A 72,089-nucleotide genomic window follows, 5' to 3' on the forward strand; every position below is an offset into this window, starting at 1 on the left:
CTGCAGATTGAGCTCATCCTCTCCATTGAAGTCCCTGGTTCTTCAGCATATGCATAACAGTCTCTTGGGTGGTCACTCTGGTTACTTGAAGACCTTATATAGAGTGAAGCAAGATTTCTTTTGGCAAGGCATGAAATCTGGTGTCAAGAATCATGTGAAGCAATGTGAGGTATGCCAAAGGATTAAAGTAGAAACTACCAGACCAGGGGGATTGTTGCAACCCTTGCCAATTTCTTACAAGCCTTGGACTGATATCAGTTTAGATTTTGTGGACAATCTTCCTAAGTCTCATGGCTTTAAGGTCGTTCTAGTGGTGGTGGTGGATAGACTAACTAAATATGTCCACTTCCTACCTCTCTCTCATCCATACACAGCTGCTAAGGTGGTTGCTGTGTTCATGAAGGATATATTTAGGCTCTATGGTATGCCTCAATCCATTGTTAGTGACAGAGATGCTGTTTCCACTTCTAAGTTTTGGGAAAAACTCTTTAGAATTCAAGACAGTGACTTGGCCATGTCTTCAACCTATCATCCTCAAACTGATGGCCAAATTGAGGTGGTCAACAGGAGTTTAGAGTAGTACCTTCGAGCTTTTGTCAATGACAAGCCTCACACTTAGGTAGATTGGTTGCATTTGGCAGAGTTTTGGTTCAATACCAATTACCATACTCCTACCAAGCTAACTCCTTATGAAGCCTTGTATGGTTTTCCTCCACCTAGGTTATTGGATTTGTTCCTGGCACCACTAAGGTTGAAGCAGTGGATCAACTTCTCAAGACAAGGTCTAAAGTTTTGTCATTACTTAAGCACAATCTGTTTGCTACTCAAGCAAGAATGAAACTCTAGGCTGATCAACATAGGATTGATAGAAGCTTTGAAGTTGGGGAGTGGGTTTATTTGAGGCTCCAGCCCTATAGGCAACTTACTCTAAGGTCCAAGGGATTCAACAAGCTCTCACCTAGATACTATGGACCTTTTCAAGTTTTGCAGAAGCTAGGTCCTGTTGCTTATAAGTTAGCCCTACCCTTGAATTGCCTTATCCACCCAGTCTTCCATGTTTCTTGCCTTAAGAAGACGTTGGGTGCTCAAATCACCCCTATTCCCACTCTCCCACCCATTGATTCTGATGGTTCTTTGCACCCAGAACCTATTGCCATATTGCAACGCAAAACTAAACAACTCAGAACCAGGTTGATCACTGAGGTCTTAGTCCAATGGCAAAGTCAAGCTCAGGAACATGCTACCTGGGAGTCTCTCTATGCCTTACAACACCAATTCCCTCACCTTGTGGGCAAGGTGCTTTGATTAGGGGGGGGGGGGGAGGGGTATTGATAGGCATTGTTGCTGCTGAGTGGCATTGTTGCTGCTAATTGTTGTTACTAAGTGGCATTGTTGTTGCTGATTGATAGGCATTGTTAAATAGATAGTAGGTTTAAGAACTAGGTCTTAGTGAGGATTACAACAACTAGACATGGTTATGAATGGATTGAATAACAAGGATATGGACTAAAGTATGAAATTCTGTCCTCGGGCACTTCATCCGAGGAAGAAAGGGGATATATAATGTGAGAAATCCCCCAGGAAAGAGGGCGAAAAAAAGAAAGGAGAATACGGTAGCAATTTGCATGATCTTGGAAACCTTTGTGACCTAGCACTGAAGAAAGAAGAAAGAATACGGTAGCAATTTGCATGATCTTCCTCCTCGGTGTGGGCCTTGGGCTTAATATGAGATGGGCCGGGGTTTTCAAAATCTTTGACCCCACAATTTGAAATTAAGGTCGAAGGAGGCTGTGTTCCGTGCGCTTGTCTCCATCGGCTTCAGAAAACAACACCAGTTTATTTGCGATATTAGAATTATTAAAACAATATTTTTTTTGTTTACCTTTCTACCTTTGGGAACTATTCGATGTAATGCAACAAGAAATTCTGTGTCCTTGTTTACGTTATTATGAGAAGAGAAAAAAATGCTAGTTTTAAAACATATCATATGGGACAATTATTCTGAAGCGTAAAGATTCAGATCTATCAGATCTATATTTCTTTCAAGCGAAAATCATCAAGAGTGGTTTCTTAAAAATAAATAAATAAATAAATAAATAAAAAAGCATTAATGCAATTTTGCTCACAGTACATAATTGCCCTTTACAATTGACAAAAAAAAAAAAACGCTCCCTAATATTCATGGTAAAACCAAACACAAAGAGGGCTAAAACCCAAAAAAATCAAGACAATAAAAAGAGAGGATATGAAGGTTGATGCTTCTCTAAACAGTTAGTACTTAGAACATAACAGGGATGCTATAATCATCCCTTCTTTTTAGTCAAGCTTCACCGTTCAGCCTCTCCCTCTGCAACCAGAACACAGAACTCTGAACCAAGCATCTCATGTATATCAAGATTCAGAGAGCTACTCAGGTGCATGGTATCCATGATCACTTCGATGGTTATATTGAAGCCTTAAAGTAGATAATACCCGGACATCATTTGCAATCCTACATATGCTCTGCCTTGTCTCTATCAGAGTGTATGTTTGTTCTTGCTCTTCAAGACTAATGGAAATTTTATTAGACTTAATATTCTGTTGCTCAAGTTTGCTTGCTTGATCCTCTACCATATCATCTTTGGCTTCAACATGTTCACCAACCCAAATGAATCCATTACATCCGAGTATTAAGTCAACTCCGCACTGTTCTAGATGGTGGAAATGCTGCTTGCGTCTCCTCACTAGATAAGGAGGAACTGTGAGCAATTGACCCCTCTCAAGCTGTCATGAAAAAATTACAATCATTAATAGATAAAAGGCTATGAAACTGACCAACCACAGACACAACAATGAAAAAGATGCTAGAAGGAGTTATTTAGCTTGAAAAAATTAAAAAAAAAATACTGCTAGAGAACCTTTAGCTGCTTCAATTCATTATGTGAGTAAATTGATGCGTTGCACACCTAGAGTTGCTCTAGAAGTAAAAACTCTAGCTCCAGAAATAAGAGTGAGGGATGGAATGCCGAATGCACTTGCTTTTTAAAATTTAGGAAAATGTATCTTATAAAACAAAATCTTTATTTCCTTGTACTACAAATTTCAACTATTAAGATATTTAATAGAAGGAACCTATCCGGAACTTTTTTGTGAGTTCCAACTGATCTTGCTTCTTCTATGTAAAACGAGCTAGTCAACAATTATTTCCTTCTTCACGTTCTACGTCTGAATGTAGAAGTTTATAAATTATGAAGAAGACAAACCTTGCCATACTTCTGACTTCTTGCTTGGAGGTGTAAGCCATCCTGCTGGATTCCACAGACTTCAGCTTGGGAAAAGAAGTAAAATTTGTCAAAAAAGATTGATCATTAATTCATGCTTGTTGGAATAGGTCAATGATGAGAAGTGTGTGTAAGACATATATAAGCAGTTATAGAATAATTGAAATTCAAGATGGATTTAGAACATCCTCTAAGTTGTTCTTTGAAGAACACATTACCCTTCTGAATTACATCATTAGATAGCATCTTCTAATGCCATTAGAAAACATCAAACATAGGATTGCTTACCTGGCGAGCATCGTTAATAGGGATATGAAATGTGCTATTAGAATATATTTTAAACTCTTGAGGCTTTCCAGGGTACTTCTCATGTGAAGCCGATGCAAGATACAAAGTGCCACTTAAAGATTCAGAAAATCAAGCTTTATATCAGCATAAACCTTTCACATATCTCTGAACTAATTGAGATAGAACTCTAAAATCTGCAATTGGAGAGCTCGTCAATTTATCAAGCTGTTCTAATTCATCATTCACATCAAATCCCAAAGATCCAAAATCTTCAGATGATATCATCAAGGCCAATCATAACAGGATTCTCTAAACTAAGTTTGGCAAGATGATTGCTTTTTCATTTAAGGTAGCAGATAATAGCAAATTCTGTTAGTAAGGCTCAGGATTACATGAAACAGCACTCTCTTTGCCAGCAAACTCATTTGGTACAATCAAATTTTTTAAGGTTTAAACCTACCACTTAAGAATCCAATCAAAACCCATGAAAATACTACAAAAAAGAAACAAAATCCATACTAAATCAACAAAACCCATACCAATATGAACAGATTGATATCCAAAAAATAACTCAAACCCATCAAAATTTCGAAACCCAAAGTTTGGGGAAATAACTAATCAAACAATAAACATAAATTAGAACAAACCTTGAGGTTAGGTGCGGTGGCGCCAGCTCTAGAACGACGAGTGCGGCGACGCCAGCGGCGGGGTGAAGCTCCGGTACGGTGGTAAGAGCAAAGGAGAGTAGATGCAATAGGGCTAGGCGTGTTTGATAGAGTCTGCTCTCAATACGTGTGTGAGGAATATAATTGTGTGTGAGAGGGTGTATGGGTTTTTTATTAAATGTATGACGTGGCAAACACTGATTGGTGGAGTAAAACCCTAGGAATTGAAAGTGCATGAAAAAGAATGGTTTTCCTAATGAGAACGGGTTTCGTAAGCCGACACGGACTTCTTCCTCTCTCTATAATATAAAGAGAAATGATGAAAACAACTACAACGTAGCTCAAACTCCAAAGACAGCTATGGGTTTCTTCAAGGCCTCTCTCTGCTTCTTTGCTCTCCTTATTTTTTTGCCATTCCTTTCAGCTTCATCCACAGTTAAGCAAACTTACATCGTCCACATGAAACACCAAGACAAGCCTCTTTTCCCTTACGCCACTCACCACGACTGGTACTTCGCTCAGCTCCGATCCCTCTTTGACTCCGATTTCTCTCTCCTTTACACTTACACCGACGCATTCTATGTCTTTGCTGCCAAACTTGACCCGGACCAAGCCGAAGCACTCCGCCGATCCGACTTAGTCCTCGGTGTTTACGAAAACACCCTCTATCCCCTCCACACCACTTGCACCCCCGAGTTCCTCAGCCAGAACACTCAGCTCCTCGAACAAGCCTCTCACGACATTATTATCGGTGTCCTAGACACAGGTATCTGGCCCGAGTCTAAAAGCTTCGACAATTCGGATCTACCAGAGATTCCGACCCGTTGGCAAGGCGAGTGCGAACCCGGACCCGATTTCAGACCCACCGGTGGACGACTCTTGAAGAAGGCCATGTCACCTCGCGACCAAGATGGTCATGGGACTCACTTTTGTTTTTTTTAGGGAGTATAGGCGGTTTACAGTTGGTATTATATTTTGTAATTGCGACACACCATGCTTTTTGTATTGTTTCTAAGACAATTTGGATAAAGGAAGTCTCACCAATTCCAAGTGATACTTTGTAATTGTTTTTACCCAATTATGCAATAAAATTCTATCTTCGCTATTAAAACAAAAGTAAAAAAGTTATTCTTTTTTTACTTTAACTTTTAATTTCATGAATGCATTCTATTTGAAATCGTCTATTTAATTTTTAGTATAGTTTTTTCATTTTTAATAAAATTTTATAATATATTTAAAGGTATTTTTATCCTTTTTAAGGAATTTCTATGCAATTGATTTAATTTCTCTTTATTGTATGTGATTTTGCCTTATATTTGTTTTACTAATATTCTATTAGTTTTTCTTCAAAAAAAAAAAAAATGCTCTATGTTTAATTTTAATGATATTCTATGTTATATTTAGGCCAACAATTTAAGTAAACTAACAAGTAATAACACCCACAGTGACACCAAGGAATTGTAAAAAGTAATAAAAATTTAAAAGCAACTTACAATAAATAAAATTAATCCTATTTTATTGTGAAGATATTTTTTTGTGAAAATTTGTTATATAGAGTTTGTTAATAACTGCCCTCCTGTTTTATTGTGTGACATATCTAATGTGCACCTCAAATTATTTATTATTATTATTTTTTTTTTTAAGGAAAAGTGTGTGCCTCAAATAAAAATCTATAATTGACTTAAATGGATTACTATGATTGACCTTAATGAAAATATCAGCTACTCCATAAAAGTGTGTATTGAAACTATAAATGAGCCCGCAATTAATTTCCCTTATAGTAGCAACTAGTCGCTAACCCGTGCGATGCACGGGAAAACTATTAGAAAATAATAAAGCATGCATATATTAAAAGATAATTTAAGTTCATGTGTACTTGCAAGGGATACATACCTAAATAGTTCTTGCGGTAGAAATAAAAGCCTTAAAAAAAAAAAAAACATAAAACTGATGTCACGGGAAATTCAGCCACATAGTAGTAATATATAAATCTCTTAAAACCTAAACCTAAACGTAAGGACTAAATATTTATGGGCCTTCTCTTGCTTTCCTGATGTATTTGGTTAAAAACATAAAACTGATGTCACGGGAAATTTAGCCACATAGTAGTAATATATAAATCTCTTAAAACCTAAACCTAAATATATAAACAAACTAACCCTACAAAAGCTGAACTTTATAAGCTAAAATCTATACTGTGAGTTGTAGATCTTGAATGCTATACCATGCGTTTAGGGCTTCCTACATCTGGAGAGAGAGAGAGAGTTTGCAGAAACCAAAGAAAATTTCTCTATAACTTAAGAAACACAATATAATAAAATCAAAGAAATAAAATTTTCAGAGGACAAAATATTATAGATAATTTAAAAGAATTTTGGTTTAATTCGTGAAGCGCAGTTAGAATTTTGGTTTAATTCTTGAACACTGAATTGGAAATTGATTATATGAGTATTCAATGGTGAACAAAGTACTATGTATTAATTAATATATAAACAAAACTAACCTTACAAAACCTGAAAATGCTTTAGGGTTTCCTACATTTGGAGAGAGAGAGTTTGCAGAAACCGTGACTTTATATTTCTTAACTTGAGATAGGGGTAAGGTTGCTAGGGTTTTGTAGATCTTGAATGCTTTAGGGCTTCCTACGTCTGGAGAGAGAGAGAGTTTGCAGAAACCGTAGCTTTATATTTCTTAACTTGAGAGAGGGGTAAGGTTGTTAGGGTTTTGAGGAGTTATAATTTTTATTTATTTTTTATTTTTTAAATATTGTGCTGACGTGGAAAATTGTAATGCCAGCAAAGGCTTCGATTATATATATATATATATAGATTAATAAAATTACATTCTGCAATAACATAACCTAAATCACCACCGTGATTCAATTTATCAGTAGAGTTCTATGATCCTTCTTTAGTGGATTGAAAAGGGACCTAACATAAAATGAATTTAACTAAACTTTGTAATGTTTATTTTGGCATCATTTAACTAAACTGATAATCATTTATCAGTTCCGCATATTTGGTAAAAAAAATTCCCTTAAGAAATAATTTAAGTTTAGTGAAATCACAAAAGATGGATACGATAAAGACATTTAGAAGGAATCTAAATAAATATGGTTCTGAAATAAAAATATTCATAATTGCATCCGAAATTTTTATCAACCCAGATATTCAATGAACTTTTCTTCATCTACTAGTCAATGAACCTAGAGTTTCATTTGATGATTACTAGCATTTGAGACATGTTAAAGATGAGAATATATCAAATTGTTTCATTTTTTTTTTTTTTTACGTTTTATTAATAGGTCGGAAATCTAAATATACCTTTTTTTTTTTTCTTCTTCAGGATTTTAATGCATTGTTTCTGTAGTGCAATTTTGCTAAGAGAACAGGCTGTGGCTGTGCTACTGCTACCAAATCAATATAGCAGTGAATACTGAATTGTGTATTATGGTACTCCCATCAGTCTTATTTCCTTCTGCCAATCACATTGCCCATTGCCTTCTTCTCAAATAATATATATAGCTCCAATCAGGAAATTTACTTTAATTCAAGCCCAAACTAAATAATACATTTAGTTTTTTTCCCCTAAAGAATCGAACTTTTATCAGTTATTGTGACATACATCTAATATATTTTTTTCTTGCACATTTATAACACCTACAAACAATCTCAAGAACATATCCTTTTTTAAGTATCTACTTCCAATGTTATAGAGGATAGACGAAACAGTTAAATTCACACATGATTAATGATTTATAAGAGAAAACTTCCATCTTTAATGGCATTGTCATGTATGAATTTTTTTAATTTTCTTTTACTCGCTATTTTTTTTGTTGGGAAAAATTATATATAAGTAGAAATAAATTTTAGCAAGCACAACTATACAAAAATATAAAAATTTACGTGGAAGACTCATTTGCCCTGAATAGAAAAATCATGAAAAAAATTCTAAAAAAATTTTACTATATCAAATAAAGGTTATAACACTTAAGGATACCAAAAAAAAAAAAAAGTTTTAAGGGGTGTGTTATGTTTTTGTTTTCATTTCAAAAGTTCAAATGGGAAAAAATAACAAAAAAGAAAGGGTTTAGTGATTAAAAATTCATTTAAAAAAGTTTTGGTGAAAAAGTTTACATGTAGTTTGGCTTGCAATAATTTTTACACAATTAATAGGTAACGATATGTAAAACTATTTATGTATATTATTTAAGCAAGTCATATGTAACATTAAAAATGTTACATGATTATAAATACACGTGAATGTTTTTTTGGTTAAATTTATCTTATTAGAATAAGAATTTTATAGTAAGCACAAGTTCTATATTTAATTTATTGTTATTTTTTTAAAACTTTAAATTTTATTCCATTCAAAGTTGAAGCCTCTCTCACTCTCTCTCTCTCTCTCTAATATTTTGTTGTTGGAAAATGTTAGAGTTACAAACTATTTTACAACATTTTTACAAACAGCTAATTTGGTGAGTAAGTGGTGGTCAATAAAAAAGTGAAATTAGTGATGGGTCCAAATGTGAACCATTGAGAATTCGTCACATCAACAATTTGTAAAATTATTGTAAAATAGTTTGTGGTTGTAGCATTACTTTTTGTTGTTAACCAAATAAGTTTTAAATGTCCCAAATGTACAAATCGTTTAACAATGTAGATATTTTTTGTTAGTTAAATTATGGTAGATGCCAATCAGTTCCACATAAAAATAAATGATGCCAAAACATGTAGTAATGTTTATTTTGTAACTAAACTTTTTGTCATTTTTTTTATATCTATCTTACTATTTAATGGGCTTTCCCTGTTTAGAATCCTCAATTTTGATGATCAAAATACCCTCAAATTTACCAATTTGTAAAACTTAAATAATAGGGTTAGGTATCTATACTACTATTTAAGGGGCTTCCTTCATTTGGAATCCTCAATTTTGATGTTCGAAATACTCTCAAATTTACCGATTTGTAAAACTTATATAATATGGTTAAATATGTATAATTACTGATTTAAAAACTCCTAAATTTTAGCTAAATTATTAAAATAAAATAAAATAAAAAACAGTTTCTTATATGATTCTATACATGTTTCACACCTCCGACCAGTTTCCTATCATTATTTAGCAATTACAATATTATACGAACTCTATCCATCTCAATCCTCACATCCCATCATTTATACAAGGCAAAAAAAAAAAAAAAAAAAAAAAAAAAAACTGATCCTCTAACTTTCAATCTTTATCATTTTAGTCATCTAAACTACAATTGTTGTCAATTCAGTATTCCATTAGACATCAGTTAGTAGTCTCCATTAAGTGAGAGCCAAAATGACGTCGCTTTAGTTCCTTTTTTAAAAATAAATTTTGTAATTAAAATAAAAATAAGAAATTGTTATTAAAAAAGAAAAAGAAACAATTAGGGGAACGACGTCATTCCCCTTAGCTGAAATCAAAACACACAAAGAAGAAATCATTCCCCTTACCTGAGAACAGTGGCAGCTCCAGAATTGTTTTTCAAGGGTGTCATTAAGAAATTTAAATTAATAATAATTTAGTAAAAAGAGAATTTGAATTTATCAAATTATAGACAAAAAAAAAAAAAAAAAAAAGAAGCAAATACATGAATTTTTTTTTTAGAAGAAATATACGAAGTTTTACAATTTCTTTTTAAGAGTTTTCATATTCTGAAATAGTTACATGATAGTTCATTATTAATTGTCATTATCTATTATCAATGTGGATAGATGTGACCATTTTATTTTCTTAAGTTTGTATAACATTTTTATTTTTATTCAATTGTTATTTCCTATTTGTCATTGTTTTTATAAAAAAATATTTCATTGTTTTTATAAAAAAATATTTTAAACAAAATGACAAAACTAAACCCATTGGCATTATATTAATTATTGACCCATATAACCACATTCATTTATACATAAATAATATACTAAGTGTCTACTTAACTAATCAAATACTTGAAACATCATTTACTTTTTTAACAATATATACGCATGTAACAAACACTCCGTATTTTCTAATTCTTAAATTATATAAAGTTATATTATATTTATAATATACATGCATACATTCACACACATCACAATTTACACAAATAATATTATGATAAAATAAATAAAGAATACAAACAATCAGTATCACACACATACATAATATAAATCTATAATAAAGAGATACTGATTTAGATAGTTAAATTTATTTTATTTTTTTAAAAAGATGAAATGAGATTGATGAGAATGAGAATGAGAATAGAAATCAAATCAAAGAGAGAAAGTGAGAGTATTCTGTGTTGTTTTTGGTTTTGAGATGGGCTGATCTGTGTTGTTATTTGATTTTGGATTGGGCTGTGATTAGGGGTGCAAAAATACTTTTAAGTGTAAATCAAAGTAATAAAACAAATATCTTTTATATAAATATATATATATATATATATATATATATATTGAAAATATGAGCTTTGAGCTGTGTAACAATGGTGGATTGAAAGTAGAGAGAAAGTTCTAGAAGAGAAAATCTAAGGGAAATATTGTATTGAAGCTCATAAAGAAACGTTTTACAAAGTAGCACCTTATATAGTGCTGTAAACTTAACATTTATCACGTGGGATAAAACCCAATCTAACTAACTCTCCTTTAACAGAATCTAATCACTCTCCTCCATAATTACAGGTGCTAATCATGGAAAATACAAATGTACAATAACCAACTCTAATGGTCCATTTGGATTGAGAGAGAAGGAGGGGGAATAGAGTAGAGTAGAGTAAATTTAGCACAAAATTAGCTTATTTTTAGCTAACTCTACTCTACTCCCTTCACTCCCCCTCCATCCAAACATGCCATAAGTCTGTGAACAGAGATTCTGACCTTTCTCTTTCATAACGTACAACCACTCCTGCCTGAGAAGCCCTAACTATGAAATTTGGGGGAAGAAGGGAGAAGTCTGGGTCTAGGTCAGCAGCAGCGAGTCCGAGATTGAGAGACTGAGTTTGAGAGAAGTAAGACTAAGATTGAGTGAGAGAAACCAAGATTGAGATATTTCACGGCGGCCTAGGGTCCACATAGTGAAATATCTCAATCTTGGTTTCTCTCTCTCTCTCTTAGTCTCAATTTCTCTCTCCATCTTGGTTTCTCTCACTCAATCTCGGTCTCGCTTCTCTCAAACCCGGTCTCTTAGTCTTGGACTCACAACTGCCGACCCAGAGTCAGACCTAGACTTCTCCCTTCTTCCCCCAAATTTCTTAGTTAGGGCTTCTCTTAAATAATAAATGTTTTACATGTCACCAATTTTATTAGATTTACAATATGAAAGGGGGATTTTGATATTAGATGGTAATAGAAGTCACATCAAATTGATTTGTGTGTGTGTTTTTTTCCCCATTTTTCCCATAAGTTACAAGATAATTATACTTTTATCCTTATGACAACTGGGTGGTTTAAATTTCCAAATGTAAAAACAAATCTTATCATGTTAATTTTTTCCAGATGTAAAACAAACCTTATAATGGATGTTTGGTGTGGAAATTTAACCTTATCACGCTAATTACATGATTCTATTATCCATTTAAGTAAATATCAAACCAAAGTACTTTAAAATAAAAATATTGGCCCAGAGATTAAGTAATACCATGAAATATCATCTGTTAATCACCGAAACTTTGATAATCATTTCAAGAATTGCCAAAAGCATATGATGATTATAGAATATTAGCCTCTGAGCACGCACTCAGGCATGATAGGTACTGTACGGGGCTGGGCCCCCGGCCTCGGGCCTAAGCCTCACTACATGTTACATGACCTTATCCCCATTCTTGGGCCTTTAGTCTCGACCTGGGCACCTTAGGGCCCAATTTGAGCCCAAGAGCTGGAATGAGACCGCGCTAGCTTGAATACCTCAAACAAACCTCCCCGATCACTTCTAACCTGGTCGGGAGCGTTATTGCTCAGAGACACCCTACACTCGGCTTCCCGGTAGTGCCTTCGAGAACATCACTGCTGAGCGGGCTTTTGAAGTGGGAATCAGTTCCAATGCCACTTCCACCTTCCCCGACGGAGCATCCACTTTGAGATGATGGAATTGGACTCCTATTCGCACTAGCAAGGGGAAGCAATCATGGCACCTCCACTCATCCTAGCCTATAAATAGGGGAAGAAAATGAGGGAATAGGGGTTGGCAATTTTGGAGAGAACATTGAGAGAAAAGAGTAATCATTCTAAGAAAGAGGGTGAGCAACTCTATGAGGCAAAGAGAAGAGTTCAAGGAAACAGGAGTGTATTTAGTTCGCTGAGTATAGGACCACCCATAGTAGGAAACTCAAAGCCCACAATACAAATAGATTGTGAGCCCAAGTAAGGGTTGATCCCAACAACTACATTTTGGGTACGCATAGGTACTGTAGTGTGACAGTGGTTGTATGATATTGTGGATATTTGTAGATATTTGTAAATAGGCATTGTGACAATTGTAAGCTATTGTTGATATTTGTAGATATTTGTAATAGGTGTGACAGTGTAGTGTGTAAGGGTGTGCAAGGGAATGTGCGTGTGTGTGTACAAGGTGGTGCGTCTATACCTGTAGGGGTGTGCGTGTGTAGGTGTGACAGCTGTAGTGTGTGTAGGGGAGTGTGCGTGTGGGTGTGCAGGGTGGTGCAGATATTCCTACAAGGCTGTGCGTGTGTGCTTGCATGTGGGTGCGTGGGACTAGTGCAAATACACAGTACTACAGATAAATTGTACTGCTATTGTGGGCTGTTAGTTGGTTGTGCCAGGGTGTCAAGTAGGTAGTTAGTTGGTTACGGGGTGTAGTGCTTATAGGGAGAGGGTAAGGATTGTAAAGCCCATGTAGATAAGAATTTCATTGTTTACTTCCTTATTCTTTCTCTTTACCTTGTTCCTTGTTCCAATTCTTAATTCCTTCTTCTCTTTCTTCCACTGAACTATTAGAACCTTATCAGGCATGTGCTTAAAGAGTCTTCTATTTTTTCTAAAAGCTAATAATTTTCATTCATAATAATTCGGAGTTACTACATTTTCTAATTACAAAATTATCTAAGGGTGTGATGAGATTTATACGAAAAAAAATTATTTCACCCTCAAACGCATAATACTCATTACACCCCTAGGTAATTTTTTTTGTGATTAGAAAATGTAGAAACACCAAATTATTATGAATGAAAATTATTTACCTTTAGAAAAAATAGAAGACCTTTTAAGTGCGTGTGCTTAGAGGATAATTGTGTAACTCAAAGGATTTGGTGAAAAGTGGGTTATAGTCATTTCCCTATGAAAAGTGAAATTAGTTTTCAGTCAGCTTCATATAAAGAGTGAGGCTGCCATTTCGCTCCTCCAATTTTGCTAAAATTTCACATTAGACAAGAGCCTCCATCAGCCATAAGGGTGAGAGAAACACCAAACATGCTTAGAAGAGGGGCACACTTTAAATATACAATGGCAAGTGGTAGTGGATTTTAATCCTCACTTTTTATTTAGTTAATGGGTGATATGGTAGTCTCTCATCATCAGTTATAACAATATAATATGGACAGAATTTAGCTACAAAATTAGTTGTAGTTTAATGCTGCAACCTTACTCAATAAAATAAATATTACTATATATTTTGAAAATCTAACTGTTGAACTATATACTCTTTACGCTCTTAATACACATGATAAATTTTGTGTCAATTAGATATTATTTAGTATATAATCTTTAAGCTTGTATTTTATGCATAATTTTAAACTACAAAAACTTGCAATTTAAACAATTTATTGATGACATAGCTATTGATTCTTAATTTTCTAAAAAATATGCAAGCACGGAAAATATAAGAAGAAAATGTAATACTTCTTTTTTAGAGAGCCAGAAAATGTAATACTTAAGAATATTGAGTAAAGTTGTAGTTTAAGGCTACAACCAATTTTGTAGCTTAAGGCTACAACCAATTTTGTAGCTAAAAGTTGTCCATATAATAAAACTTAAGATTTATTTTAGGAAACATCTTACTCATACAATTATATTTAATTATTTTAATATTTGTTATGTGTATATGGAAAATTTGTTTATTTAGAAATATATTAATTTTAGAATAACTATTTATAAGGAATAAGTAATAACTATTCCCTTTAATAAAGCCATAATCAAACTAAAAAAATACCTAAACCATAAGAATAATCATTACATTACAGTGTCTATTACAGTGTATCAAACATGCCCTTAGTTTTTGGTTTTGTTGTGAGAAAAACAATAAATAGTTTACAATATACCAAACATGCCCTTAATATTTGGTTTTGCAGTGAGGAAGACAATTATGAGTTTAGAGTGTCAATTTGTCATGAAATTTGGTGTGTTTTTTATTTTATTCTGATAAAAAAAAAAGTGTGTTAGTCAGTTAATTTAGTCACAAGGTGAAGTTTTATAGTTAGTGTACTGAAACGATTATTATTTTTTTGGGATAAAGTTTAGATTTAAAATTGGTTGTAGTCTAAGACTACAATTTTACTCGATATTTTTTTATTGGAGATGAATTTTGACAAATCTATCATTGGATTATATCTTCATCTTATATCCTCTATGCTTATAAAATTTTTAGAAAATTAAAAATTAATAGCTATCTCATTAATAAATTATTTAAATTGCAAGTTTTTGTAGTTTCAAATTATGCATAAAATATAAACTTATAGATTATATAGTAAATAATATCCAATTGATACAATATTTGACATGTGTATTAAGAATGCAAATAATATATAATTTAACGGTTAGATTTTCAAAATATGTAATAATATTTATTTTATTAGGTAAGATTGTAGCCTTGGACTATAACTAATTTTGTAGCTAAATTTTGTCTTTTTTTTTTTTTTTTTTTTTTTTTTTTTTTGGTTTGATAAACTGTAGGAAACATGTACAAAGTAGAGAGATTTGGGCAAAGCCCAGCCATATGAGAAAAGAAAAAAGAAAAAACCGTAACAGGTAAAAAGAGCCATAACTTTCCAAGCTAATGGTTTTCTGTGAGCAGCCATAAGCTTTTGGTACTCTTTACAAAAATCCAAGGGCGCCATCCAAGATGCATTTTATATGCACATGAGAGAGAGAGAGAGAGAGAGAGAGAGAGAGATGCATCTTGGACCCAAATTGTTTTGGGCCTGAAGAAACCAGATAGAGTTTTAATAAGGCCCTTTAGGAATGTCTTGGACCCAAATTGTTTTAAACACAGCATGCTTAAACTTAAGGCTCGAATATTAATAAGCCCTTTGCTATAGCAAGAAAAAGAGGCCCTTGTGTCCAAATTTTGACTGAGCCTGCTAGACATTGTCTACAAATATATCCACTTGATAACATTTGAACCCATGAGTCCATGACTTTAACTTCAACCCCTGTACAAACTTTTTGCTATACTATATAGTATAAACGCTCCTCTGACTCCATAATGTATCAATCTGCAGCTGCCAATCATACGAATTTATGGCTTTTCATTGGAAGCACAAGCACTTCCTCTTCCTTGTCCATGCCATCAAATGTACCATGTGGCATTCTATGGTGGTTTTGCATCAGAATTTTTAAATTTACTTGTGAATTGCATGTCATTTGTATATATTATATGCACATTTTGATACATGCACATGAGAGAGAGAGAGAGAGAGAGATGGGACATTTTATTGTAGAAGAAATATGTTAGAGAACATCAAGAAGTGAAAAATTGTCCTAGTAGGAAAGTTTATAATTCTGAAACATACATATTTAGCCCCATCTATAATCTTGGCAAGTCTAAGCCCTTCCAATTTGTATTCTTGTCTCCTAAGCTACTAAATCAAGTAATTCAATGCATGTTACAAGGAACCCACCTATATGTATATATATTCACACTAGCATTAACAAGATCCCTCATTTCCAAGTCTCATCATCACATGGAGAACAACCCTCTTGTGCAATATCAGTGAATTGAACCCGAGTCATATGTCACCCCTGACTTCCAATCAGCAGGAAGGACATGTTGTCACGCCCCAAACCCCAAAGGGTCCAAAACATGAGAGAGACGTCTCAAGTACCTGTAAATTTTTCCTTTTTGACAATTCAATCCACATAATTATTATCAAGTGCCAACAACAAGAATTATCATAATCATCCCATAGAATATACTTTCAGAGTAAGTCAGAGCTCTAAGCATTAATTACAAGGACCATAGGCCACAAAAGAATAGAGGTCTGAAAACAACAATTACATAACAACAGCTTATCCCAACAGTGGAAATACAGTCATAACCACTATAATATACAAAAGAATGAGTCAAGCCTAAACTAAGATGTACACCATCTAATATATCCATTACACAAAAATTCAGCCTCCATCAGTAGTTAGTCTAACTACTATTAGCCACCAAAAAGCTGTCTCAAAAGATTGTTGCCTACTCTGAAAAGTTATAAAAATAATGGAATAAGACAAAACCCAGTAAGTAGCATAATTAAAGGGGGTGGGGGAAATGCAAGTTTCATGATGGTAACAATTTACAAATCATGCTTTTAATTCGGGAGTTTCCAAATAGTTTCTACAAAACCATTTCCCAAAAATAATATGACAAGAATGAATAAATTGACACAGCACAAAACTTCTCAAAATGTTCTCATGAGATTACATACTATATATTCCTCAAAATATCTCAACATGAAACTACTTACTATACTGTGAGCAATAACAACACCGTTCCAAACTAGAAAATCTAACCCAAGGCCACATGATAATCGCCGACACAAAGCCGGAATTCATTGCCGACACAAAGCCGGAACTAAACTGCCGACACAAAGCCGGAATTCATCGCCGACACAAAGCCGGAACTAATAACCATCACAAAGACGGGTGCTAAGATACTAATGTCACACAGACTATAGTATCTAGCTAGGTAATCACCGAGTAATCACATGTCACAGCACAAGGGTAGAACATAAAGAGCTCACATAACTTTAATTCAAAATACATAATTTCACTTCTAAGTAGTTTCATAAAACATTTGAATGCCCAAGATCTTCACAAGGTTCTCAATGCCTTCAACTTATTTCTTGCCAAAGAGATTTTGTATTAACTTCCCAAATAACATAGGCCAAGATAAAGCATCTTTATATTTTTGCAAATAATGCAATAAATCCATAATACGCATTTTTTAGAATTTAATCAAAGATGCTAGTCTTTTCTTTGCTAACAAATCATGCAAATCCCCCATATGCAATAAGAATATGCATTTTCATATATAATCATATATATAGTAGGGTCATAACACAACACCTTTTAGAAAAACATAGTTCCACCATTAATTTTCCAAAATGTGTTTGACCCAAAAACAATATTTATAAGATATGGTTATTTTTCAAAAATACCCATTAAAAAGCTACTTACCTAGCAACCGCAAAATCCTAATTCTCCAAGCTCCAAGGGGAGATTAGCTAGAACCTAAACAATGTCAAGCAAATCTATCACAATGAGCACAAAGCTTGAAATTGTATCTAGCTACATATTAGGAATTGCCAAATAAGCACTAAATTAGGCAAGCCTAGATTTAGCCTCACAAATAATATTTTCCATCTCCAAAGTTTCTCAACCAATTACTTTACAAGACATAGACTCCCATTATACTTATGAATCATACAAGGTATTATTTCTAACATCAAAACCTCAATAATTTATAAATAGTTTCCACATGGTTTTCACAACATCATCAAGAGACCCATGACACCAAAATCACAATATCCTTTCAAACAAACAATTTAGATCTTAAACTAGCTCCAAATAAACCATAAAATTATATTCACAATTTATTTCACAAAATATACCTCAAAACCCCTAAATTTTCACCATAACAAGCCTTAGATACCCAACATTGGAAAAATCATGAACACACTCATCAAATACATCCACCAAGACCAAAACCCATATGTATAACACATGAATATCATTTCCAAAGCTCTTAAATCACATGAAAATCAATATTAAATCTTGGGTAAAATAACCTCAAATAAGAACATAATACTCATCAAAAGAGATTAAAAATTCTACCTCAATTAACTTGTGTGAAGATGTGATGTTCTTGAGGATTTTCTAGTGATTTTGCTGGAAAAATGGTAGGGGTGATGATGAGGAATGTACCGGTGGGAGGGTGAGGGAGAGGAGTGTGTGTATGTGTGTTGTGTTGACTGAAAAAGAAAAAGAAAAGGAGAACAAGAGTGGGAGTGACCGGCCAAAGAGAGAAAAGAGGGAGTGGATTGTGTAATGGGTAGTGGGGTTAGGTGGGGGCACATTTGGTCCACAAAAATTCTGACTTACCTTTTTTTTTTCTTTTTTTTCTTTTTTTTTAAAACTCATGGGATGTTACACATGTTGTGCCCAAATATACTTCCCATCATACCCTGCTGTGATCATAAACCGGAATTGCAATGCCCCTGATGGCACTCTACTTGTGTCCCAAACTGCCCCATAGTTGTGGCTCATGAAGACCCAGTTTGAAGAACCGACCTATGAAGATTGCAATAACAATATTACATCAGCATAGCTAAGCTCAAATCTCTCAATATTTGCTTACAATCCCATGTTTCAAAATGTCTTGGCCCTTACACTTCTGAGCCATGGCCATGAATTCCAATGTGTCATTTGTATTTATGTTGTGTTAGGTTGTATAATGGTGGCTAATTTCATGATAAATTTATGTTGTAATTTTGGGTTATGAATAATATTGCAATTGCGCTAAAGGGTGTTATTTGGATAGAAAATTAAAGTTGATATTTACTGTGCAAGATTGAATATTGTGTTGGGTCCCAAATAATATTATTACCAAAACTATAAATTCAAAATAGTAATCACACAAAAACAAAAATATTTATGTAGAAAACCCTTTATCCTTGAAAGGAAAAACCATGGGACAAATTCTGAGTAATTTTACTATTATCAAATCAATTACAATAATTCTTATGTATATCTCACGGTTAAAGAAAAATTTCTCTTATTTTGTTTTTTTTTTGTTCTCACATACATTCTTTTTGTGTCTCACGACTAAAGAAAAACCTCCTTGTTTCTCTTTGCTCTCACACACACACACATTAATTATCTCTCTGAAAGGTGGCAACACTTTACTTCCTCCATTTTATTATTTTTTTATTCCACGCACAACTCTCTCTTGGCTGTCTTCTTTTTCTCTAAATGGCTCCCTCTTGGCTACTCTCTTAATTCTCTTGTGCAGCTTCCTTTTTCTCTATTTTCTATTCAATATGCGGCACCTTTTTCTTCTTATGCGACACACCCTTGTTGCTACTATCTACCTTCTATAGCACACTAATCCTTGCTTTTATAAGCAAGTCTGCCGCCCCACATGAATCCTAGGAAAACATGGATTCCTAACACTACTTTAACTAGAATTCTTGTCATGCATGTGGCTAGTTGTTGGTTAACTTTGGACAGGCCCATTAAGAAGCTCTACTCTTATGTGGGCTAGACCATGATGCTTGATGCACCCAACAATCTCCCCCTTCAGCCCACCGATAAGGGGAGATTTTCAATCCAACTCTCCAATTCGAATCCATGCCAGTCAAGCCAACACCAGACTTGACCTTCTTTATTATCTTCACCAATACAAGAACACTTAATCAATATCAATACATTTCATTCTCAAAAACGTAATCTCATCTTGGATTTCTTTAATCCAATCCCTTGGCTCCCCCTCATCAGAAACCCAATCATTCTTGAAACTAACAATTCGATGTTCTCCAATAGTTCTCTTCCCACAAGGTTCAACAATATCTAATAAATGATATTGCTCCCCCTGCTCAAGACCTCCAAGGTCTTTCACTTGATCATCATCCTATGTAACTTTAGCATCTTCATATTCTTTATCACCTATCACTTCCTCTTCTGAACACTATTAGGCAATGAGAATTTCACCCTCTTGATATCATCACCTTCAATCCCAACTCTCTTCTTTGGAGTCTTCTCAAAATCTTTAATCTCATTGAACTTCTTCTTTCAAGTCTTCACATGAGTCTTATACATACTATAACAAGCATGCCTTTTTGCAACAATCAATGAACCCTTAGTAAGTTTCCATCTTCCACTACCAAAGTAGTTACAATAACCTACTCGATCCATAGTCAATGTAGAAGACACATTCATCCTTAAATCTAGAACATGTCGCACATCATTTAACATCACAATGCTACCAACATTGGTTTCGATGCACATATTACCAATTCCCACAATTTTTGGGTAACTCAAATGATCCATCTTTACTGTACCAAAATCTCTTGCTTCGTACATGATAAACAACCCCTTCGTAGGGATAACATGGTGGGAGTAGGGGTGTCCACGGGTCGGGCTGGGTCGGTTTTGGGCCCAAACTGTACTCGACCTGATTGAATCGGTTTTTTAAATTTGGGATCCATATTCGACCGAATATCGGGTCAGATCCGACATTTCGGGTAATCGGGTTATCCGGGTCGAAGTCATCGGTTTCACGAGTCTGGGCCTCAGATTGGGCCGGACTTTTTGCCATTGTTAAAATCACAGAAAATTCACTTTTTTGGGCCTTTTTACTTAATTAATTTTGAAATTTTGAAATAGAACTTCCAGTAGAACAAAACTAGACCTATTGGGCCATCAATCAGGACAAATCAAAAAGGCCCAAATAAGGCTTATTCATTTTATCACCTGTGATCAACACAACACACCAAAAAGTCTTTCTTATTTTTTAGTCACTTGTGATCTGAAACAAGAAGCACCTATCAATCCCAATACATAATCTTTCCCACATTAAGAACAAAAAATAAACACACAAAATAATATGTAATCTGTAAAACACCACAAAAGGCACCTAGGCAGTAAACTGCTTAACACCCATAAAACCTGCAAACCACAACAAATAATATTTCCAATTTTCCAGCAATAAAATAAATCACAACAGAATACTATACTGCAATATTCCAACAGATATATATACTTAGTAACATAAAGGCAGTCACTGCAAGTTTTTTGGGCAGTAACCCATAAGGCAAAAAGCTTGCTAGTTATACAATGTTCCAAGCTATATAATTAATTACAACAATCAAATACCATAGGTATTTCCAAAAAATAGCTTTTCCAAAGCATTGAATGACTACTCTATAGTTTATAAGTCTATAACTAATAGAAAAGAAAACCTATGAACTAAGATTTCTTTTCTATAAGTATTGACAGTTGAGTATTGTTACAAGTTAGAAAAGCAATATGTCCAAAAAAGCTTCCAAAATATTCCCAAAATGCTGCCTTCTTTACAAAATAATTTACCATCCTCCTACAATAGACAAAAAAATATTCAACAAACAATACATTAGTACCAACCAACTAGTAAGGAAACCAAGTTTATAATAGTAAGGGGCTATAAAGGCAGAATCATACCAAGTCAGTAATTAATCATCAATGCTAATCAAGGGTCGTTTGCCTGAAGTGGAACCCTTGCTTGAGCTGGTATTTGCTGTTGGTTGTTGATTTAAAACTAGAAAAGAATAGGAAATAAACACAATAAACACAAATAGATTAAATTTTGCTTGAATACATGAGACATTCAATAAAATTAATACACTAAGTTTCAGAATTTAAGCATATTACCTAAGTCAAGTAACTCCTTCTCCAATGCCTCAACATCATCCCTTGATTGGCGATGAGAAATTGGAACTGTGGCTTGAAGCCAATTTTGTGAACATACAAGGTTTTGAACCATGAGAGGAGATAGTGCACTTCGAAATGGATCAACAATTCGACCTCCAGTGCTAAATGCTGACTCAGATGCAACAGTGGAAACTGGCACAGCCAGCACATCCTTAACTACTTTAGACAACACTTGGTACCTATTACAATTGTCCCTCCACCACTCCAATATCTCAAAATTTGCATCCTTTCTACCATCACAGTTTTCAGCCAAATACCTCTCAAGCTCATTATTACAACCTACAGATTGCTCAACTTGCAAAAAACGTTCATATCGCGAGTGAACCATCACATATGGATCATTAGCATCAGTTTCTAATTCTGTCCTCTCACTCCCACTTTGATCTTGCACATTTGGTGAATGAATAGAAGTGTAAAAATTATACAACTTAAACAAAAGATCTTTCACCTTATCAACCATCACTTCTGCAACTGCATTCCCATAAATTTCAGAAAATGAAAACTTCAAAAACCTCAATTTTTTTCGTGGATCAAAGACCACAGCCACATACAAAAGAGGATTAATTTTCTCCCCTTCCCCCCAATACTTCTCAAACTTAGTTTGCATGTTTGTGGCTGTGCTTTTCAAGAGAGTGTTTTGGGATTTAACTAAATTGGAAATACTCTCCTGAATAACAAATATCTCATCATAGAAGGCATTTGAAGTAACATACAATGAACCAGAAAATTTCTTTGTTGCATTATAAAACAACCTTAAGAAAGTCACAAATGCCCTACAATTTTGGAAATCAGTCATACATGGAGACCCTAAACCACCACTATCTTCCTTGGTCCTAAAATACAACGAATAACCATCATCTTCAAAATCCATTCAGAGGAACACTTTCTCAAATTTTTCAGCAATTTCTAACATGATATAGGTCGAGTTCCACCTAGTAGGTACATCTAGACTGAGAAGACTCTTGGACTCCATACCTAACCTCTCCATAAAACTCCTAAAAGTTTGACTTCTATTGGGTGAGGACTTCACATACCTCACAGCTTCACGCACCTTAGCAACATATGCATCTATCTCTTTTAAACCCTCCCCCACAATGAGATTTAGGATATGGGCACAACACCTCATGTGCATGTACTCATTTCCTAAAACTGCCCCATTCCAATCTTTAGTCACCCTTTGCAAAAATTTAATTGTTGTTAAATTTGAACTAGCATTATCCACCGTCAAGGTGAATATCCCATCAATACCCCACTCACGCAATGACATCTCAATCTTTCTACCTATAGTCTCCCCCTTGTGGTCTTCAACTTGACAAAAATTTAGAATTCTCTTATGCAATTCCAAGCATCATCAATAAAGTGACAAGTCAGACACATATAATTTAAATTTTGAATAGAAGTCCATGTGTCCGTAGTGAGACACACCCTACAGCCCTTCAAGGATTTCCTTAGCTTCTCTCTCTCACTATTATAAATGCCAATCACATCCCTATCCACAGTTTGACGAGATGGGATATCCTTTAATCTAAGCTTAGGTTGTAAGGTACTTACAAATTTCTTAAACCCATACCCCTCGACATACCTAAAAGGCAACTCATCAATTATAACCATTTCGGCCAATGCCTTTCTAGAAGCCTCAACAGAAAAGGATGTTGACACAAGGTGGAATCCGTCTTCTCCATCCTTTTTGGGTACAAAAGCTAATGTTTTCTACCCTCTAACTACATCTTCTCTATTAGGGTTCTTGGGACATATTAGCACATGAGCTAACAAATTACTAGTACCACAACTCTTACTATCAGCATTATAAGATTTTTGACAATAATTACAGATAGCCTTAGTTTTACTAGTATCACCCTCACCTATCTTTACTTTTTCAAAGTGGCCCCAAACAACAGACTTTTTCCTACCACTACAACCACCACTAACAAGAGCTATCATACTCACTTGGCATGGTGGAACTGGGGTAACTCAGAAGCAGCAGCTGCTTCAGCTTGGGTAGCAGCAGAATCTTCAACTTGGGTGGGAATAGCACCATCATCTTCTGTAGCAGCTGGTGTTTGGACAGAGGGTTCATTAGTGTTGGTTTCCATGACCTAAAAAAACAAAGATACATATTAGCAAACTAGAGTAACAAGTATAATTAATAGCTTTAATAATAATAATAATAATAAATAATAACCACACACACCAAAAAGGAAAACCAGTATCCTGGAACCACACATTTTAATAAACATAATCAAAAGAGATTATTAGAAAGAAAGATCACATATCTCTTCTTAGCAAGATCACAGATAACTCAATGAAGTAAATTAATTAGGGACATGCAAGATCACAGATCTCTTCTTAGCAGTGACAAATTGCATGATCATACTAATCACATCATAACAATCTTCTCATACAAGGCAAGGTAAATATTCTAAAACTTTAAAAACAAAGCAAGGTAAACTAAAACTTCCATAAGATGCTATAACCAAAATGTTAAATAAACCTTGTCTAATTTGGGCAGTATAGAACATACAAAGCTACAAACTAATAAAAGCAAAATCAAAAGCATCTGCAAGCCACATTAATGCAACTCTCATGAATTAAATTCAAAAGTTTCCCTTTCAACATTCTATTAATCACATCATAACAATCTTCTCATACAAAGCAAGGTAAATGTTCTAAAACTTTAAAAACAACTCTCATGAATTACATTCAATAGTTTCCCTTTCAACATTCTATTTATCATTTAAATTACTCTGCCCCTTTTGTAAAAAGAAATATCAAACAACCACCACAATCAACTAATCACATCATAACAATCTTCTCATACAAAGCAAGGTAAATGTTCTAAAACTTTAAAAACAACCCTCATGAATTACATTCAATAGTTTCCCTTTCAACATTCTATTTATCATTTAAATTACTCTGCCCCTTTTGTAAAAAGAAATATCAAACAACCACCACAATCAACTAATCACATCATAACAATCTTCTCATACAAAGCAAGGTAAATGTTCTAAAACTTTAAAAACAACCCTCATGAATTACATTCAATAGTTTCCCTTTCAACATTCTATTTATCATTTAAATTACTTTGCCCCTTTTGTAAAAAGAAATATCAAACAACCACCACAATCAACTAATCACATCATAACAATCTTCTCATACAAAGCAAGGTAAATGTTCTAAAACTTTAAAAACAACCCTCATGAATTACATTCAATAGTTTCCCTTTCAACATTCTATTTATCATTTAAATTACTCTGCCCCTTTTGTAAAAAGAAATATCAAACAACCACCACAATCAACTAAATCACATCATAACAATCTTCTCATACAAAGCAAGGTAAATGTTCTAAAACTTTAAAAACAACCCTCATGAATTACATTCAATAGTTTCCCTTTCAACATTCTATTTATCATTTAAATTACTCTGCCCCTTTTGTAAAAAGAAATATCAAACAACCACCACAATCAACTAAATCACATCGTAACAATCTTCTCATACAAAGCAAGGTAAATGTTCTAAAACTTTAAAAACAACCCTCATGAATTACATTCAATAGTTTCCCTTTCAACATTCTATTTATCATTTAAATTACTTTGCCCCTTTTGTAAAAAGAAATATCAAACAACCACCACAATCACTACATTTTTTTTTTTTTTACTAAATACAAAGGAAAGCAGAAACCATACCTTGAAGAAAACCGTGGGTGTATGGGTTTCAAACTTGAGGGCAGATAATGATACTTGGATTCAACTTTCAATCTTGAATAAAATTAAAACAAGATCAAAATTGATTAAAGAAAAGAAAAAAGAACAAAAGTAAAATAGTTAGGATCTCTAAGTTTTAAATACAAAGGAAAGCAAAAACTACCTTGAAGAAAACCGTGGGTGTATGGGTTTCAAACTTCAGAGCAGATAATGATACTTGGAGACTGGAGTCAGCTTTCAATCCTGTATAAAACTAAAACAAGATCAAAATTGATTTAAGAAAAGAACAAAAGTAAAATAGTTAGGGTTTCTAAGTTATTTTTAGTTAGGGTTTCATAGTATGAATCTGATTTTAACATTTGATTATTTGATTTTAACATAGGGTTTCATAGGATTATTTGATTTTAACATTTGATTTCCATCACAAATGAAACCAACGAGACTAACAAAAAAGAAAGATAAGAAACAAAGAAAAATTACCTTACTGACTTCGTGAAGAGTACATGGGGTGAGGACTCCGGCGGTAGCTATGGAGAGAGGAGTGGACAGCGGCGGTGGCACTAGGCGTTGGAGGCGGAGAGGGGACTGGGTAAAGGCATTGGAGGCGGCTAGGGTTTGTTCTTTAGAATTTGGATTTGGAGAAGCAGTAGTTTGGATTTGGGGAAACGGTTTAGACTTTATAGAGTGTGAGATTGTGAAAGTTTGAGAGAGTTTGAGAAAGCAGGTAAAGAACTGAGAGTGTGAGACTGAAGAAGTGAAGACTGAAGAGGTGAGGAAGAGTGAAAAGGGAAGGAGAAGGCGTGAATGGGAAGCCATGTCCATGACCTGACCTCTGCCTTTGAAGTGAAAACTGAAGAAGAGTGAAGACTGAAGAGTAGTGGCTTGAATCCATTTGAGTCTTTGAGATATCAGATCTTTCCCCTTTATTTCTCACCATTAGATTGGCTCTCCATCTTGGATTCTAACCGTTGATTAAAAATGGGTTATTATGCCACTGTAACCGGTCATTTCATGCTCAGTTGAGTCAGTTTTACTCTCATCAACACCCTTCATTTTAAATTTTAATTTGAGATGAACTGCTGATACTTATGTTGGGAACGTGTGAGGGAAATCTGGGGTTGGCATTGCTGATTTGCTGGGCATGGGCTATCTGGCCACATGTCAAATCTACTTTTTTTTTATTATAAATAATTCGGTCGGTTCAGATTTTCTGGGTGAAATATTTTGAAACCCGGGTCCGATCCGAACTATTCGGATTTTTTAAATGCCAATCCGTGACCGACCGTGGAGTAGATTCGGAGCCACCCGTGGACCTTCAGTTCGGGCGGGCAGGTCGGTTGATGCGGGTCCTTGGACACCCCTAGGTGGGAGGCTGCAAAATCAATATCCCACTCAACATTATTATTAGCAACATGCTTACACTTTTGCTGTTCAACAAAAAGCACCACAACACCCTCTACAATCACAACAACTATAGTATTTTTCTCACTATCATTCTTTCCATCTTTTCCTTTAGTTTTTTCTTTATTCCAATACCAACAATCTCTTCTTATATGGTCCTTTTTTCCCACAATAGAAGCATTCTCTAGTTTCCTTAAACTGAGATCGATCTCTTGATTGTGACCTACTATTGAATTTTTGATTATTAGGTCTTCTGCTTCTACCTTTGCTCTTGTTCTCCATGACAAAAGCTTGATCTTGTGCATTGTCTATATTCACATCTCTCCTGTTAACCTCTTCACATAAAATCAAATCTTGAATCATCATATTTGAGTTTGTTTTTTCCTACAGAATTACTCACTATCATTATCATGGCTTCCCAACTGTTTGGTAAAGAAGCTAAAAGAATCAATGCACGAACCTCACCATCAAATACAATTTCTATCGAGGATAATTGTATTGAACTCATTCAGATGCTGCACTATAGGAGTGCCTTTTGCCTTCTTTAGATTAATCAGCTTCTTCATCAGATGCACATTGTTGTTAACCAACGACTTTTCATACATGCCAGACAAAGCTGTCATTAAATCCACTATGGTATTTTCCTTCACAACATTGTGCGCAATTAATCTTTATAAAGTTAATCGAATTACTCCCAATACCTGTCTATCAAGAAGGTTCCAGCCTTCATCCTTCATAGTTTCAAGTTTCTTCCCCAAAAGAGGAAAATGCAACTTCTTCCCATAGAGATAATGTTCTATCTACATCCTCCAATACCCAAAGTCTATTCTATCAAATTTCTCTATTCCTGAAACCTTGCCTTCTTCTCCAGACATCGCTTCCACTCAAACCTTAGCTTTGATACTACTTGATGGGTCCCGAATAATATTATTACCAAAACTATCAATTCAAAATAATAATCACACACAAAAACACAAACATTTACATGAAAAACCCTTTACCCTCAAAATGAAAAACCACGGGACAAATTCTGAATAATTTCATTATTATCAAATCAATTACAATAATTCTCGTGTATGTCTCACGGTTAAAGAAAAATCTCTCTTATTTTTTATTTTTTATTTATTTTTGTTCTCACATATACTCTTTTTGTGTCTCACGGCTAAAGAAAAACCTCATTATTTTTCTTTGCTCTCACACACACACTAATTATCTCTCTGAAAGGTGACAACACTTTACTCTCTCATTTTAATTTTCTTCTCCACCTATAGTTCTCTCTTGGTTGTCTTCTTTTTCTCTAAGTGGCTCCCTTTTGGCTTCTCTCTCAATTCTCTTGTGCGGCTTCCTCTTTCACTATTTTCTATTCAATATGCGGCCCCTTTTTCTTATGCGACACACCCTTGTTGTTGTTATCTACCTTATGCAACAAACTAATCCTTGCTTTTATAAGCAAGTCTGCCACCCCACATGAATCCTAAGAACACATGGATTCCTAACACTACTTTAACTAGAATTCTTGTCATGCACATTTTCATGCACGTGGCTAGTTGTTGGCTAACTTTGGACAAGCCCATTAAGAAGTTCTACTCTTATGTAGGCTAAACCATGGTGCTTGATGCACCCAAAAATTTTTCAAGGAAGAATTATGAATTTATCAAGCGAAATCGGAGTTTGACAAAAAGTCTCATTAGACCTTTAGTATTAATGGAGGAAAATAGGTAAAATGCTATATTTAACAACTATATATAACAAAAATGGAACAAAAGGCTACTGCATCAGTGGAGCAAAAACCATATTTTTTTGCCGTTGAGCTACAGTGCACATCCAAGACTGTAGCTATGATGGTAAAAAAAAAAAAAAAAAAAACAATATTTTATTAAAAGATATATTATTTTATTATGTTAGTGGTGGTGGTTGTTGTTTATTGTAGTAGATATATTATTTTATTGTGTCGAATGTTAAAATAAAACCACTGATGGTGAGTGTTTTGTAAAGCAAAATTGACGCAAAATAGTAAAATAGATAAAGTAGTTTTTTATAGTGCCAAATTGCTAAATTTTTTGGCAACTTTGGCACCACCAATGTTGATTCTCTTAGAGACTCAGTCAAGTGAACCATATTATGGAAAGCACTGACCTTACTTTCCACGGCTATTTTTGTAGCTACATCAAGCTCAAATCGTATTGGTATGTGTGAACCTTATTTTAACCCTAATTACTATAGATAAAGACAACTACAAAAATAAAGAGAAAACCTAGAGAGATCGAGAATCTATTGTCTTCCAAGAACTCTCCATTGAATACCCTTGGGAGTACTATTGTTTTAACATCTTAATCACTACTGTGTTGTTCGACCTTGATCACGGAAGCACAAAGACAAACCCAAATCTTCAAGATCTTGGAATGATCAATAGATCAATCTGCAATCGGCGCGATTGTTTGTGAAGCGGATCAAGTAAAAGGTGTTAAGGCATGAGTTTATAGTAACTATAGCAGGACAAGAAGATTTACAGTGTCGAATTACATGTACAAGGATGTTGTATGACTAAAGTCTATACTGCAACAACCTTTTATTAGTTGCTTTGTCTTTTGGATTTTGATCTAACCATGTTTTTACTTTGTTTAATTACAGGGTTTTCACGTCATGAAGAATTATGTCTCTCAAGTGATTGTGATTGTGTATTTAGTTTACATTATTTTTTTAATTGAAACTTGGGCTAATTAACTACGTTGAAATATTCTAGTTGAGTTAATTTGTTAAAAATTGGGAATTTAGCCATATAGGGTCCTAATTTTTTTTTTTTTTTAAATGAATAAGTCAAAAGCCTCTTTTGAGCTACTATATAATATTAACGTATGGTTGTTTATTTATGTGTTAAAAAAAATATATTAAAGAGTTTTTATTTTTTATTTTTTTTATTTATATGAATATATTGAAGAGTTGAATGTTAATGCTCGAATTAAGATATTATTTATAATATATTAAAGTTTGGGGGTATAAATACATTTATAATTTTGGGTAGATAAGTGTAATTAATCCAATAGTCAGTACTACCTCTTACTTGAAATCAATCATTATAAATAAATTAATTAATAAAATCTAAACTTTTTCTAGCATCGCATGAATGGGGTTACAATTCATCTCGTAGTTTGGGATGAAGTGAGACATGCATGTTCTAGACGCATGGTCCCTGGTACGTATGGCAGTATCAGGGAGTATCAGTATCTGCAAGTATCACAGTAGTATATATTTTCATTCACTCACTCAGCCTCAAGTCCAAGAACTAAACATGTGGGGGGAGTGTTGTGCGGTGAAAAAGGCAGAGAATGGCATGGCCATTAATTCAACATGGTCGGAGAGGCCACAATCAAGTGACGATACAAAACAGTGAAGTCTGTAAATATATATGCAACCCCTGGGAGTGAAAAGAGGTTAAAGAGATGGGCAATTTGGCTGAAAAGCGGTGCGGCACAATGATTTTCCTGCGCCGCCTATCATTTATATCTAAGACTATCATTGTGCCATCCCTGTTGAAATTTAATGACTTGTTCTATTCTCTGTTCGACTTTTTTGGAAAATGTTATCCTGCCTGTTCATGAGCTCCACTTGTTTTTGTGAACCATTTTCTCACTATGGACCACGAAAAAGAAATTAACGATTTTATAGAATATGACTGGTAAAGAACATGTCATTCCATAACTTGTTGCATCGATGGATATTACATTCCAAAAGAAATCTAGGACTTCTTCAATACAAGGCACAAGCAGTCTCCATCAATAAATTGAGCATGCCTAACAACAGCATGCATGTACTGCCTTAATTATTTTCCATTCCTACCTATGTGGGACACTTCCCCATCTTCTAAACTCCTTCAATCTTCTTCTTCTTCTTCCTTCTTGTTTCCTCAATAATGTGTCCAAATTCTTAGATGAATTTGGTTCATTCGACCTCAGCACTTGTACAATGCCAAGGGAGTCACCTTCAGACACAACTTTTCCCCTACAACATCTCTTTCAAATGTTTAACCACTATTTAGGTTTGTAATAGGAACGTTAAAACGATTTATCCATCATATTATTCACAAACTTTTTTATGCATTATACGTGCTATTGACTAGTTTATACAAATAACTGGGTGCAAAAGTTTGGGTTTAGAAAAAATTATGCCATCTTACAAGAGTATTACACAATTTACACTATCTTACAAATTAAAATGTATCATCTAGTTTCTTATTCTTCTTAATTATTTAGAAGAAAAAAGTGTCTCATTTCTATTTGGCATTTAGGTTCACAACCTTTGTCTTTAAGTATCTCAGCTCATTAGTCTTTAAAAATAGTTGCCTGCAAGGCTGCAATGGGAAACAAGAGAAGCCCACATGAGTAGAATCACAGCATAGAGCAAGAAATATTTGGAATATCCCATTCCCATGTTGGCCTGAAGCTCTTGCGAATTGGCTAGCTAGATGCAAAACTTTTCTCTAAATCAGTCTAGAGGGAATCTTCTCCAACCCTATGTATCCAACAAATTATATGATGATTTATAAAAGAGAAATGCTATATCTATAATATTTTTACAACACTTCTATAACAAATCTTAAGTGACAGGTTGTTATTGGTTATTAGTGGTTAAAAAAGTAATTTCGGTGGTGAATTTAAATTAAAACTAATAACAACTTATTACTTATGATTTATTGTGAATATAATATTTCTCTTTATAAAAACATCCAGCGGAATTGGGTTTGCCTTAACCAACCAGCGGACTCACTTCATCAGATTCCTAACATCTCCAAGTCTTGGTTAGTTGAGTACCATGCTCGCCAAGTGCCTACTGCTACTCCAGTGCAGCGGACTCATCGTCCCAGAAATCATTGGAAGCCACCACCATCGGAGCTATTCAAAATTAATTTCGATGGTGCCGTCTTTCCACATGATAAAAAGTTTGGCATTGGAGTTGTTATAAGAGATCACCAAGGATTAGTGATTGCATCATGCTCAAAACTGGTACACCAGGAGTTATGATTAGTGATTGCATCATGCTCAAAACTGGTACACCAGGAGTTATGCAGTGAGGATATTGAGGCAAAAGTTGCGGCTTGGGCTCTTTTGTTTGCATTGGAAGTGGGGGTGAAACGGGCTACATTGGAAGGTGACTCTTTGACTGTGATTAAAGGGTTAATGGAGGAAGAAAGGCTGCTAATACCAATGGGTTTGCTCATTGAGGAGGCCAGACAGTTATCTCAACATTTTGAAGAATTACATTACTCTCATGCTAAGAGGGATTGTAACGATTTAGCTCATAATCTAGCTAGACATGCCGCTGGCATTCCAGATCTGTTAGTTTGGATGGAGGATATTCCCCCACAATTTCATGATGTACTTCAAGCCGATTATTAGGCTCATTTGAATAAAAGTATTTTACATGGTTTCCTCAAAAAAAAAAAAAAAAAAAAAAAAATCTAATCTAATCAAATGCCTCATTAAAAAAGTCAATTGACTAAAAGCACATATAGATAATCATTTAAATAGCCACATATACATAGAAGGTTGAACAAATTTTCCTCTAAGCTATTTTGAAGGTATACTGCATACATAATATATTGTCAAACTGACTTTTAGAAGGGAAAAAAAGTTTTCTAAGACAAGTTCTTTAGCAATTGACAAAGAAAACTTTAGGGGCTACAAAATTTGAACATATTCTATATAATATGAGAAATGCTACATTCATAATATTTTCACAATACTTTCACAAAAAAATATAGGTGGTAAATTTATTATTGGTTATAATTTTAATTCACAACTTAAATTATTTTTTTGCCCACTCATAACAATCAATAACAACATAGCATTACTCATATAATATCATTTTCTTGTTTCATATTTTGCTTTAACATTGATCACGTTTGAGGATATTAGTGATGAGTATATAAAATAGTAATGTTAGTGTGAGTGTAATCTTGTGGATGAGAAAATTCAAGTTATATATAAATTTTTTTCAAGAAACCTATAGTTTAACTAGTAGTTTTTTTAATGGAGATGATAATGGTTCAAATATCCCCTACTGCTTCTTGTAACTATCAAATATACCAATTTATGAAATGATTGATTTAGGAAAAATACAAAGACATTTTATATAAATCTTACAAATTAATGTATTAATTTTTATCTTCTCAAAAAAAAAAAATCAATTTTTAAAAGCAAAAAAGAAGTAGTTTTTTTTTTTTTTTTAATCATGTTATTATAGCACCAATCACATTTATTGTCATGCCATTTTGTAATATTGTATACAACTTTTTTTTTTTTTTTGAGAGAAAGGTAAGATCATATAAATTAAACAAACATCAGTTTGAAATACACTTTCCAACTTCGAAGGTAGTTCTTTTACCCAAACATCGTAATCTGCAAATGAAACTATTATTCTAGCAAGAGCGTGAGCTAACATATTCCCACGCCTTCGCACATGACTAAAACTACAAAACTGAAATTGACGAGCCAAAAGATGAGTATCCTCAATGACATTCCCATACAAAGTATTACATCCAGCAGGTGCCTTCAACACCGAAACCACCATTAGACAATCACTCTCAACCATCACTTTAAATATACTCATTTCCTGCGCAAAAACAACAGCTCGACGGGCAGCTAGAGCCTCAGCCAACTCCACCGAATGAGGAAGAGGAATTCGCTGGGACAAAGCAGCAATAATCGCTCCATCTGAGTTTTGGATCGCCACCCCAATACCAGCACAGCCCGACCCTTCAAACAAAGCGGCATCGAAGTTCACCTATATATACCCTCCGGTGGACGAGACCAACGCACAGGAACTGTAGGAACAATCGGACCTGAATCAGATTGGCAAGCTTCAAAAAATTCCTGCACCAAAGCTCGAGCTCTATCCCCAATTTCCTTTAACTGCAGGTTGGTTGATTTTCCCTCAAACGGCTGCGCCTCTGCCACAGACACCAGGAAATAGTGGAAAACGGAGCAATATGAAAATCCGACCCAGACCGCATCATCTCGCCCAATAACTCCAGAAAATCCCGATGTTGCTTCCTGTAATATCTGGCAAAACAAATATCAGATTTCCAAACGGCTTTAGCATGATCACACAACCACAAGTAATGCATCAACGATTCAGTATGCTCATCACACAAAGGGCAAGAAGCATCAACAAGGACATGTCGTTGACAAAGATTCTGTTTGGTAGGCAGTGAATCGCGAGCAGCTCGCCAAAGAAAATGCCAAATTTTATTTGGTGTCTTGATTTTCCACATCCCCTTCCACACCTTGCTCACCCCATCCATTGAGGAAGAACATGGATTTAAGAAACTTGCAGTGGACTCCAACATTCGGTAAGCACTCCGAACGCTGAAATTCCCATCAGGAGTTAGAGGCCAAATTAACTGGTCTTTTACATGCCCTTCACTAATCGGAATCCGTAGTATTGTCTCAGCCTCCCACGTCAAAAAAAGACTCTCTACCAAACCAGGATCCCACACCCTTTTGTCCTCAAAAAAGGATCCTTCACAAAAATAGCATCAATGGAATTCCGCGGAGAAACAACTCGACTATTGGACAGATTCGGCAATCAACTATGCTCCCAGATTTTAATGGACTCTCCATCCCCTACCCTCCAGACAGTACCTTGACTAATGACATCCCTTGCCTGAAGAATACTCCTCCAAGCAAAAGAACACCTTGGATGAACCGAAGCCTCCATAATGCTTTCAATTGGAAAATATTTTGCACTAAAAACCTTAAATAATAAAGAATCTTTGTGGTGCAATGGGCGCCAAACCTGATTTGCAAGAAAAGCGTTATTGAAGTTTTGAATGTCTCTAAAACTCATCACACCCACCGATTTCGACTAACAAGTGTTCCATTTAACTCAATGTATTTTTTTTTTCTCCCCTTACCCCCACCAAAACTTTCGAATCATTGCTTCAATATCTTTACATAGTTTAAACACACTCATAGAGTATGTGAGAATTTACTCTAAATTCAAATCAAAATTTATTTAAATCAAATACACATTCAAGGTCAATAGATGAAAGTTGGAGATTTTCTTGTTTCCTATTTGAAGCATAATGATGTAATTGATATGCCTCTTACATGAAAATTATTCTATGTATATACTGTTGTGCAAATGCAAAAGGGAAAATTTTAATCCACAAGTTTGACCGTCTAAACCGTCTAAAGAAGTTAAATTGCGAGAATTTATTCATTCTTCATGTTGTATTATACACAAGGCCGGCCCTCTGAACCAATTCACGTAAATCATTGCAAGTTTCATGACAACATGTGCTCCTTAAAATTTAGGAATTGGTAAGAAATTTTTTTTATTGGTTGGGAGGACCATGTGGTTATTATTTACATGTGTTCATTTTTGGGAAGTTTTTATTTTCATGCACTTATGAGCAAGGGAGTCAATCTCGTACCTGAGGCTGTACCGGTTTAACCAGTGGAACGATATATTTCGGTACCAGTCAATACCAGTGTACCGTTTCGAGTTTACCATTATTTTATATATATATATATATATATATATATATATATATATATGTATGTATGTATGTATGTATGTATGTATGTATGTGTGTGTGTATTATAATAAATATAAAAGTTTACCATAAAACATTACCTCAATTCAGAATAAATTATTTATTGTTTTAGTTTTTAGCATCAATTAAAAAAAAAAAAAAAACACAACATAAAAAATAGAAATCTTAATTGTTCATTGCATACTAAGAAAACATATAATATTAATGATTTAATGCAAATAAGTTATCATTCTGCCCTTATAAAAATTTAAAAATTACAAAACTAAAAAAAAAAAAAAAAAGCTTTTTTCTGTACCGGCTGGTATTGCTCGAAACTGGCCGATACATGACCAGTACGGCCGGTATTTAAACCAATACAAAACGTTGGCATTTCGATACCGGTATACGTACCGATACAGTACATATCGGCCAGTACTGGTACGGTATCAACTACCTTGCTTATGAGACTTAAAAATTAAATTGGATATTGGATTAAATCTATGTACTTAAAAAAATTAAGATTTGTTTTTTGATAATCCAATAGTTATATATATATATATAATAGAAATTTTATTCTAACCTAATCTAAGTGTATATATGTGTGAAGCTTTTTTCTAAAAACTTGAATCTCGGTCCTTACCTCCCACACCTTATAAGCACTTATACTTGTGGAGTGACCATCACACCAATGGTGCATGGTGGTGATAATCCAATAATTGAAAGAAGGGGAATTGACTCCTACATATCTCTATTAAAAACATTAAGAAGTGTCAACGATTTAAGTTACAAAATTCTTAACATTTTTAAGAAGCCATACATCAACCAAATAAAATAACCTAAAAATAAGCTATGGCAAAGGAACCTCTTTTTTATTTTTACTAAGTTAATATAAGTGGGTTGTTGGGAAATTCAGAAAAGAAAAAGAAAAAAAAAATAGTGGGGTGTCGGAAATTCATATATACAGTTATACATGTGCATATAAATTATGCTACCCGACAATCTTGGAATTTCAACTATTCTGAAAAAAAAATAAATAAATAAATAAATAAATAAAATCAAACGGAAAATCAACCTTCCTATATTCATGAGTCATGAGACCATTTTCTACATCTAATGCCAGTCTTATTAATAACTGGTTGCCATTGAGGACTCTAGCTAGGCCTGACGAAATTATCTGCACCAATCCATAAATAGTGGATGTTGCGTTGAGTTTCAAGTCTCAACCTAATATGTCGTTCCAAACCAATAAACCTCTCCTTTTTTATTTTAACCCATTATTCTTCTTATATGTCCCCATGAACATATATGGTTCCCCTTTGAAATGTGTCTGTGCGAGAGAGACATGGAGTGATATGGCCTGGCCAGTGTTGTTTACGAGCACAACTTTTCCAAATAGCACATATATTTGGAAAGCAAACTCTTATTAAGCACCGTATATTCCCACAACTAATTGCTATATATGAAGCATTCAAAAAAGGTTGTGACAGGTGCCCGTTAACACACTATTTAGTCCATTTTATGTCAGAATTTTGGTAGTCAGCTAGCTTTATGTTAATATTTTGTCAGTTTTATAGACTTTAGGACTAGTTTTATACAATTTCTTTAATTTTTTTATTTTTTTCTTAAGTAAGACCCATATTATTTTAAGCGTAAATGCACTTTTAGTCCCTACATTTTACACTTTTTTCATTTTGGTCCCTACATTTTGTTTTTATCACTTTTAGTCACTAAACTAATTAACGTTTGACATTTAGGTTCTTTCCATCACCCAACTAACAGCAAAAGCTGACATAGCTGACGGTGGAATAAAAAAAATAATATAATCACACATTAATTAATTAAATTAAAAACAAATATTAAAATAAAAATAAAAATAAAAACTCATTAGTTTTTGGGAAGAACATGAAGAAAACAAGAACTCGAACCTAGATCAAAGAACTCAAGAACACAAACCTAAACACAGAATTTTCTTTCCAGCCGAACCCAAACCTAGTGTGCACACCCCAAACGAGCTTAAAATGTCTGGCTTGCTCTTGGGCTCACAATATACTTATAATGTGGGTTTAGGATTTCCTACTCTAGGTGATTCTAACCTAGAGACCCAGCAATATCTCCCCAACCTTTGTATCGCTTTCCTCTCACTTTTTATAACTATTATTCTTGGTTCTAAACTTTCTTCCCAAACTTTTCAACAACCCCCATCCTTTTCTTAGCCCCATATATTTATAGCCCAAAATTAGTGGAAAAATCATGATTACTCTTATGGCTAGTGGGAATGGAGGTCCAATATTGTTATCGTTAAGTGGATGTTTAGTTGGGAGTGGGGTGTGGTGATGGTGGCATTGGAATTGGTTCCCACTTCAGGGGGGGCGATGTTCGGCGGCAGTATTTCTTAAGGAGTCGTCGAGCATCCGGGATATGGCCTTCTTGAGTAGTCACACTCGTCAGAGATGGGGCGTGCCGGACAACTTCCTAGCCACGAATTAATGAGAATATATTTTCAACGGCTGGCCCAACGAGTTCTGGACCAAATATGATGCCATAGGATCTGCGCCCATGACCCTAGTAGGCCTTAAGCCCAATTTCTGACAAGGGTGTCAGGAATCGTGGATCATACTGTAGAAGTTGGGTTTAAGGCCCAAATGGCCCTGGAGGCCCAATGCTGTACACCTAGAAATTTTCTCTCTACCCAAACACAGAAAAATCCAACCACCACCTTCACCGATCAAACCCAGCCAACAAACAAAAACACAAACCCAACCAACAAACTTAAACACAAACTCAGAAATTTTCTTTCCACCCGAACCCAAACCCAGAAATTTGCTTTCTACCCAAACACAGAAAAATCCAGCCACCACCTCCACTGATCAAACCTAGCCAACAAAAATAAACGCAAACCCAACCAACAAACTTAAACACAAACCTAGAAATTTTCTTTCCACCCAAACCCAAACCCAGAAATTTTCTTTCTACCCAAACACAGAAACATCTAGCCACCACCTCCACCTATCAAACAACCACTTCCCACCATCACAGTCGCCACAACCCACCATCCCAACCGCCACAACCAAACCCAACTCAGTCTTAACCCCAGCCACCCCGATCTCTACCCACCCCAATCGGCTTATAATCCACCCACCCAACCCAACCTCAACACCAACCACCCCGACTCAAGCCACCCCAGCCGGTCTCAACCCACCCACCCCAACCTGACCTAAACCCAACTCGACCTCTACCCACCCAAGCCAGCTCACAACCCACCCACCCCACCCAACTTCAAACCTAGCCACCTCGAACTCAACCCCAGCCACCCCAGTCAATCTTAACCCACCCTACCCCGATCTCAACCCATCCACCCTAACCACCACCCATCACAGCCACCACAAGCCACTGCACCACCAGTTACCATAAGAGTGAGAAACACGAGAGAGAGAGAGAGAGAGAGAGAGAGAGAAAGAGAGAGAGAGAGAGAGAGAGAGAGAGAGAGAGAGAGAGAGATAAGAAAAACTAATTTAATAAAGTGAGAAGGAAGAGAAAATAATTTGAATCCATTTTGTGATCTCTTTCCAGAAGTGATCATTGAGTCAAGATTCCTTTTTAGATCTTAATTTTAGTGATTTTTGGTTTTAATTCTGTTTTTTTATTTAGTTAAAATTAATAAATTAATTTTTTAAATTTATATGCTAACATGGCATTATATTCTATGTGATTATATTATTTTTTTATTCCACCGTCAGCCACATCAACTTTTGCTGTTAGTTGGGTGACAGAAATGACCTAAATGTCAGACGTTAATTGGTTTAGGGACTAAAAATGGTAAAAAAAAAATGTAGGGACCAAAATGGAAAAAGTACAAAATATAAGAACTAAAAGTACATTTACGCCATTATTTTAACCTTAACCAGTATCGCATCGGTACTTGTTAACATTTCAATTTCAAAAATTCCCTCAAACAGAGGCTTTTTGTAAGAAAGGAACATCTGATTAGTGGTGCTTTTTAATGATTTTGAATAATCAAAGTTGCTTTTGGTGGAACACCCTTTTACAAAATGGACATGCCTTCACTTTCTATTGGTGTTTCGTGTTGTAAAGCCAACCTGAAAAAATGCTTGACCACCATCTATATAGTATCTTCCTAATTGAGACAAAGGAATGCCCTAGATTCCTAGGGTAAGGATAAAGACAAGGATGGAATAGAAGTGTACAGGAGGTTGAAAATAGATGGATTCATGCACCATATGGTGGTATTGATTTGTCGCACGTTGAAAGGACTAACCCTATTTGGACAGATAGATAGAAGGAAAAAGGGAGATATATGACTGTAATATCTTTTTTATATAAATTTTTTTAATAAAGTTTTTTTTTTTATTGTATATTAGATTTTTCAATTAAATTTATTATATTGTCGTATTAGCTAATGGGTTGTATTAGCTAATTAGCCATATACTGTTGAATTTAAATTTATGGGTTGTATTTAATATAGCTATTGATAAAAAGCAACCTTCATCTACAAATTTGGTACCTGCCTATGGATATTTTTTTGTGTCTATGAAGCTTTAGAGGATTAACTGCAAGTTCACGGGTCAACAGAATGCATTAGTGATTTACATGCAAGCATGAAAGATACATTTACATCTTTCTTTTTCTCCTTTCCTCAACCAAAATAATAATAATAATAATAATAATCTTCTTTTCTCTTAGAAGAATATTAGTTTGTTAAATGCTTTATTAACATTTTTAAAGTAAATTGTTATTGGTTTTCATTTGGGTCCACATTAACACCATTCTTTTACTTACCAATAACAATTTACTACTTAAGATTTATTATAAAAAAAAATGGTGAATTTAACATTTTTCTTAGTTTTAAAGATAAATAGTGATAAAAGCTCCATTTTCTTCAATACCAATACCCCTCAATCATTAAGGGAGGAGATCAAGCAGTTTTTCAATGCTAACTCCAATGTGCCTTTGGAAAAGTATCTTGATTTACCACCTATAATTGGTAGAGGAAAGAAGCAAGCCTTTGAAGACATTAAGAGTAAAGTTCAATCCAAACTCTGTGGTTGGAAGGGAAAGCTATTGTCACAACCTGGCAGGGAGGTTCTCATTAAATCTGTGGCCTAAGCCATTCCAGTATATGCTATGAACTGTTGCCTTCTACCTTTGGGGCTGTGTGATGACATCAATTCCATGACGGGGCAGTTTTGGTATGGGCAGAAAAATGAGGAAATGAAAATACATTGACTGAGTTGGAAGCATATGTGTTTAGCAAAGAAGGATGGAGGTTTGGGGTTTCGGGATCTTAAATGCTTTAATATAGCTCTATTAACTAAACAGTGCTAGCGGCTTCTCCATAATCAAGATTCTTTGCACTATAAGGTTTACAAAGCCAAGTATTTTCCCAACTCCTTTCTTGAAGCTACCGTGCCGAGCCACTCTTCATATGCGTGGAGAAGCATTACTCATGGGTGAGAACTTATCAAGCAAGGGAGCCATTAGAGGGTTGGTAGTGGTTCCTTGATCAACATCTGGGCTGACAAGTGGCTGCCCTCTGAAGCCAATCAAAGAGTGCTCTCTCCTCATACAATTTTACCACCCGAAGCAAGAGTTGTAGGCCTAATGGAGTTTTCATCATTTTAGCCTAGATGGAAAACCATGCTTATTGATACAAATTTTATCCTTTCGAAGCTTCAATCATAATAGCCATTCCTTTGAGTCCACGAAGACCCGAAGATTCTTTAGTTTGGACTAGGAACATTTCTGGTGTGTTCTCTGTCAGAAGTGCATACTTTTTGCAAACTGAGATTGAAAGAAATTTTAAAGGTAATGAAGCTTCATCCTCCAACCCAACTCAGCTTCACTCATTCTGGAATGGCATTTGGTCTGGTCAAGTTCTACCCAAGATCAAAACATTTGTCTGGAGAGCATGCAATGACAGCTTACCTACTCGGACTAAGCTGCTTGAAAGGAAGTTTCTGCACTCTTTCTCTTGTGTTCTCTATAATGAGGAAGCTGAAACTTGTGATCATCTCTTTTTAGAATGTTCATTTGCCCAAGCCGTTTGGCTGCAATCTCCTCTGCTGAATGATTACAGGTGCTATCCGAAGATGAAATTCATTGATGCAATGAATGCTGCCATCAAGAAATTATCTGCTCCAGTCTTTGACACTTTGTGTATAGCTTGCTGGATGATTTGGAAATGCAGGAATAAAGCTGTTTTTAATAACGTTGCTCCTTCTCATCATGAGTTATGGTCTCGGGCAGATCTGTACAGACTAGAGTTTGTGGAAGTGCAGCAGAAAAATTTGCAGGAAAGCAGTTTGAAGGCATCAAGGTGGAATCCTCCTTAGTCAGATTGTATTCACAAACTCAATGTGGCTATTTCACAATATAAAAAAAAAAGTCAACTTCAGTTGGAATTGGACTCGTAATCCGTAATAATTGTGGAGAAATGTTAGCTGCTGCTTGTGACAGAATTGTGAAGGAGCTGAATCCGTTGTGCACAGTTGCTTGTCTGTTGAGGAAAGCTTTATTTTTCTGTCAAAGTACCCGTTTTTCCCCAGTGCAGGTGGGGTGTAATTTTGCAGAAGTGGTGGATTTGCTGAATTTTGAACGAATATGCTCTCTAAAGGTGGCTTGGATATTAGAAGATATTACTATTATTAAAGATAGTTTTAATTTTATTTCTTTTTATAGTATTCCCTTACAATATAATCGTACTGCAAAAGAAAAAGAGAAGGTTATTGTTTGGTTAGAAAAATGCCCATCTTTTCTTTTCTCCATTGTACAAAGTGATTTACATCAAAAAAGTCTACTATCGTTTTTGCTAAAAAAAAAAAAAAAACAAACAAACAAACAAATAAACTGTTTGCACTGGGTTGAAGTGTTGAACCGTTGAAGTTAAACTTAAAGTCATGGACTCATGGGATCAAATGTTATCAAGAGGAAATTTTTGACTTAGGCTCGGTCAAAATTTGGACACAAGGGCCTCTTTCTCTTGCTATAACAAGGGGCCTTATTATTATTCGGGCCTTAAGTTTAAGCTTGCCATGTTTAAAGCAATTTGGATCCAAGCATTCCTAAAGAGCCTTACTAAAACTCTATCTGGTTTCTTCAGGCCCAAACCCTTATTGGACTTTGGATTAGAACCAAAAAAACTTTCTAACTTTGCTCTTCTCAGTCTTTATTGATCCGTAGGATATATGGATCTGGTGGAGTACTAACCCGTCAATTCTTGTTGCTGGCCACACCCACGGATTAGCATTAGTTAGGTACTCGATTAATATTAGTCGAATTGCTTGGCCCAAAACATTACTTCCATTAGGGTGAAAACCCATCTCGATTTTCAACAATAGGCCTTTTTATACATTTGGGCTGCTTGGGCTAACTTACAAGGCTTTAAAAAGAAAATCAATTGCAGAGAAACTAAAATTTGAGATAGTGATTATTACAACCCTTAAAATTTTATTTTAGCTAATTTACTCTCTAAACTTCACATATATATACCAAATTGATGCATATGTTAGTCTACAGTTAAAGTGACTAAAATTCAGTTCATTTGATAGAGAGAGAATTGGCTAGGAGAGAGAGTTCTATTAGGATATTGGATTCCCAAAACCCAATATTGGAATATTTTAGAAAAGCCCACTTATGTTTATACAAGCTATTAGCCCAACAGGGCTTGCATATGTCTTAAAGTAGGCCTCTTTCAATTTTAAATCAATAAGATCAGGTATAAAAAGTTTTTTTACAATTTTTTTTCTTCACAATTGTAAAGATAAAATGTTGTGCTTAATGACAATAAAAGTAATATTATTTCAATTTCTATGTCAACAATTATGAAAAAAATAAATTACAAAATCTTTTGTGTCCACATTGATTTTAAATTGTCAAGAACTCTTAAGTCTTAAGTCTTAACTATCGCCCTTAGCCTCTGCCGTTTACTCTCAAAAAAACTATCACCCTTAGCCACTTAATTACTGTTAGGTTCCATGCAAGACAAACACCCAAAATTTATCTGAAACAGTCATTTTATCTGTTCCAAATTTGGTTTGGTTTGGCTTGTCATGTGGCCACATATGACATAACATACCAACATGTTAAAAAATTATAATTGAAAGGGACATATATATGAATTCTGTTTATAGGCACACTATTTCTTATGAACATTTATAGGCACACATTAAGTTCAGATGGATCAGTCTAAAATATGAGATTTGGTATGAATCAATTAAGCATCATTATCTTCACTTGATAAAGAAGCATTGTAGAAAAGTAAACTATCGTCTGCAAAGAGAAGGTAGGTAATTGAAGGTCCATTCCGAGAACAACTCACTCCATGTAAATCCCTATAATGGGCTACATTCCTTAGTAGCGCCGAGAATCCTTCGGTGCATAATAGGAATAAGTAGGGAGACAAAGGTTCTCCTTAGCGAATGCCTCTAGAAGGTTTGATAAAACCTGAAGGTGCTCCATTTACCAACACCGAGTAAGATACAGATGAGACCCCTACCATGATCAAATCAACCCATTTCTGATGAAACCCCATCTTCAACATCAAAGCCTTTAGATAATCCCATTCAACCATGTCGTAAGCTTTGCTCATGTCAAGCTTTAACGCCACATGTGTAGTGTTCCCTTGACATTTGGATTTCATATAATGCAAAGTCTCGAAGGAGATGAGATTATTATCTATGATCATTCTATTTGCTACAAAAGCACTTTGACATTCATATATAATGCTCCCCAGAATCAACTTAAGCCTGTTAGCTAAAACTTTGGTGAAAATGACATTGCAAAGGCTTATTGGCTGTAAATGAGACATAATCTCCAGATTTTTTCTTTTTGGAATCAGAGTTATATGAGAGAAGTTAATGCTATGCAAGATGTTACCAGAATTTATACAATCAAGAATTGCATTAGAGACATCAGTACCTACAATATGCCAATATTTCTAGAAAAATAAAGGATTCATACCGTCAGGTCCCAGTGCTTTTGTAGGATGCATTTGGAATAAAGCTCTCTTTACCTCATCATGAGTGAACTCAACCAATAAAGTGTCATTCATATCCGAGGTAACAACTTCACGAACGTGATTAATTACATGTTGGACAGAACTAGTAGAAGCATTGGTAAACATTGACTGGAAATAATCACTTGCCACCCTCTCTAGATCAGACTGTTGGGAATGCCATCTACCAGAGGAATCTTGAAGCTTTTGAATCTCATTACTCCTCCTTCGTTAGGAAGCCACTGTATGAAAGAATTTTGAATTCTGGTCTCCATCTTTCATCCATGAAATTTTTAAGCGCTAGTGCCAATATGTGTTTTCTTGGGCCACTAATTCATTAAGTTCCGATCTGATGGCATTTCTTGCATTAGATAGGTGCTGATTCGAAGGATCTGAATGACACTCTAGCTCCAGATTGGTGAGTAATCCTCGCTTTGTGTTGATAGACTATATGAGTCCCCTTGCATTACCAACTCCCCATTGAAGAAGAGCCACCCTTACTGCCTTAATCTTTTGTGTTACCTGGAACATAAGAGTACCCCATTGCAAAGAATTCCAGTTAGATCTGTTAATATCTTCACAATTAGGATCATGCATCCAAAAAACTTCAAACCTAAACATTATGTGTTTTCTGATGGATGGACTAGTAGCTTCTGTTTGAAGTTCATCAGCAATGCCAAATGGTTAGAGAAACCAAATGGGACATGTGACAACTTAGGTTGGGGAAACAATTGCACCCATTTCAAATTATGTAAACCCCGGTCCAGTCTTGCATAAACCAAATTCCCCTCAAATCTTCTATTGCACCAAGTGAATTTCGGTCCTCTATAGCCCAAATTGGTCAAAGAACAATCATTTGCTACTCTAGTAAATTATGTTATCTGATTGAATAGTCGAGAACCACTACCCCAATATTCATCACTATGAAGAATTTCATTAAAATCTCCAATTAAGAACCATGGAAGAGAATGTGATGCGTGTAACTGACGCATTAAATCCCAAGACTCCTCTCTCCTTGAGGTTTCAAGATGTCCATAAAACCTAGTAAAATGCCAAACGACACTATTTTGGTTTATTAGAGCATCAATGTGGTGTGGAGAAGATGTCTGAACATCAATATCCACATTATCACGCCACAATAGAGCTAAACCACCTCCCAATCCAACTCTAGGTACTTCAAAGCCAAGCTGAAAATCAAGTTTCCTCTTTAATCTCCTAAAACCATCCTTGTCTAGCTTAGTTTGAAAGAGAAAAAGAAGTTTGGGATCTTCTTTACTTATCAAGCAATAGAGCTCCTATACTACCTCTGGGATCCCAAGCCCACGACAGTTGAGGCTTAGTATTTTCATGGAGGATGATAAGGGGGGAAGGTATCCCTAGAAGAGCTTTCTATTGCTAGTTTTTTTGTGTATCGGAGATTCAACCGAGAAAGAACTTGAACTGGTCCGTTTGATGTGGGTTTGAAACATAGGCTTCTCGTTATCAACAGAGAGTGAGGTGGGATTTGAATTTCTCAGTAACCGTTTCCAGGATCGAAGACTTGTGTTGATGTGGCCCAAAGAATCCTCACTAATATTTGAGGATAATTCCATTTCACTGTCACCGTTTAAACACTCCCCATTTAAAATTTCAAATTCCGTCTCCTTCAATTTCTCTGAGTTTTTATCCAATCCAAGAAGGATTTCTTCACTGCCTAAGTGTTGTGGATTAGGGTATGTATGTGTTGAGGGATTATTGGGTAAATTATTTCCATGGAATTGGGGATAAGATTTTCGGAGTTGAAATCCATGATGGAAGAGGATAACTCCGAGATTCTTTGTTTTTGCTTCTCTATCAAGTTAGAGTTTGAAGAGGAGAGGGAAGTGGGTTTTTCGGGGTTGGTTGGATGGGAATTCAATCTAACATTTGAATTTAAATTAGGATGCTGAGATTGTGATGTTACCTAGCAACCCAAAATTTCAGCAATCACCCAACGGAATAGTTGCTGTGATTTCTCCTGGCAATTTACTGAACGACAGTGGAATTTGCAGTCAACAAAGAGTCAGAGAGAGCTGCCTGTCACCTTCTTCCTCATCGGAATCCTGATATACTTCATCCTTGGCTTCTCCCGATTTTGACTTATTGTAAGATTTTCTTCCCCAATTGATCTTTGGACCCACAACCCATAGCCAAGGCCCAAATTGGTAGTCATCCTCCTCTAAAGAAATACATCCTTTCTTGGCTTTATGACATTCCCTCTCTTGATGCCCCAAAATTCCACACCAATAGCAGTAAATGGGAAGTCTCTCATATTTAAAATAAACCCACCCTTTTTCCATGCCTTCTATTTGTATCATCATACCCCTCATTAAAGGCTTAGTAATGTCTATATCCACCCTTATACGGAGATAGGGTCCCCACATAAGGCCACTTTTAGGAGCATCAACTAAAAGAGGAACGCCAATCTCATTGGCAATATAATTACGAATTGTTGCATTCATACTTTTGATTAGGATATTGAAAACCTGAATCCAAAAGGAAGACCATTGAAAAGTGACATTTTCTGAGCTGACATCACTAGTGAAGCACTTCAATGAAACCAATCTCTTATCAAAAGACCACAGACTCCTGTCTAGAATATCATTCATATGTTCCTTCATATAAAAGATTGCCAGAAATAAATTGTTCCCCACTTTTTTGATGATTACACATTGAGAGCCTCTCCATAATTGTTGAAAGGTGGACTTGAAAGCCTCCTTATTAAAATCCTTGTTGGTTTGTAACTTGAATAGAAGGTTGAACTGAGCTTGTTCTTTTGATCGTGCGACATCCTGAGCATTAACTAACAAAACACCTTTTTCCTCCTTAGAAAGAGTGAACTTCTTCCAAAGTTCCTCCATTGCCTCATCCATATTGAGGTGGTGGGGGATTACAATTGGGAAAATTATGGAAGAAAAGATAGGGTGAAGAGAATCCCCTACTACAATCAAAGGTAAAGTGATTTGAGGGGTTTGGATCTTGCATATGTAGAACGCAAGTTAGGAGTTTCTACTTTCCAAAGACTGCTGAGAGCCTAGGAGAGAGAAGTTTTGCTTGATTGGAAGTTTAAGGTAACCAATATGCACAATAGGTTACGATACCATGTGAAAATATCTAAGAATTCTAGAGAGAATCCAAACTGAATTTCTATTATTGAAAATTTGAATTTTACAAATCAAGAATCAGATTGAGTTAGCCTCTGATTTACATTATATGCTAAGAGAGTTGCTAACAAAAATTAAGAGGGAAATCTAACTAACAAACATTTTATATGACATAGTTTGGTTAAATTGCAAGGGCACAGTTTTGTTTTTGAAATTAACATCTCCAAAAACGATTATGTTTCTTCGTTCTTCTTAAGCGTTGATACACTGACTTGAGGTCTCTAGCTCTACATGCTTGAATTGATATAGAGATTCTGGTGAAAGTAGATTCCTGTGATTAATGGAGATCTTACTAGCACCATTAATGTAGGGAATACTGGGTCGTGGAGCTCATAGACGTACCCCAAGGGAAGTTGGGGGGTTTTGAAAAGAAATGCATGGCCCTCATAAGCATGCCATCCATAGTTACCACCCTTAGTACGTGGCAATATATATTATGTACTCGTGCATAACCTACACATTTTGTAGAAAAATGGTTACTATACACACGCGTGTTCACGATTTAGTTAAAAAAATTGCATGAGTTATTTCCCTATTATTTAAGCCTCAACCTTAAGATATAAGAACTGTGCGTGTGTCAACAGTGTGTGTGAGAGAGAGAGACAGAGTAGCCATTAACAAAACATTTACCTATTCCAAGTAACGCAATGTGGTATAGAGGTCGGAGTGGGGTATCCGGTCCAGGAGAGATGGTGCCTATTGCTGTATTTCATGCACTAGGTGCCACCTCTCCTGCGACAGGAGCTCCACTATAACCTCATTCTATTTTCCAGCTCACTTGAATCAACATCTTTGTGAATTTTGATACATGCACCTACTAATTAGAAGTTGAAGAGATTTGTGTCGAGGAAGAGATGACCCTAGCCGATCCTTTGCATTGCATGTATAACCCAGCTTGGGCCATCTCTCCTGCGACATAAATCCCTCAACTCCTTTTCCTTCCTTTGCCTCCTCTTTTCCATGCCTCACATTATGCCTCATAAACTTCATTTTATAGACCAAAATCTGGGATCTTTCTGTCCCTTCATGTAATAATACAATGAAATTACTCATACAGTGCAATGAAGTTGCTTACATTTTGGTCATTGGTCAAAATTTAATGTCTTAATATTTTTCTACTTCACATATATATGAAACTTATTTCTTTTAGCTTTCTCTTTTCCATGACTCTCCTACCCTAAACCCCACGAAATCTACAGACCAAAATTAAGCCGCGGACTCTCTCTCTATCTTCGTGGAATATTACTAATGCGATACAATGAAGTTGCTGATCACATTTCGGAGGGGCTTTTGCCGTCAATGAATTGAGTGGGAACATTCAAAAGCATGGTCAATGTTCAAAGTTACAATATTTCTACATCAAAATACGAAACTTGCAGGTAATTAAGTTCGCTTGCGGAGTAAGTTGGCATTGGAAAGTAGTTGATTAGGAAGAGACTGAGCAGTAACCTTCTCTTTTCTCCATGGGTGACTGCTGAGTAATTAGGAACGGTCATAAGCATGGTCAATTCCTCGTTATATATGCGGGCTTTTAAAGTCATCCTCATATATCTCTCTACCTAAAATTTCTATTTAAAAAAAAATATATATATTTAGTTCTTTTTTTTAAGATAAAATATTTAATTCTTTCAAGTTCATTTTGTGCAAACGGCACACGTCTTTCTTTTTTCTCTCTCTTTTTTTTTTTTTTTTTTTTTGGGGTGGGGGGGTGGGGGTTAATGATATTGAAGTATTAATTAATTCCTGGTGAAAAATAGAGCTTAGCTTGGTAGGATTACAAAGAAATACATAAATATTTTATTATTTTTTCACCTATTGATGAAGTGTCACATATATAATTTCTAGGAATGTACGTAATAGATTTTCATGCATGTTTCGTACATGTCATTCCATGACAATTTTTTGGCTATATTAATTTTTTATAATAATCTGATTAATACTAATTTTTTATAGGAAAATGCTAACAAATGTACTTAGGGTATTGGTTAACAATCCATTTTAGAAAATTTTTTACATCACTTTTATGGGAAATGAAAAAAGCTGACAAAGCATTAATTACTTTTTTTTCTTTTCTCATAAAAACTTTCTTTAACTAAATTGTTAACTAATGTCTTAAGGACATTCATTAGCATGACCTTATATTATATATCGCAATTAGATAATTTTTCAGTATCCTTAATTCTCATTTAAGATTAGAAAAAATATCTTTGGACACACTTGCATGATAGATTCAATAAACTTGAAAGACGTGTCATATATAAGTTCAAAAGTCTTAAATTTCATTGTCAAATGTCTTGTATCTGAATTGGCACCTCTCCATGTTCAGAGTTAGCAGCATGTTGTAATTATTTCTAAAAAAAAAAGTCATAAATTTCATCCAAAAGTCTTTAAAAAGTCTTAAAAGTCCTTGTCATTGTTGGCTAGCTATCAGGATCAGGATAACGCTTACATAAACAAAAAAGGCCACCCAACGAGACTGAGAAAAGCCATGTTGCAATCACGTCGTAGGAAATTTTGAAAACAGGCGTGATGCTCACTTGAGCCCAAACAAGGACTGGTGCAATTTGCAAACTAGAGGCTAAGATTGAGATTGACACTTCCCATGACCGTACCATGGAATCTAGGAGGAAGAGACATGTACACCTCTTAAAACAATTTGCCATGAAAAAAGACATTTTTCACATCGAATTGAACAAGATGCCATCTCTAAATCGCAACAATAGCCAAAAAAAGTTAAGCACAATAACAAATTTGGCCATTGGAGAAAAATTCTTGAAATAATAAAAATATTGGATTATTGAGTAAAGCCCTTTGCCACGACTCTAGCATTGTAACGTTCAATGCTACCATAGGATAGGATATTTTTCTCCGGAGAAGGATATATTAAAGAGATGCTTAAGAAATTTGAGATGTCAAATTACAAGCCAACAAAGCCCCTCATAGACTGTTTGAGTTAAATTTTTAAATCATGACAATGACAAGAAGGTAAATCTAATATTCTTTAAGAATTTAGTTGGAAGATTGAAGTACTTAATATGCACAAGACCAAATATATCAATCTTCAGCTGCCAACCTTTTAATTTATGGCTTTTCATTGGAAGCACTTCCTCTTCCTTGTCCATGCCATCAAATGTACCGTGTGGCAATCTATGGTGGTTTTGCATCAAAATTTTTGGGTTTTAGTGTTTATGCGTAGAAAGTGGAGAAATATTTATTAGGTAAAAAGTGGAGAATAGTCATTCATGTTGTAAAAAAAAAACAAACCTTATTGCACTGCAGAAAGGTAAGACAAGTATATTCTGCAATAGCCAAGGTTGTCAAAATCAAGATCCTATATAGGATCGTGGAAGGTTCGTAAAATTGTGGATTGTAGAATCGGATCGTGGATAGTAAGATTCTAATTTTTTAGAGAAAAAGCAAAAAAATACATTGGTAGTAGCTTTATATGTCAAATAATCTCATAAAGTACGAATTCATCCATTAAAAAAAAAAAAAACAAAACAAAACAAAACAAAACAAAACAAAAACAAAAAGCAAAGATTTGCATCAATATGATGCCATATTTATATCATGAATTGTCATGTGATCTTTGTGGATACGGCTATACCTATACTTTAAACTAATGAAACAAATATACTTAAATGTTAATACAATGTATCCAAAAAGTTTGCCTAATGTTTAAATAGCTACCAAGTGCCAAAATAACTATCATCAACACAATTGGAAAATAGTTTCCAATTTCTAAGTTTCGAGTTCAAAATCTAAAATAAGTTTGCAAATAGCAACTAGCTAAATAGCTAATCATAGTACAAAATCCAAAAGCAAATCCACTTGGAGAGAGGGGAGAGAGTGAAAAGGCCGTCAAGATGATATTAGGGGTTTAGGGAATAAGGTTTTAATTTAAAGTGAGAGTGTTTTTTTTTTTTTTTTAGTTTATAGAGAAAATGATTGTTTCAAGTAATCTTTAGGTGTTTAATATGCATTGAAACTAACCATAAGGAAGTGGCTAAGTACCCGTTTGGGTACTCATGAAAAGCCAGCTTATTGCATCTGCGTTTCCTTTTTTTTTTTTTATAGCCGCACATTTCTGTGGCTGTTGGCATTTCCAGTGGGTCCTGTGTACTATTCACAGGACCCACAAACCTCTTATTTCAACAAAAAAATTCATTAAAAATAGGTTCCACGGTACTATTCACATATTTAAAAATTATTATGCTATAGTGTTTTCTATTTTCTGTTTTCAGCAAAATAAGCGGTATCCAAACACACCCCAAAGTGATAGTTAGAGCTATGGACTATTTGAAATCAATGAGGACATAAAATATTTTTATATAAGTTTTATGATTGGAACAATATAATTTTTATTAGTATAAGCTTAACTTATCATCTAAAAAATTGTGTAAAGGATTGTGAAAAACTTTTCATTCCTAATCTTATTGATTTAAAATTGAAAGGTAAGCTTACTTGTAAGGTAAATTCCATGCCTTGCTGGGCTTTAACCTTTATATATATACTAGCTAAAGGCCGTGCGATGCACGATTTTATTATAAATTTATATAGAGAATACCTTATGTCCAAAGCAGGCGTAAACCAGCTCTTTTACGCCACCAATAATATAGTGCCACATCAGCTTTTTAATGAAAAGTCAATACATTCTAATACACACTCACAGCTCATAAACCTTCACTCCTCAATCAAACTTAGACGTGGCAAAACGGGCAAGTCGGGTCAAGTTTAGGTCAGGTCAATCGGGTTTGCGGGTCAATCGGGTCGCGGGTCAAAACGGGTCATTTTTAAACAGGTCAATCGGGTCGCGGGTCAAGTCAGGCCGCAGGACAGGTCGAGTTGACTTGTATTTTTCAAACAAGTTTTTTTTTTTTTTTTTAATAAATAGATGCAATCTGTCAATTGTTTCTGAGTTCCTTAACTGTGATTAGATTTTTACTAGTGATACTGTTACCACTTACTAATTACCACTAAACACTTGATACCCAAATTTAGTGCAACTCTTGTTCCAGCTTTCTAGAAGCTAATCTTGGTATAATCTTTGATTTGTTTAAAGTAGGAAGAGAAAATGAAGGTGGCAGACAAACTATAATGGAGTACATAACATATTAAGTAAAAAAGAATAAGTAAATATTTTATAAGAATTATACCTCAATCTCAATCTACTTAACGTTGGTAGACGTGGCAAAACGGGCAGAACGGGTCGGGGTCGGGTCAGGTCGAGTCAATCGGATTACGGGTCAATTGGGTTGCGGGTCAAACGGGTCAGGTCAGAAAATTCTGACCCATTTTGCCATGTCTAATCAAACTACACGATAGTCTCAAACAAACCCCAAATCAAATTCCTCCTCTCCTCTTAGCACCGAAGCTTCACCCAGCCGCTGCACACATCGTCTCTAGAGCTGGCGCCACCGCACCGAACTCAAGGTTTGTACTTTTATGATTTTCTGTTTCTCCTATTTTTGGATTTCGTGATTTTGATGGGTTTGGGATAATTTTTTTTGGATATCAATATGTTCATAGTAGTATAGGTTTGGTTGATTTGGCATGAATTTTGCTATTTTTTGGTATTTTGATTGGATTCTTAAGTGGTAGGTTCAAACCCTAAAAAAAATCTGATTGTGATTTTTTTTTTTCCAGCTAGTCTGGATTCTTTATGTTAATACTTACATATCATTCATGTTGGGCTGGCTGTGTTTGGTTTCTGAAATACTGGAGTAATGTAATGTAATTTAAAGGGAACAAGTTAGTTAGTGAGTTACTAGTGGTAGATTCATTTACTCAAAAACTTCCTTTTTTAAAATTTAATTTTACTACATTTTCTCAGAATTTTAATGGACCATAGTTTGCTGTAGTAGATTGTGGATCCAAATTTCATTTCTGTTCCTTTTTTTTATTATAAATTATTAATTAATTAATTTTGTTAAAAATAACAGTTCTTTTGATAATCAGCTATATGGACTCATTTTGCTTAAAATATCTATTGTGTTTTTGTTGTTTTCATTTCTCTAGTGGTAGTGGCTATAGATCTCTGAGTTTTAATTCTATATGATTACTCACATTTCTTTGGGTCATGTCTTGTGTAGATCTTTGATACAAGTAGTAATATTTCTTTGTTTACTCTCTACTGTATACCAAATTTGGCTTAGTAAAAAAAGAAAGAAAGACTAACACATTTTGGGGCACTTCAAGTTTGTTCTTTTGTTCTTCCCTAATAGGCTTTTTATTCATAACAAAATGAAAAACTAATTTGAAATGGTCATGTTGTGAGTGTCCGTTGTACATTAGGTAGCCATATAGGTTGATTAAGTAATGGAAAGGAAAAAAGAAGAAAAGGAATGGAAATGGGGTTCTGTGTTTTGCGTAGAAACCACATGGGGTTTATGCATTTTTCCCTTATTTTTTTTATGGTATTACTATTAGTATTATGCCATTTTTTGGATAAGTAATGGAACTTTATTGATACCAAAAAAATAGTTACCCAAGAATATAGGATGTATACAATTGGGGACATTACAATCAATCGCCCCAAGTACAATAATCAATCAAGTTACAAACTGAACATAAAGAATAACAAGCCACAACTAACATCCAACCCAGGAAGTGTTCACAACTGACATGTTCTATGTCTTATTCTCAGGAAGTGTTCAAGACTCAAGAGAGCCATTCTACAGCCTGGACCACCTCAAAGTTTTGCACTATAGAATGTTTAGGAAGTTATAAAACCTCGGGTAATTGACACATAACTCTCTCTACTCTCTATATACTACACATTGTGCTTGCTATTTGCATATTGCCAGTATTTGGGTCATTGATCCTGTTGGGCATACATGCTTACCATATGGTCAAATGTATCTATTATTATAGGTCTCAACCCAAACAAGTGTTGTTGGAAGTAGTAGAGTTGGTAGATATGGAAAAGGAGTTGGAGCTGGAAAAGGAAGAGCTGGAAATTAAGTTGGAAAAGATTGAAGGGTAGTAGTAGTGCTAGTTTGGAAGGACCTTTTATATATTAGGACCTTTGATTGTTTGAACCTTTTATGGTTACTATTTTGTACATGTAAGGACTCAATTTGTAACGATCCCAAATTTGTATTAGGTTCGAACGTTAAAGGCCTAAACAATAAATTTATAGAGCGTGGATGTCAAAGAACTAGGTTAACTTCAAAAGAAAAACGAGTAAACTTAACATTTATAGATAGATTAGCACTAATATAACGATCAATTTCTCCTTGAAACAAGTTCAGTTCTTTATTTCATAAGGTTTTCTTCTAAGTACCCTTTGTTTAGAAGTTCTGATCCCTCTATCTCAATGCATTCTTCTATGTTATATACTGCCCTCTTGGTGTCACCTTCACCACACACGTGTAGGTTGGGTTCGGGGGATCCCTTCCTGTCCCATCCAACACCTTCTGGAACCTCTAACCAACAACTGTAAGGCTGCCTCATCACTGTTCAGGCATCACCTCCACATTAATGTGGCTAGAGAGTTGGTTGAGAGGCAATTAATGTGGAGGCAGCTGTTGTTAAAGATATTTGTTTACCTTTTCTTTCTTACCCTTGGTCCCATGTCCCACCTTTAGTGGTAACGTAGCTCTGAAGTGCATTTGTAACAACATGGAGTTCAGGTCATCCTCGGACTCATATTGCCGAGAAGGATTTTGTCCTCGGACGAATACTGAACTCACCTCACGTGATATCTACTCTTCCTTTCGTTTGGTTACCCTTATAACCTGATATGGGCCTCCTCGAACAGTTTTACGTCCTCAGATGGGTCACAGGCCCAATTAACATGATTTTAATAATTTATTGATTAACCAGCCCCCACAGTACAGCTGTCCATAAGCTTATTTGATGGTGTTAATGGACAAAAGTAACCTATTTTATGTTGATCTTAGGTAAGACCTTTGGTTAAGCTTATTTGATGCTGATACTAGACATAAGTATCCTATTTTTTGTTGGATAATAGTTTACAAAACCTTTATGTTAACAACTAAATATTAAAGCAACTCGACTAAATTTATTTATCTTATGTGGTGTTTTTTTTTTTTTTTTTTTTTTTTGAACAAGCTATTGAGCAATATGATGGTGATACTGTACAGGCTTATGTGGTGTTATATTGAACAAGCTGTTGAACAATATTAAGGCAAATCAACTAAATGCCAATTTCCATTGCAAGAAATGCATTTCAATTTCCATTACAATATAATATAACGAGTAGCCATTACAATTGTCGTTACATCAAATAAGATAAGAAACTGACTACTTTTTCAAAACAATTGTCACTACAATCTTTTACAATAACTAAACTACAATTCACCTATTCTAAATACAAGTCCTTGGCCATTTGCTTTCACATGCCAAACTAATTAGCCTTCTCTAACTGCAGAATTTTAGCTTCCAACTTGTTAGCCTTTTGTACTAATCCAGTTATAATTTGCTTAGCTCTGGTACAAATTTCTCCAATAATCCATTGTACAAAGTTGCAATTTACACTTGTCTACAATTTTAAAATATGCAGACAATTATCCAAGTTTGATAATCTGACCAAAATATGACCAAAACTGGGCAACCAACAAGCATTCTATCCTTAGCAAGCATGCCTTATCAGCCATCACTTATCTCTGCACCCTTATCAACATTATCAATACGCTCTCTATCAACATTAGCAACATGCACTCCTTGCAACTTCAGACAAGCTTGTGTCATATTAGAGCCAATGTAGAATACAAAAAATTTATAAGTCACATAGCCATATTCCTCACTATTTATGTTACTAAGTTTCAAAATCAACCACATTGTGGAAGTATCCATGCTACTTAGTCTCAAACTCCATGCCAACTGAAAGGTACCCAATCAACCACAGCATCCATGCCCTGAGAGGAATTTTTGTCATCCTATTAAAATAACATCAAAACAAATAGGTGAGCTTAAGTTTTATACAAAGAAAAAGACTATGACTAACAAACTCAAAAATATACAAAACAAGCCTAGAAATATACAATCGACTTGAGGAATATGCATAACAAACCTAGAAATATACATAACAAGCCTAGAATCAAGACAAAAACATTGCTAAGAACAAACATTATAATCAAAATAGGAAATATTATAAAACAAAATCTTTATTTCCTTGCACTACAAATTTCAACTATTAAGATATAAAATAGAAGGAACCTATTCGGAACTTTTTTTGAGTTCCAACCGCTCTTGCTTCTTCTATGTAAAACGAGCTAGTCAAACAATTATTTCCTTCTGCACGTTCTACGACTGGATGTAGAAGTTTATAAATTATGAGGAAGACAAACCTTGCCATACTTCTAACTTATTGCTTGGAGGTGTAAGCCATCCTGTTGGAATCCATGGACTTCGCCTAGGAAAAGAAGTAAAATTTGTCAAGAAAGATTGATCATTAATTCATGCTTGTTGGAATAGGTCAATGATGAGAAGTGTGTGTAAGACATATATAAGCAGTTATAGAATAATTGAAATTCTAGATGGATTCAGAACATCCTCTAAGTTGTTCTTTGAAGCCCACATTACCCTTCTAAATTACATCATTAGATAGCATCTTCTAATGCCATTAGAAAACATCAAACATAGGATTGTTTACCTGGTGAGCATCGTTAACGGGGATATGAAATGTGCTATTATAATGTATTTTAAACTCTTGAGGCTTTCCAGGGTACTTCTCATGTGAAGCCGATGCAAGATACAGAGTGCCACTTAAAGATTCACAAAATCAAGCTTTATATCAACATAAACCTTTCACATATCTCTGAACTAATTGAGATGGAACTCTAAAATCTGCAATTGGAGAGCACGTCAATTTATCAAGCTATTGAAATTCATCATTCACATCAAATCCTAAAGATCCAAAATCTTCAGATGATAATACAGGCTGTATCTTCTTGTCATCAAGGCCAATCATAACAGGATTCTCTAAACTAAGTTTGGCAAGATGATTTACTTTTTCATTTAAGGTAGTAGATAATAGCAAATTTTGTCATTGAGGCTCAAAATTACATGAAATGACACTCTCTTTGTTAGCAAACTCATTTGATACAATCAAATTTTTTTAGGTTTAAACCTACCACTTAAGAATCCAACCAAAACCCATGAAAATACTACAAATAAGAAGCAAAATCCATACTATATCAACAAAACCCAAACCAATATGAACAAATTGATATCCAAAAAATAATCCAAACCCATCAAAATTTCGAAACACAAAGTTTGGGGAAATAACTAATCAAACAATAAAGAGAAATCAAAACAAACCTTGAGTTTAGGTCCAGCGGTGCCAGTTCCAAAACGATGTGTACGGCGGTGCCACCTGCGGGGTGGAGTTCCGGTCCGGTGGTAAGAGTAGAGGAGTAGATGGAATAGGTCTAGGCATGCTTGATAGAGTCTGCTCTCTGATATGTATGTGAGGAATATAATTGTGTGTGATAGGGTGTATGGGTTTTTCATTAAATGTATGGCGTGGCAAACATTGATTGGTGGTGTAAATCTGGCCTTTTACGCCAGCTTCTAACCGCATGTTTTCTCATTTATATAATATAATAACAAACAAAATAAATTGTAGTAACAATCATCAAATATAAAATGATAACACCTCAATGAAAAATTATCTTCTAATATACCTATTGTGCTATAATGAGACATGTAGTTACATGTATCAAATTGTTTGCATTAGAATTTTGTATTTATTGGATCTACAACATTGTTTAGAGTTTGTACTTGACTTCTGTTTATTGTCATAGCATAACAAATCTTTAAAGGAAACTAGCTTCTTTTGAGGATGAATGTTCTCTTGCACAAATATTCAATTCTTGAATAGTGTTTTTTTCCCCCCTTTTAGAGATTGAATTTGTAGCTCTTTTTCATTGTTCATTCATAATGGATCTTCGTCTTAATCTTGCACCTCTTGTTATTTCAATGTTGTTCAACTAATTTAAGCAAAAGGAAAAGTTTATGCCAAAAAACTATTAATTATTAGGCTCAAAACACTTGAAAACAAATTTATTATGAAATAAATGTACACAATTCAAGCAGATGAGTTTGTAATTCGCTACTAATTTATTGTTGAAAATGAATGTATGACTATATTGGTACCTTCAAATGTTTATTGCTTATATGGTCTGTTGTAAGAATAGTTTATTCTTTGTCTTTTCTTGACTGAATTTATAGATCTTAATTAAATTTATAATTGATCTTCATTTTATTCTTGTAACTCTTGTTATTTCAGCATTGTCAACTATTTAACCGAAAAAATAAAATAAAAATAAAGGCAAACAACTATAGTGTACACAACCAAACTAACCGTATGTATATTTGAAAGATAAATCAAGTGCATCTAAAGTGTAAAAAATACTTGCCTATAGGTCAGTGGTGGTGGCGATGCCTCCCATGTCTTGTGTATCTCTAAAATAATCAACAAATGATTTTCTCATACTTGCATAAATAAGGTTATTCTGAAAAAATGAGAGAAGACTTAATAAAAATAAAATAAAATAAAATTGTATTTGAAGACATAAAAGTAATTTTATTATTTTACTTTAAAACTTACCTTCTCATGAAGTAGCACCAAATCAAGACTCATAAGTTCATTATTTGCTTTAATATTAAGTACCTCCCACATTATTGTGACTCTTACTCTATATTCCAATCGTCTTTTACAATGTCGATTTCATGATAAAAAACTATAAGCAAAAAAAAAAAAAAAAAAAAATCAAAATCAAAATCAAAATCAAAATTTTATCAACAATTTATCATCAAATTAATATCAAGATTAAAAAAGTATGATATTTATCTAAAAGAACTTTAATAAAAATAACTAATAAATTAGAGATGCATTCTCCTTTTCTTTATATCGTGGTAATGTTGAAGGTGCTCACTTTGATGGAGGAAAGTTCCTTCATAGATTGATATCGTAAGCTATTATAGTAAAAAAAAAGTTTATGTGCATGCATATGTATGTCAGTTTATACCAACTCTTAAAAGATTTTTTTTTTTTTTTTTTTTGGAGAAACCAACTATTAAAAGATGAGTTGTTGTGGTTGATTGTGTTTTCTTCTACCAAAATATCATTGAGTTGATTCTTCTAATCTAAGAGTCATGAATAATAACCATAAAATACGATTGTCCTCTAAATCAAAATTGAGGCTAATGTGAACAAACAAACAAAAAATGTTATCAACAATTTATCATCAAATTAATGCTAAAAATAAGATTGTCCTAAAAATCAAAATTAAAGGATGAAAACAACATATAACCATTGGAATTCATATATGATATACAAAATTGGAACCCACTTTATCTTTATAGTTAACTAAAACAATTAATATTAATAAAAATAAGGGAGATCGTGAGAGAAGAATTATAAAAAGAAAAATCTAACATGCACAGACTACAGTTCATAACAAAAAAATTTATATGATATAAAAAATAATATAAAATCACCTCTCAAACTATAAGCATATAAATTGGATAAAACTTAAATTAGGTTAGCAAAAGACAAAACAAATACACAAAATCTATTCAATTTGATGAAAAATACATACCCCTGCAAGGTTGTTGTAGGTAGAAAATTGTATGGTTGGTAGTAAAAAATCATAATTTTATCATATATATATATATACACACACTCCAAGTCGAAGAAGCTGATATGAACAAAAAGTCTCCACATTGAAGAAGTTCATATGAAAAAAAAAAAATTGTGCCGTGATGAGAGGAAATAGCAAAATCTAAATTAATGTCTATCATAAAATTTGTAGATAAAAACAAAAAATTTTATTCCACACAAGTCAATTTTATATTAATTGGATATTATTTATTATTCAATCCATAAACTTATATGAATATAATTTTAACATGCAAAAAAAAAAATTAAAATATTTTATAATGAGATATTTATTAATTTATAATAATTTTGAAACTTCACAAGTATAAAGTGTATAAACTATAAAAAGAAAATGTAATCTTACAATGGATATGTCAAAATACACGTTAAATAAAAAAAGTATTGGATTGTATAACATTATCAAAAATTATAACAAGTATATATAACTTGAATTCAACCCATATACATATACGATTAGAATCATCTAGAATTCTTAAGCTAACTCTATTATGGAGTTCTTAAAATCATATTTATTCATTTTGAAAAGAGTGGATTGGACTTAGTCATATCATCAATAATTTAAATAGATACCTAAATGATAATAGTCAACATATTTTTAAATATTAAGTAGAGTTGCCGTAATAATTATAGAGAATCTTAGTCCATGTATTTAACTCATCTAATAAATCCAAACCAATTACATAACTTGAACAAGTACAAAAGTCAAGGTTTGTTAAGAACTTATGGGTAGAACTCACCCCTGAAAAATGGCTTGCCAGGGAAGAGTACTCAAGAGCTTATATACACATGTTTAAGCTTACACTTAAGTAATGTGGGACATTAGGATCATAACATACCACCATGCTTCGCATCTAACGTCCTTGACGGCTCACTTAGGGGACACTGACCCAATAGTAGTCCTTTCTCTTTTTTGGCGGTTCCACTCATCTATAGTAACGTTTGATTACTTAAGGTGGTGATTGGCTCTGATACCAAATTATACAAACTTATAGATAGAAGTCACTCTTGAAAACCGGTTTGCAATGGAGGGTGTCTAAGAGCTCATATACAGGGATACTAGGATCATAACAAGGTTGGAGCTTTTTTTTTTCGTTTTTTGTTTTTCTTCTCTCTCTTATGTATATGATAGGATTTGAAGCTATGGTTGTTCACTCCATGGTTGTTCACTCCATGACAATTATTTTTTACCATCAAACCAAGACTCCAATTAGTTTTTTTTTTTTTTTTTAATTATTATGTAGGTGAGACTTGAACTTTGACCTCTTATTCGATGATAAGAAACTTTACCAGTATTAACTAAAACTCACAAAAAATTTCATTCACTTGAACCCCAATATATACACATAGACGCAAGTGAAAATTTCTAATAATACTCATGCCATGGATTAAGATCTTTAGAGTTTTTAGAGTAACTTGACCATATTTTTTTTTAAAAAAAATCATATCTATTTATTTTTAAATAAATGGATTGAATTTTGTCACGTGATCAAAATAGATGGATTGGATTATTTTAGAAATTCTATCATGGAGTTACACTAGAAACTTAGAGGGTCTTAATCCTCATTCTATATGTATACATGATTACGATTTTTTTTTTTAATAAAAAAAAATGTGACAAAAAGCCTTTAAATATAACAAATAATACTTATTGGCTTTTGATTAACCTACTAACTTAATAACTATTTAGATCTATGTTTGTTTCTCTAATTCAAGCAAAAATCATAGATATCCATCTAATTTATGGATTTATTTAAATATATCAGACTAACTCTATAAATAATCTTACTCTAATTGGTGAAAATCATCAATACCATTTTACCAAAATTTTGTGACAAATTAATTAACTACAGAGATGGAACCCCTTAGAGATCAACGAGACCATGGCCTCCTATGAATTTTGAGATTAGAATCGTCTCTCTCTCTCTCTCTCTCTCTCTCTCTCTCTCTCTCTCTCTCTCTCTCTCTCCTATAAAAAAAATGATCTTATCAGTGATTATGTTTTTATGACTAAAAATGCTTTGGGATTGATAAATATCATTTCTTTTCCTTATATTTACTTTCTTTTGCTAGCAAATTTACTAATTTCAATTATAAGAATAGAAATTTAAAACAAAAAACTAAAGAAACTGGAGGTTAACTATATCTATTTGTTTGGGTGATTATATCAAGATTGCGGAACAAATTATTTTCTGAAAATCATCCCTCTCACTCTTTTCATTTCTTTTCTTTTTCTTTTTGTCCTAATTTTGATGCGTAAAGAATATTGTTGAATTGAGAGGAATTGAAACTTGAAAACACTATTTTTGTGTCATTTTTTTTTTTTTGGCATTTTCTCAAAGTTATATTTTTATCTCATTGTCCTAATCACCCATTCATCATGTTTTCTTTCGTTGTTCTCAAGGCTGATTTTTTTTTTTTTTTTTTTTTTTTTTTGCTATATAGGATAGGACAACATAATTTTGTTTGTATAAGCAAATTTTAGGTAGACTCCGAGTTTAGAGACAAAGGAAATTGATATTAAATTCTGGCGAAACTATATTATTGGTCCCTAAAATTTGTCATGTGTGCGCAATTGGTCCCTTAAGTTTGAAGCGAGCATAATTGGTCCCTCAAGTTTTAAAACTGAGTTGTATTAGTCATTTTATTAACTGCCGTTAGTGGTGTTACTTACGTGGCTAACAAAACAATGACTTGGCATTTTTTAAATGACGTGGCATGTTTTTAATTAAAAAAATTAAAAAAAAAAAATAGTTTCCATGTTAGAAACAATATTCAAAGTATTTTGAACCTATTGTATTTTGTATTTTGTATAAGTTCATGACAATGCTTATATTGTCTATGCAGGGATGTATACTGAAGGTATATAGGATTGTATTGTGAGTGGCTTTTTCCTTTTCCCACTTCCCAGAATCAACTTTGGTGCAGGGTGGACCATAACCAAGCCATATTGTCTAGCTTCTTTCCTTGTTGCCAATGAATGTATCAATTTTCAAGACTATCCTATTGTATAAGAATGCGATGGGATTCAATTTTGGCCTTACAAAATAGTAATATAACTAGTAATGAATTGTAGTTTGGGAAGATAAATTCAATTATGTTTGATTCCCATGAGATTCTTCAAGAGGGCAGGGCAAACTGTATTAGGTTTTAATTTGAGGGAGGCGGCAATGGTTCAGTGGTTGTGCGAGAGAAGCAATGCTGTCACTGGCGGTAACTAGGGCTAGGGCTTAGGCTGTTGCCCGCGGCAACAAGGCTTGGCTTTTTCTTCCCTTCTCTCTCTCGTGGGTGGGTTTTTTTTTTGGTTAATGTTGAATCGGTGGAGAAGAGAAAGATGATCTGCAAAGAGAAAGTGATAGTGTTGAAACTGTTGTAGTGTTTGGATAGACGAACACATGCCACATCATTAAAGAAAATACCAAGTCATTGTTCCGTTAGCCACGTAAGTAATATCACTAACGGTAGCTAGTAAAATGACTAATACACCCTCTATCACCTATTAAGATGAACCATAAGAACCGGAAGAATATATAATATATAACATATTTAACTTGAATATAAAATGAAGAGTTAGATACTTGAATATACAATGAATTGACAGAATGACTTTACATGTAATAATATGATAACACTTTTTATAATATATAAATGGATCAAATGACAGAAACTAAAACTGAAATCAAAAAGACCAAAATAAAAAAATTAAACAATACAAGACAAGAATTTTGTAGTTGTCAATGAAGAATTGAAAAGATTAAAGAAGAAAGAGGAAGGGAAAGGCAATGGCTGAGGCAAAGGCCAAAAGGTGAGAAAAAATAGGGGTAGGGGTAGATAGGGGTGAAAATAGCCAAATATCATCTTTGGCCAAAATAATTAGCAATCTACCACTATTTAGAAAATATTCAACAATTTACCACTTTTTTAAAACTCGAGTTTGATATGTAACTCGAGTTCCACAAACTCAAGTTCTATAATGGCGCCTGTTGACCTGAAATTTTTTAATTCAAAAACTCTGTGGAACTCAAGTTATGCATCACAAAAATAAATTTATGTTTGAGAGTGCAGGTGGCAGATCAAAATAATTGCAGGAGGGGTGATCACTGACTAGTTGTAGAGGGCAACAGGTGTTTCTGACCATTGAGGTAATGGCAAAGAGTTCACAACTCCTTGGATTTCAAAAAGCGTTAACTAATACAGTTGCACTGATTGAAGACTCACTTTGTTGACATCTTGTTTTGATCAGCACTAGGAAGTTCCTCAGCAACATGGATGACTTCAATTTGGAAAAGAAAGTTCCTTGGCAACTAGCTACACTGATTGAAGACTAAAGTGCATAATTGTTGGGTTTCACCTATGAAGCACGGGTGCGTTTCGGGACTCGGGTGCGAGTGCGGGGGCGGGTGCGGGACTCGGCAATTTTTGAAAAAGTAGGGTGCGGGTGCGGCGGGACTCAACGATTAAAAAATTATTAAAAATATTTTTATTTATATTTTCTATATATTTTTACTATAAAAATATTCTTAAAAAACACATTAATATACTTGATTCATAAAACAAAGAAAGAAGAAGGCAAAAAACACATCTGAGGTCAGAATTTCGGCTGCTCCGGCGAGTTTTAAGGCCAATTTCGGCCGTTTTCGGCCGATTTCGGCCGTTTCCGGCCTGTTTCGGCCGTATCGGCCGTATCGGTCGCCGGTCGATACGACCCGATATGGCCGATACGGCCCGATTCTGGCCGAATCAGCTCGATTCAGCGCAAATCGAAGCCGATTCGGCGCGAATCGAGCCGCGTCGGCGTGAATCCAGCCGATTCGGCTCGAATCCGAGAAAAAAAAATAAAAAAAATAAATAATAAATAAAAAAACTCAGACGCGACCGAACTTGCGGTCAACCGCGTCGGACGCCGCGTCCCGCGTCGCGCCGCGTCGGACTCGGGTGCGCCACCCTCCCAGCCGCGTCCGTGCTTTCTAGGGTTTCACAAGTGGAACTTGAGTTTCATTCTCCTATTCAAATTTTCACAGAACTCGATTGTACAAAGCTCGAGTTCCACTTTGCGTAGTTCCCCGTGAACTTTTTAATTTAAAAAAAAGGTCAAGTTAGCACATAACTCGAGTTGATGGAAACTCGAATTACATGTAAAACTCGAATTTTAAAAAAGTAATATTTTGCTATTTATTTCGTAATCAATAGTAGATTGTTAATTATTTTGACCAATGATAATATTTGGCAATTATGACTAGCATATAGGGCTGTTTAAAATTCCAATGATAACTTTTTAGATGTTTTTTAAGCAAATTTAAAGTGTTCCCACTTACATGACATAGTTAGCAACAGATTTTTTTTTTATGCATGTTAGCAACAGATATGCCCATCATAATATACGGAACCTTTATGCTACTAGCCATGTGGACGACATTAAAGCTCCAAGTTGTGCATTTTGGTTTGCGCCTGGACTTGTGGGTTATATAAATAGAAATAACGCATGTATCAACGACTGCAGTACGATATAGATTTGGATTCAGTCCTACTCATATTAATTTTTATCATTTTTATTTTTGACTTTTTTTTTAACTTTTTTTTTATTCAATGGTTGAGATTGAAAGTTTTTTTTTTTGTTTTCAACTTTCAATCTCAGCTGTATCTTACTATTGCATCAGGTGCAATACCCTGCGTATTACACTTGAATCCTAATTTTAAAGTTTTTATTTATTACAATACTGGATAATGCGCGTGCGCTTTTGATGGTTGGATAATAAATAATGAAATCATATACCATTTTTGATGGTTGGATAATGAATGTTCATTTTTTTCTTTTTCTTTTTTTGATAGGAATAATGAATGCTCTAAACCAACATGGTTTGCAAAAGCTGCTGTTAACAGCAACTTACGAGGGCCATTAAAACATCCCATTATATAAAGAGAAACAGAAACGATGAAAGAAACTATAAATAACAACTACAGTCGGCAAGTCAACACAGCTCAAACTCAAAACACCCATGGGTTTCTCCCAAGCCTTTCTCTGCTTCTTTGCTCTCCTTATTTTTTTGCCATTCCTTTCAATTTCATCCACGGTTGAGCAAATTTATATCATTCACATGAAACACCAAGACAAGCCTTTCCCTTACGCCACTCACCACGACTAGTACTCCGCTCAGCTCCAATCTCTCTCTGACTTCAATTCATCCCTCCTTTACACTTAGACCGACGCATTCAATGGCTTCGCTGCCAAACTTGACTCGGACCCAGTCAAATTACTCCGCTGATCCAACTTAGTCCTCAGTGTTTACGAAGACACCCCCTATCCCCTCCACGCCACTCGCACACCTGAGTTCCTTGGCCTTCACACCGAATCCAATCAAAACACTCATTTCCTCGAACAAGCCTCCCACGATGTTATTATCGATGTTCTAGGACAGTGGTATCTGGCCCGAGTCTAAAAGCTTCGACGATTCGGTTCACTGCAACAACAAATGTTTATTACAACAAAAAAATTTGTTGTAATAACATCAAAGTCATTGCAATAGTTTATGCGAAGTGTTGCAATAAAATTTGAGGTAATAACCCTATGCTACAAAAAAATTTGTTGCAATAAATCTTAAATATTTTAATGAAAATTTTGATGTAATAATATATTTGTTATTGCAATAAACAATTTATTACTTCGAATATCTTGTAGCAATAGGCTATTATTTCATGAATTTTATAACAATAGATTGTAAAGAATTGACAAAAATAATTTGGGTTCAAATTATTGCAACGGTATATTTATTGTAATAGTTAATTTTTTCATATTTTTTCTTATAATAGATTGTAAAATAATTGGAATTGGATCATTGTCATAATATATTCATTGCAGCTTCATGTTTGTCATTGCAATAGATTGTAAAATAATTGATATTTTAGTTATTGCATTGTTAAATTTGTTGCAATAAGCCATGGGACACACATCGCAAGCATTGTAGTCGGGTCTCTAGTGGCTAACGCCAGTTTCTTCAATTACACGAAGGGTACAGCTCGTGGGATGGCCACTCATGCGTTGCAATGTATAAAGTATGTTGGAACACTGTGTGCTTTGGTTCTAATATCCTCGTGGGTTTGGATTGGGCTATAAAAGATGGTGTTGATATTCTTTCACTCTCTATCGATGGTGGGTCTTATCCGTATTTTCGAGATCCCATCACATTTGGAGCCTTTACGACAATTGGAAAGGGTTTTTTTGTTTCTTGTGCAGCCGAGAACGAAGGGCCCGACTTTAGACCGAGTTCACTTGCTCATGTTACACTCGGGAACAAAACCGGTTCACTGATGTGTCTCTATATAATGGACAAGGAATGGGGAATAAACTGGTTGGTTTGGTTTATTTGAGAAACAAACGGAGTAGCTTGTGTTTACCGAGTTCACTTGAACTGGATTTGGTTCGTGGGAAAGTGGTTGTGTGCGATAGAGGGGTGAACTCACGTGAGGAGAAAGGAGAGGTTGTAGACGGTGAGGAAGTGCTGGCTGACAATCACTTATTACCAAATGTAGCGGTGGGGTGCAAAGTAGGGATTTGATCAAGAAGTATTTGAGGTCAGATCGTAATCTGACGGCTCTACTAACTTTTGGTGGGACCGTGTTAAATGTGTGGCCTTCACCCATGGTCGCAGGGTTTAGTTCAAGAGCGCCTAACACGGTGACCCCATATATCTTGAAGCCGGATGTGATTGGGCCTGGGGTTAATATCTTGGCTACATGGTCTGAGGCTGTTGGGCCCACTGGATTCAACATCAAATCAAGTACTATTTCTTCTCTGTCTTTGTTTTTACATATAAGTCTAGAACTTTCTAATGTTAAGCTGACTTTCTTATATCAATTTTTTTTTTTTTTTATACGTGACTTTGTTATATCAATTGGTAGCACATAATAATGAAAAAAAGGAACAGACAAGAAAGAAAACTTTTTAAATATTTAGTAACAGTTTTAGTTTTCTATTTTCAAAAACTTGTTCTTGGAAATATAAATAAAAAATAATTTTCTTGTATTTTTTAAATTAAAAACATGTTTGGTTAGTTAAATTTTTTTTTTTTTAAAAAAATAGTTTTTGAAGAAAAAAATAGAAAATACTAAATATGTTGTTACTAGGATTTGAACTCTAATGCTAACTCATTAAATAAGATAGATTCGTTAAATTAAATGCATATTTTCATTAACTTTTGAAAGTTATAAACTAAAAACAGCATTTTGCATGTTTTTAGTTTCCTTCACAAATTGAATTTTGAGAACAGTTTTTAATTTCTGTCAAATTTAGGTTACCAAACAAGTTTTTTCACCTCAAAAATAGAAAATTGTTTTTGAAAACATAAAATAAGGAGGAAAACAGTTACCAAACATACCCTTAGTATCTAGTTCACAAATCATAGGCGTGCTTTGCAATTTCCAAACCTACCAATTGATAAATCTTTTAATTTCATCACCTTAGAAAAATTACTTTGCCATTTCATATATTAATGTGTCATTAAATAAATAATAAAAAAAAAAAAAAAAAGAGTAGTCATAAATTTAAAACTCAAGGCCTTAGCCAACTCAGGTGGAAAAGCTAAGGAAACATAACATTCAGAAACAAAACTTAACCCCAAAGGATAGAGAAAGGTTAGAGAAAATGTAAATGTTAAAAAAATGAGTACAATTTTATTTTAAATAAAAATATTATATGTTTAATTTTTTAAAATAAAAAAATTAGAGAAAATATAAATAATTTAATTATATGGAGGATGTGGTTGAGTTTAAATATTGAATAAAGTAAGATGAAAAGAAATAAATAAATAAATATATATATATATATATTTATATATATAACAATAAACACCAAATTACCCAAATCATGTTATGTAATAGAATAATATATATTATATTCTTATATATTATCTTTAATTTTTTATTACGCAATAGAATAATATTTAACAATCAAAGAAAACAAAAATACTTAAAACACAAAATTAAATTGCATCAACCCAAAGTAGATGCGATTTTGAAATCTTACATATGCGGTCTACTATTTTTGTTTTTACTCACCCTCATAAGTGACAAAAAGCATTGAAGGATCCTCCTAGCATCTCTCAACATGCTATCTTGCTGGACAACTCTTCATGTTGCTGCACTATAGTACCCTTGTAATCCAAAGTATTATTGGTCAGATTACATATATTTTAAAAGAAAATCTATAGGTAAATATTCTTTATAAGTTTGGAAGCAGAATTAATAATTTAATAGATGAATTAATAAAAATTTTGGCAAAGTGACCAAGTGAATGGTGGAAATTTTCCAATCACCAAACCATAAAGGACATGGATATTTTGACTAACACTCTTGCTCTATTTAAGGAATATGTTGCTTCTTACTTAGGAGTTGGGGCACATGACAAGTATTGTTTGATTTATATTTGATTTTAGTCATGAGCAGTAGTAAATATAAACAAACATGGACACCCACACAAGCATGCATATTGGCCAAATTCCTTGCAGTATAATGGTGCAGTTACAATGTCTATAGGATGAAGCCCTAGACAATATTTAAACTTCTTTCATAACAACTATTTTGCAACCTGATCATAACCATCACAAGAAATCAAAAATCTTCTACTATATATATATATATATATATTCATACATTACCTTCACTATCTAGAGTAAATCATGGAACATTTAAATTTAATTATCATCAAATCAATACTTAAAAAAAGAAGGAATGCATCTAGGAGTAGCAAACCAGTTAGGTGACACTAAAAAAGAAGTCAACTCATGGCATTAGCAAATCATGGTTTACTTTGAAACCAATAGTCGCACTTGATTTTCACAAAGCTAGATTACTCCATTTGACAACTACTTAATTGAATTGGTACAAGTACATCAATGTCTTGCCCACATATAAGTGGATTGGTAGCACTGTTAAAAGCAACTCATCCACAATGGAGTCCAAGCACAATCAAATCCTCCCTAATGACTACTGCCTACACTCAAGACAACACCAAATCCCCTCTCCAAGATGTCGCAAGAGGAGCACTTTCCAACCCATGGGCTCATGGGGCCGGTCATGTAGATTCACATGAAGCCCTCTCTCCAAGCCTTATATATGATATCTCAACTGAGGATTACATCCCCTTCTTGTGCTCCTTGGACTACACCGTCAATCAAGTCCAAACCATTGTCAAACGCTCCAATGTTATGTGCTCAAGAAAATTTCCCAACCCTAGTGAACTCAATTACCCATCATTCTCCGTCTTTTTTGAAAACAATGGGGTTGTTCGATACACCCGAGTGTTGATGAATGTCGATGCTGCTTGGTCTGTCTATCACGTGGCTGTTAATGTGCCACCATCGGTGGCTGTGATAGTAGAGTCTCCAATGCTTTTTTTTGGAAAAGTAAGGGACAAACAGAATTACACTGTTACGTTTGTGGTAGAGGGAGCAAGAGATGCATCCAAGTCCGAATTTGGGTCAATTGTTTGGAGCGACAGTCAACACCAAGTTAAGAGCCCAGTTGCTTCTCAATGGACAGTTGTCAAATCAAACTTAGAGCCTATGACGTTTTGGGGTTTGTTTTTCCTTCTCCTTTAGGTTCCACTAAAGTCATTGGGTTTGTTGATCTATTCTAGGTGTGTCCGTGGCCATGGTAATAGACTGCTAGCAAGGCCCCTTCTTTGCTTACCCGATTTATAGGCGGTTTACTTTTGTTTTTTGAGGGAGTATAAGGAGTATAGGCGGTTCACTTTTGTTTTTTGAGTGAGTATAGGTGGTTTACTAGGGAGTATAGGCGGTTCACTTTTTTTTTTTTAGGGAGTATAGGCGGTTTACTTTTGTTTTTTGAGGGAGTATAGGTGGTTTACTTAGTTTCTATTGAAATAAAATTTGTTATATTTTGTAATGGAGGTTTAGCTTTCTTTTGTTTTAAATATATAATAGCAAGTGGTAGTGGGTTTTAATCCCCACTTTTTATTTAGTTAATGGGTGATGTGGCAGTCTCTCATCGTCAATTATAACAATATAATATGGACAGAGTTTACTTACAAAATTAGTTGTAGTCCAATGCTACAACTTTACTCAATAAAATAAATATTACTACATATTTTGAAAATCTAATAGTTGAACTGTATGCTTTTTACACTCTTAATACTTTTCCAATTTTATCGGATGTCCCTAAAGGGACATCCAATAAAATTAGATATTATTTAGTATATGATCATTAAGCTTGTATATTATGCATAATTTTAAACTACAAAAACTTGCAATTTAAACAATTCATTGATGACATAGCTATTGATTCTTAATTTTCTAAAAAATTTGCAAACATGGAAAATATAAGAAGAAAATATAATACTTTTTTTTTTTTAGAGAGCCAGAAAATGTAATACTTAAGAATTTTGAGTAAAGTTGTAGTTTAAGGCTACAATCAATTTTGTAGCTAAAAGTTGTCCATATAATAAAACTTAAGATTTATTTTAGGAAACATCTTACTCATAAAATTATATTTAATTATTTTTTATTATTTTAATATTTGTTATGTGTATATGGAAAATTTATTTATATGGAAATATATTAATTTTAGAATAACTATTTATAAGGAATAAGTAATAACTATTCCCTTTAATAAAGGCATAATAAAACTAAAAAAAAAAACTTAAACGATAAGAATAACCATTACATTACAATGTTTATTACAATGTATCAAACATGCCCT

General features: G+C 34.3%; 4 protein-coding genes, 1 long non-coding RNA gene and 1 pseudogene across 5 annotated transcripts; 2 read left to right on the plus strand and 4 right to left on the minus strand.

The window, feature by feature from the left end:
* Positions 1-2,132: 2,132 nt before the first annotated feature.
* Positions 2,133-13,182, minus strand: LOC126705261 (exosome complex component RRP4 homolog; annotated as a pseudogene).
* A 3,150-nt stretch (positions 13,183-16,332) lies between these two features.
* On the minus strand, positions 16,333-18,466 carry LOC126707400 (uncharacterized). Its single transcript, XR_007648939.1, has 3 exons — positions 18,265-18,466; positions 17,608-17,661; positions 16,333-16,629 (listed from the first exon to the last, which is right to left on the minus strand). It is a non-coding gene; the product is annotated as an uncharacterized LOC126707400 (long non-coding RNA).
* Positions 18,467-21,064: 2,598 nt separating this feature from the next.
* LOC126705262 (zinc finger BED domain-containing protein RICESLEEPER 1-like) lies at positions 21,065-23,164 on the minus strand. Its single transcript, XM_050404154.1, has 4 exons — positions 22,932-23,164; positions 21,838-22,730; positions 21,671-21,724; positions 21,065-21,096 (listed from the first exon to the last, which is right to left on the minus strand). The coding sequence occupies exons 1-4, from the start codon at positions 23,162-23,164 to the stop codon at positions 21,065-21,067; spliced, it is 1,212 nt and encodes a 403-aa protein (XP_050260111.1).
* A 17,836-nt stretch (positions 23,165-41,000) lies between these two features.
* LOC126705263 (uncharacterized) lies at positions 41,001-41,886 on the plus strand. The gene is made up of 2 exons (XM_050404155.1): positions 41,001-41,038; positions 41,316-41,886. Exons 1-2 carry the CDS (start codon positions 41,001-41,003, stop codon positions 41,884-41,886), a joined length of 609 nt encoding a protein of 202 aa, XP_050260112.1.
* Positions 41,887-43,964: 2,078 nt separating this feature from the next.
* Positions 43,965-44,675, minus strand: LOC126705264 (uncharacterized). The gene is made up of 2 exons (XM_050404156.1): positions 44,513-44,675; positions 43,965-44,470 (listed from the first exon to the last, which is right to left on the minus strand). The coding sequence occupies exons 1-2, from the start codon at positions 44,673-44,675 to the stop codon at positions 43,965-43,967; spliced, it is 669 nt and encodes a 222-aa protein (XP_050260113.1).
* A 22,743-nt stretch (positions 44,676-67,418) lies between these two features.
* Positions 67,419-71,028, plus strand: LOC126705265 (subtilisin-like protease SBT1.8). The gene is made up of 3 exons (XM_050404157.1): positions 67,419-67,723; positions 67,905-68,168; positions 70,258-71,028. The coding sequence occupies exons 1-3, from the start codon at positions 67,419-67,421 to the stop codon at positions 70,967-70,969; spliced, it is 1,281 nt and encodes a 426-aa protein (XP_050260114.1). The 3' UTR covers positions 70,970-71,028.
* The last annotated feature ends 1,061 nt before the right edge of the window (positions 71,029-72,089 follow it).

This window comes from Quercus robur, chromosome 11, assembly GCF_932294415.1.
Source record: "Quercus robur chromosome 11, dhQueRobu3.1, whole genome shotgun sequence".
Taxonomy (NCBI): Eukaryota; Viridiplantae; Streptophyta; class Magnoliopsida; order Fagales; family Fagaceae; genus Quercus; species Quercus robur.

Bases quoted from the DNA above. Each gene is read 5' to 3' on its own strand.
- LOC126705264 (XM_050404156.1), bottom strand. From the start codon at position 44,675: ATGTTTACCAATGCTTCTACTAGTTCTGTCCAACATGTAATTAATCAC. The intron at 44,471-44,512 runs GTATGAATCCTT...GGCATATTGTAG, and splicing joins AAAAGCACTGGGACCTGACG to GTACTGATGTCTCTAATGCA.
- LOC126705263 (XM_050404155.1), top strand. From the start codon at position 41,001: ATGGGTGAGAACTTATCAAGCAAGGGAGCCATTAGAGG. The intron at 41,039-41,315 runs GTTGGTAGTGGT...GTTCTCTGTCAG, and splicing joins AGCAAGGGAGCCATTAGAGG to AAGTGCATACTTTTTGCAAA.
- LOC126705265 (XM_050404157.1), top strand. From the start codon at position 67,419: ATGTATAAAGTATGTTGGAACACTGTGTGCTTTGGTTCTAATATCCTC. The intron at 67,724-67,904 runs GTTGGTTTGGTT...TACCAAATGTAG, and splicing joins AAGGAATGGGGAATAAACTG to CGGTGGGGTGCAAAGTAGGG. The intron at 68,169-70,257 runs GTCTTTGTTTTT...AATTGGTACAAG, and splicing joins TCAAGTACTATTTCTTCTCT to TACATCAATGTCTTGCCCAC.
- LOC126705262 (XM_050404154.1), bottom strand. From the start codon at position 23,164: ATGTCATTGCGTGAGTGGGGTATTGATGGGATATTCACCTTGACGGTG. The intron at 22,731-22,931 runs GTATGTGAAGTC...GTTGTATTTTAG, and splicing joins AAGGTGCGTGAAGCTGTGAG to GACCAAGGAAGATAGTGGTG. The intron at 21,097-21,670 runs GCAAACGACCCT...TGTGGTTTGCAG, and splicing joins AAGCAAGGGTTCCACTTCAG to GTTTTATGGGTGTTAAGCAG.